Here is a 72089-nt window from a genome sequence, read left to right as displayed (position 1 = left end):
TGTGTGGGCCGCTCCCACCCCCCCCTCACCCCCATATGCAATGCTGCAGCCCTGTGGTCTGTGTGGGCCAATCCCATCCCCCCCACCCCCATATGCAATGCTGCAGCCCTGTGGTCTGTGTGGGCCGCTCCCATCCCCCATCCACCCCCATATACAATGCTGCAGTCCTGTGGTCTGTGTGGGCCGCTCCCATCTCCCCCACCCCCATATGCAATGCTGCAGCCCTGTGGTCTGTGTGGGCCGCTCCCATCCCCCCTCCACCCCCATATGCAATGCTGCAGCCCTGTGGTCTGTGTGGTCCGCTCCCATCCCCCCTCCACCCCCATATACAATGCTGCAGCCCTGTGGTCTGTGTGGGCCGCTCCCATCCCCCCTCCACCCCCATATGCAATGCTGCAGCCCTGTGGTCTGTGTGGGCCGCTCCCATCCCCCCACCCCCATATGCAATGCTGCAGCCCTGTGGTCTGTGTGGGCCGCTCCCATCCCCCCCACCCCCATGTGCAATGCTGCAGCCCTGTGGTCTGTGTGGGCCGCTCCCATCCCCCCTCCACCCCCATATACAATGCTGCAGCCCTGTGGTCTGTGTGGGCCGCTCCCATCCCCCCTCCACCCCCATATACAATGCTGCAGCCCTGTGGTCTGTGTGGGCCGCTCCCATCCCCCCTCCACCCCCATATACAATGCTGCAGCCCTGTGGTCTGTGTGAGCCGCTCCCATCCCCCCTCCACCCCCATATACAATGCTGCAGCGCTGTGGTCTGTGTGGGCCGCTCCCATCCCCCCTCCACCCCCATATGCAATGCTGCAGCCCTGTGGTCTGTGTGGGCCGCTCCCATCCCCCCCACTCCCATATGCAATGCTGCAGCCCTGTGGTCTGTGTGGGCCGCTCCCATCCCCCCCACCCCCATATGCAATGCTGCAGCCCTGTGGTCTGTGTGGGCCGCTCCCATCCCCCCTCCACCCCCATATGCAATGCTGCAGCCCTGTGGTCTGTGTGGGCCGCTCCCATCCCCCCACCCCCATATGCAATGCTGCAGCCCTGTGGTCTGTGTGGGCCGCCCCCCCCCCCCACCCCCATATGCAATGCTGCAGCCCTGTGGTCTGTGTGGGCCGCTCCCATCCCCCCCACTCCCATATGCAATGCTGCAGCCCTGTGGTCTGTGTGGGCTGCTCCCATCCCCCCCACCCCCATATGCAATGCTGCAGGTCTGTGTGGGCTGCTCCCCCCCCCACCCCCATATACAATGCTGCAGCCCTGTGGTCTGTGTGGGCCGCTCCCCCCCCCCCATATACAATGCTGCAGCCCTGTGGTCTGTGTGGGCCGCTTCCATCCCCCCACCCCCATATGCAATGCTGCAGCCCTGTGGTCTGTGTGGGCTGCTCCCATCCCCCCACCCCCATATGCAATGCTGCAGGTCTGTGTGGGCTGCCCCCCCCCACCCCCATATACAATGCTGCAGCCCTGTGGTCTGTGTGGGCTGCTCCCCCCCCCCATATACAATGCTGCAGCCCTGTGGTCTGTGTGGGCCGCTTCCATCCCCCCATCCCCATATACAATGCTGCAGCCCTGTGGTCTGTGTGGGCCGCTCCCACCCCCCCCCACCCCCATATACAATGCTGCAGCCCTGTGGTCTGTGTGGGCCGCTCCCATCCCCCCCACCCCCATATGCAATGCTGCAGCCCTGTGGTCTGTGTGGGCCGCTCCCATCCCCCCTCCACCCCCATATGCAATGATGCAGCCCTGTGGTCTGTGTGGTCCGCTCCCATCCCCCCTCCACCCCCATATACAATGCTGCAGCCCTGTGGTCTGTGTGGGCCGCTCCCATCCCCCCTCCACCCCCATATGCAATGCTGCAGCCCTGTGGTCTCTGTGGGCCGCTCCCACCCCCCCCCCACCCCTATATGCAATGCTGCAGCCCTGTGGTCTGTGTGGGCCGCTCCCATCCCCCCTCCACCCCCATATACAATGCTGCAGCCCTGTGGTCTGTGTGGGCCGCTCCCACCCCCCCCTCACCCCCATATGCAATGCTGCAGCCCTGTGGTCTGTGTGGGCCAATCCCATCCCCCCCACCCCCATATGCAATGCTGCAGCCCTGTGGTCTGTGTGGGCCGCTCCCATCCCCCCTCCACCCCCATATACAATGCTGCAGTCCTGTGGTCTGTGTGGGCCGCTCCCATCTCCCCCACCCCCATATGCAATGCTGCAGCCCTGTGGTCTGTGTGGGCCGCTCCCATCCCCCCTCCACCCCCATATGCAATGCTGCAGCCCTGTGGTCTGTGTGGTCCGCTCCCATCCCCCCTCCACCCCCATATACAATGCTGCAGCCCTGTGGTCTGTGTGGGCCGCTCCCATCCCCCCTCCACCCCCATATGCAATGCTGCAGCCCTGTGGTCTGTGTGGGCCGCTCCCATCCCCCCCACTCCCATATGCAATGCTGCAGCCCTGTGGTCTGTGTGGGCCGCTCCCATCCCCCCCACCCCCATATGCAATGCTGCAGCCCTGTGGTCTGTGTGGGCCGCTCCCATCCCCCCTCCACCCCCATATGCAATGCTGCAGCCCTGTGGTCTGTGTGGGCCGCTCCCATCCCCCCTCCACCCCCATATGCAATGCTGCAGCCCTGTGGTCTGTGTGGGCCGCTCCCACCCCCCCACCCCCATATGCAATGCTGCAGCCCTGTGGTCTGTGTGGGCCGCTCCCACCCCCCCCACCCCCATATGCAATGCTGCAGCCCTGTGGTCTGTGTGGGCCGCTCCCATCCCCCCACCCCCATATGCAATGCTGCAGCCCTGTGGTCTGTGTGGGCCACTCTCATCCCCCCTCCACCCCCATATACAATGCTGCAGCCCTGTGGTCTGTGTGGGCCGCTCCCATCCCCCCACCCTCATATACAATGCTGCAGCCCTGTGGTCTGTGTAGGCCGCTCCCATCCCCCCACCCCCATATGCAATGCTGCAGCCCTGTGGTCTGTGTGGGCCGCTCCCATCATCCCCACCCCCATATGCAATGCTGCAGCCCTGTGGTCTGTGTGGGCCGCTCCCATCCCCCCCACCCCCATATGCAATGCTGCAGCCCTGTGGCCTGTGTGGGCCGCTCCCATCCCCCCTCCACCCCCATATACAATGCTGCAGCCCTGTGGTCTGTGTGGGCCGCTCCCATCCCCCCACCCCCATATGCAATGCTGCAGCCCTGTGGTCTGTGTGGGCCGCTCCCATCCCCCCCACCCCCATATGCAATGCTGCAGCCCTGTGGTCTGTGTGGGCCGCTCCCATCCCCCCACCCCCATATGCAATGCTGCAGCCCTGTGGTCTGTGTGGGCCGCTCCCATCCCCCCTCCACCCCCATATACAATGCTGCAGCCCTGTGGTCTGTGTGGGCCAATCCCCCCTCCACCCCCATATGCAATGCTGCAGCCCTGTGGTCTGTGTGGGCCGCTCCCATCCCCCCTCCACCCCCATATGCAATGCTGCAGCCCTGTGGTCTGTGTGGGCCGCTCCCATCCCCCCACCCCCATATGCAATGCTGCAGCCCTGTGGTCTGTGTGGGCCGCTCCCATCCCCCCCACCCCCATATGCAATGCTGCAGCCCTGTGGTCTGTGTGGGCCGCTCCCATCCCCCCTCCACCCCCATATGCAATGCTGCAGCCCTGTGGTCTGTGTGGGCCGCTCCCATCCCCCCTCCACCCCCATATACAATGCTGCAGCCCTGTGGTCTGTGTGGGCCGCTCCCATCCCCCCTCCACCCCCATATGCAATGCTGCAGCCCTGTGGTCTGTGTGGGCCGCTCCCATCCCCCCACCCCCATATGCAATGCTGCAGCCCTGTGGTCTGTGTGGGCCGCTCCCATCCCCCCTCCACCCCCATATGCAATGCTGCAGCCCTGTGGTCTGTGTGGGCCGCTCCCATCCCCCCACCCCCGTATGCAATGCTGCAGCCCTGTGGTCTGTGTGGGCCGCTCCCATCCCCCCTCCACCCCCATATACAATGCTGCAGCCCTGTGGTCTGTGTGGGCCGCTCCCATCCCCCCACCCCCATATGCAATGCTGCAGCCCTGTGGTCTGTGTGGGCCGCTCCCATCCCCCCCACCCCCATATGCAATGCTGCAGCCCTGTGGTCTGTGTGGGCCGCTCCCATCCCCCCACCCCCATATGCAATGCTGCAGCCCTGTGGTCTGTGTGGGCCGCTCCCATCCCCCCTCCACCCCCATATACAATGCTGCAGCCCTGTGGTCTGTGTGGGCCAATCCCCCCTCCACCCCCATATGCAATGCTGCAGCCCTGTGGTCTGTGTGGGCCGCTCCCATCCCCCCTCCACCCCCATATGCAATGCTGCAGCCCTGTGGTCTGTGTGGGCCGCTCCCATCCCCCCACCCCCATATGCAATGCTGCAGCCCTGTGGTCTGTGTGGGCCGCTCCCATCCCCCCCACCCCCATATGCAATGCTGCAGCCCTGTGGTCTGTGTGGGCCGCTCCCATCCCCCCTCCACCCCCATATGCAATGCTGCAGCCCTGTGGTCTGTGTGGGCCGCTCCCATCCCCCCTCCACCCCCATATACAATGCTGCAGCCCTGTGGTCTGTGTGGGCCGCTCCCATCCCCCCTCCACCCCCATATGCAATGCTGCAGCCCTGTGGTCTGTGTGGGCCGCTCCCATCCCCCCACCCCCATATGCAATGCTGCAGCCCTGTGGTCTGTGTGGGCCGCTCTCATCCCCCCTCCACCCCCATATGCAATGCTGCAGCCCTGTGGTCTGTGTGGGCCGCTCCCATCCCCCCACCCCCATATGCAATGCTGCAGCCCTGTGGTCTGTGTGGGCCGCTCCCATCCCCCCCACCCCCATATGCAATGCTGCAGCCCTGTGGTCTGTGTGGGCCGCTCCCATCCCCCCACCCCCATATGCAATGCTGCAGCCCTGTGGTCTGTGTGGGCCACTCCCATCCCCCCTCCACCCCCATATACAATGCTGCAGCCCTGTGGTCTGTGTGGGCCGCTCCCATCCCCCCACCCCCATATGCAATGCTGCAGCCCTGTGGTCTGTGTGGGCCGCTCCCATCCCCCCCACCCCCATATGCAATGCTGCAGCCCTGTGGTCTGTGTGGGCCCGCTCCCATCCCCCCACCCCCATATGCAATGCTGCAGCCCTGTGGTCTGTGTGGGCCGCTCCCATCCCCCCCACCCCCATATGCAATGCTGCAGCCCTGTGGACTGTGTGGGCAGCTCCCATCCCCCCTCCACCCCCATATGCAATGCTGCAGCCCTGTGGTCTGTGTAGGCCGCTCCCATCCCCCCTCCACCCCCATATACAATGCTGCAGCCCTGTGGTCTGTGTGGGCCGCTCCCATCCCCCCTCCACCCCCATATGCAATGCTGCAGCCCTGTGGTCTGTGTGGGCCGCTCCCATCCCCCCTCCACCCCCATATGCAATGCTGCAGCCCTGTGGTCTGTGTGGGCCGCTCCCATCCCCCCACCCCCATATGCAATGCTGCAGCCCTGTGGTCTGTGTGGGCCGCTCCCATCCCCCCCACCCCCATATGCAATGCTGCAGCCCTGTGGTCTGTGTGGGCCGCTCCCATCCCCCCACCCCCATATGCAATGCTGCAGCCCTGTGGTCTGTGTGGGCCACTCCCATCCCCCCTCCACCCCCATATACAATGCTGCAGCCCTGTGGTCTGTGTGGGCCGCTCCCATCCCCCCACCCCCATATGCAATGCTGCAGCCCTGTGGTCTGTGTGGTCCGCTCCCATCCCCCCACCCCCATATGCAATGCTGCAGCCCTAAGGTCTGTGTGGGCCGCTCCCATCCCCCCCACCCCCATATGCAATGCTGCAGCCCTGTGGTCTGTGTGGGCCGCTCCCATCCCCCCACCCCCATATGCATTGCTGTAGCCCTGTGGTCTGTGTGGGCCGCTCCCATCCCCCCACCCCCATATGCAATGCTGCAGCCCTGTGGTCTGTGTGGGCCGCTCCCATCCCCCCCACTCCCATATGCAATGCTGCAGCCCTGTGGTCTGTGTGGGCCGCTCCCATCCCCCCCACCCCCATATGCAATGCTGCAGCCCTGTGGTCTGTGTGGGCCGCTCCCATCCCCGCTCCACCCCCATATGCAATGCTGCAGCCCTGTGGTCTGTGTGGGCCGCTCCCATCCCCCCCACCCCCATATGCAATGCTGCAGCCCTGTGGTCTGTGTGGGCCGCTCCCATCCCCCCTCCACCCCCATATGCAATGCTGCAGCCCTGTGGTCTGTGTGGGCCGCTCCCATCCCCCCTCCACCCCCATATACAATGCTGCAGCCCTGTGGTCTGTGTGGGCCGCTCCCATCCCCCCTCCACCCCCATATGCAATGCTGCAGCCCTGTGGTCTGTGTGGGCCGCTCCCATCCCCCCACCCCCATATGCAATGCTGCAGCCCTGTGGTCTGTGTGGGCCGCTCCCATCCCCCCTCCACCCCCATATGCAATGCTGCAGCCCTGTGGTCTGTGTGGGCCGCTCCCATCCCCCCCACCCCCATATGCAATGCTGCAGCCCTGTGGTCTGTGTGGGCCGCTCCCATCCCCCCTCCACCCCCATATGCAATGCTGCAGCCCTGTGGTCTGTGTGGGCCGCTCCCATCCCCCCTCCACCCCCATATGCAATGCTGCAGCCCTGTGGTCTGTGTGGGCCGCTCCCATCCCCCCACCCCCATATGCAATGCTGCAGCCCTGTGGTCTGTGTGGGCCGCTCCCATCCCCGCTCCACCCCCATATGCAATGCTGCAGCCCTGTGGTCTGTGTGGGCCGCTCCCATCCCCCCCACCCCCATATGCAATGCTGCAGCCCTGTGGTCTGTGTGGGCCGCTCCCATCCCCCCTCCACCCCCATATGCAATGCTGCAGCCCTGTGGTCTGTGTGGGCCGCTCCCATCCCCCCTCCACCCCCATATACAATGCTGCAGCCCTGTGGTCTGTGTGGGCCGCTCCCATCCCCCCTCCACCCCCATATGCAATGCTGCAGCCCTGTGGTCTGTGTGGGCCGCTCCCATCCCCCCACCCCCATATGCAATGCTGCAGCCCTGTGGTCTGTGTGGGCCGCTCCCATCCCCCCTCCACCCCCATATGCAATGCTGCAGCCCTGTGGTCTGTGTGGGCCGCTCCCATCCCCCCACCCCCATATGCAATGCTGCAGCCCTGTGGTCTGTGTGGGCCGCTCCCATCCCCCCTCCACCCCCATATACAATGCTGCAGCCCTGTGGTCTGTGTGGGCCGCTCCCATCCCCCCACCCCCATATGCAATGCTGCAGCCCTGTGGTCTGTGTGGGCCGCTCCCATCCCCCCACCCCCATATGCAATGCTGCAGCCCTGTGGTCTGTGTGGGCCGCTCCCATCCCCCCTCCACCCCCATATACAATGCTGCAGCCCTGTGGTCTGTGTGGGCCAATCCCCCCTCCACCCCCATATGCAATGCTGCAGCCCTGTGGTCTGTGTGGGCCGCTCCCATCCCCCCTCCACCCCCATATGCAATGCTGCAGCCCTGTGGTCTGTGTGGGCCGCTCCCATCCCCCCACCCCCATATGCAATGCTGCAGCCCTGTGGTCTGTGTGGGCCGCTCCCATCCCCCCCACCACCATATGCAATGCTGCAGCCCTGTGGTCTGTGTGGGCCGCTCCCATCCCCCCTCCACCCCCATATGCAATGCTGCAGCCCTGTGGTCTGTGTGGGCCGCTCCCATCCCCCCTCCACCCCCATATACAATGCTGCAGCCCTGTGGTCTGTGTGGGCCGCTCCCATCCCCCCTCCACCCCCATATGCAATGCTGCAGCCCTGTGGTCTGTGTGGGCCGCTCCCATCCCCCCACCCCCATATGCAATGCTGCAGCCCTGTGGTCTGTGTGGGCCGCTCCCATCCCCCCTCCACCCCCATATGCAATGCTGCAGCCCTGTGGTCTGTGTGGGCCGCTCCCATCCCCCCACCCCCATATGCAATGCTGCAGCCCTGTGGTCTGTGTGGGCCGCTCCCATCCCCCCCACCCCCATATGCAATGCTGCAGCCCTGTGGTCTGTGTGGGCCGCTCCCATCCCCCCACCCCCATATGCAATGCTGCAGCCCTGTGGTCTGTGTGGGCCGCTCCCATCCCCCCTCCACCCCCATATGCAATGCTGCAGCCCTGTGGTCTGTGTGGGCCGCTCCCATCCCCCCTCCACCCCCATATACAATGCTGCAGCCCTGTGGTCTGTGTGGGCCGCTCCCATCCCCCCTCCACCCCCATATGCAATGCTGCAGCCCTGTGGTCTGTGTGGGCCGCTCCCATCCCCCCACCCCCATATGCAATGCTGCAGCCCTGTGGTCTGTGTGGGCCGCTCCCATCCCCCCTCCACCCCCATATGCAATGCTGCAGCCCTGTGGTCTGTGTGGGCCGCTCCCATCCCCCCACCCCCATATGCAATGCTGCAGCCCTGTGGTCTGTGTGGGCCGCTCCCATCCCCCCTCCACCCCCATATACAATGCTGCAGCCCTGTGGTCTGTGTGGGCCGCTCCCATCCCCCCACCCCCATATGCAATGCTGCAGCCCTGTGGTCTGTGTGGGCCGCTCCCATCCCCCCACCCCCATATGCAATGCTGCAGCCCTGTGGTCTGTGTGGGCCGCTCCCATCCCCCCTCCACCCCCATATACAATGCTGCAGCCCTGTGGTCTGTGTGGGCCAATCCCCCCTCCACCCCCATATGCAATGCTGCAGCCCTGTGGTCTGTGTGGGCCGCTCCCATCCCCCCTCCACCCCCATATGCAATGCTGCAGCCCTGTGGTCTGTGTGGGCCGCTCCCATCCCCCCACCCCCATATGCAATGCTGCAGCCCTGTGGTCTGTGTGGGCCGCTCCCATCCCCCCCACCACCATATGCAATGCTGCAGCCCTGTGGTCTGTGTGGGCCGCTCCCATCCCCCCTCCACCCCCATATGCAATGCTGCAGCCCTGTGGTCTGTGTGGGCCGCTCCCATCCCCCCTCCACCCCCATATACAATGCTGCAGCCCTGTGGTCTGTGTGGGCCGCTCCCATCCCCCCTCCACCCCCATATGCAATGCTGCAGCCCTGTGGTCTGTGTGGGCCGCTCCCATCCCCCCACCCCCATATGCAATGCTGCAGCCCTGTGGTCTGTGTGGGCCGCTCCCATCCCCCCTCCACCCCCATATGCAATGCTGCAGCCCTGTGGTCTGTGTGGGCCGCTCCCATCCCCCCACCCCCATATGCAATGCTGCAGCCCTGTGGTCTGTGTGGGCCGCTCCCATCCCCCCCACCCCCATATGCAATGCTGCAGCCCTGTGGTCTGTGTGGGCCGCTCCCATCCCCCCACCCCCATATGCAATGCTGCAGCCCTGTGGTCTGTGTGGGCCACTCCCATCCCCCCTCCACCCCCATATACAATGCTGCAGCCCTGTGGTCTGTGTGGGCCGCTCCCATCCCCCCACCCCCATATGCAATGCTGCAGCCCTGTGGTCTGTGTGGGCCGCTCCCATCCCCCCCACCCCCATATGCAATGCTGCAGCCCTGTGGTCTGTGTGGGCCGCTCCCATCCCCCCCACCCCCATATGCAATGCTGCAGCCCTGTGGTCTGTGTGGGCCGTTCCCATCCCCCCACCCCCATATGCAATGCTGCAGCCCTGTGGTCTGTGTGGGCCGCTCCCATCCCCCCCACCCCCATATGCAATGCTGCAGCCCTGTGGTCTGTGTGGGCAGCTCCCATCCCCCCTCCACCCCCATATGCAATGCTGCAGCCCTGTGGTCTGTGTAGGCCGCTCCCATCCCCCCTCCACCCCCATATACAATGCTGCAGCCCTGTGGTCTGTGTGGGCCGCTCCCATCCCCCCTCCACCCCCATATGCAATGCTGCAGCCCTGTGGTCTGTGTGGGCCGCTCCCATCCCCCCTCCACCCCCATATGCAATGCTGCAGCCCTGTGGTCTGTGTGGGCCGCTCCCATCCCCCCACCCCCATATGCAATGCTGCAGCCCTGTGGTCTGTGTGGGCCGCTCCCATCCCCCCCACCCCCATATGCAATGCTGCAGCCCTGTGGTCTGTGTGGGCCGCTCCCATCCCCCCACCCCCATATGCAATGCTGCAGCCCTGTGGTCTGTGTGGGCCACTCCCATCCCCCCTCCACCCCCATATACAATGCTGCAGCCCTGTGGTCTGTGTGGGCCGCTCCCATCCCCCCACCCCCATATGCAATGCTGCAGCCCTGTGGTCTGTGTGGGCCACTCCCATCCCCCCTCCACCCCCATATACAATGCTGCAGCCCTGTGGTCTGTGTGGGCCGCTCCCATCCCCCCACCCCCATATGCAATGCTGCAGCCCTAAGGTCTGTGTGGGCCGCTCCCATCCCCCCCACCCCCATATGCAATGCTGCAGCCCTGTGGTCTGTGTGGGCCGCTCCCATCCCCCCACCCCCATATGCATTGCTGCAGCCCTGTGGTCTGTGTGGGCCGCTCCCATCCCCCCACCCCCATATGCAATGCTGCAGCCCTGTGGTCTGTGTGGGCCGCTCCCATCCCCCCCACTCCCATATGCAATGCTGCAGCCCTGTGGTCTGTGTGGGCCGCTCCCATCCCCCCCACCCCCATATGCAATGCTGCAGCCCTGTGGTCTGTGTGGGCCGCTCCCATCCCCGCTCCACCCCCATATGCAATGCTGCAGCCCTGTGGTCTGTGTGGGCCGCTCCCATCCCCCCTCCACCCCCATATGCAATGCTGCAGCCCTGTGGTCTGTGTGGGCCGCTCCCATCCCCCCACCCCCATATGCAATGCTGCAGCCCTGTGGTCTGTGTGGGCCGCTCCCCCCCCCCCACCCCCATATGCAATGCTGCAGCCCTGTGGTCTGTGTGGGCCGCTGCCATCCCCCCACCCCCATATGCAATGCTGCAGCCCTGTGGTCTGTGTGGGCCGCTCCCACCCCCCCACCCCCATATGCAATGCTGCAGCCCTGTGGTCTGTGTGGGCCGCTCCCACCCCCATATGCAATGCTGCAGCCCTGTGGTCTGTGTGGGCCGCTCCCACCCCCCCACCCCCATATGCAATGCTGCAGCCCTGTGGTCTGTGTGGGCCGCTCCCATCCCCCCACCCCCATATGCAATGCTGCAGCCCTGTGGTCTGTGTGGGCCGCTCCCATCCCCCCCACCCCCATATACAATGCTGCAGCCCTGTGGTCTGTGTGGGCCGCTCCCATCCCCCCACCCCCATATGCAATGCTGCAGCCCTGTGGTCTGTGTGGGCCGCTCCCATCCCCCCACCCCCATATGCAATGCTGCAGCCCTGTGGTGTGTGTGGGCCGCTCCCATCCCCCCACCCCCATATGCAATGCTGCAGCCCTGTGGTCTGTGTGGGCCGCTCCCATCCCCCCCACCCCCATATGCAATGCTGCAGCCCTGTGGCCTGTGGGGGCCGCTCCCATCCCCCCTCCACCCCCATATACAATGCTGCAGCCCTGTGGTCTGTGTGGGCCGCTCCCATCCCCCCACCCCCATATGCAATGCTGCAGCCCTGTGGTCTGTGTGGGCCGCTCCCATCCCCCCCACCCCCATATGCAATGCTGCAGCCCTGTGGTCTGTGTGGGCCGCTCCCACCCCCCCACCCCCGTATGCAATGCTGCAGCCCTGTGGTCTGTGTGGGCCGCTCCCATCCCCCCACCCCTTATGCAATGCTGCAGCCCTGTGGTCTGTGTGGGCCGCTCCCATCCCCCCCACCCACATATGCAATGCTGCAGCCCTGTGGTCTGTGTGGGCCGCTCCCATCCCCCCCACCCCCATATGCAATGCTGCAGCCCTGTGGTCTGTGTGGGCCGCTCCCATCCCCCCTCCACCCCCATATACAATGCTGCAGCCCTGTGGTCTGTGTGGGCCGCTCCCATCCCCCCTCCACCCCCATATACAATGCTGCAGCCCTGTGGTCTGTGTGGGCCGTTCCCATCCCCCCTCCACCCCCATATACAATGCTGCAGCCCTGTGGTCTGTGTGGGCCGCTCCCATCCCCCCTCCACCCCCATATGCAATGCTGCAGTCCTGTGGTCTGTGTGGGCCGCTCCCATCCCCCCTCCACCCCCATATGCAATGCTGCAGCCCTGTGGTCTGTGTGGGCCGCTCCCATCCCCCCACCCCCATATGCAATGCTGCAGCCCTGTAGTCTGTGTGGGCCGCTCCCATCCCCCCCACCCTCATATGCAATGCTGCAGCCCTGTGGTCTGTGTGGGCCGCTCCCATCCCCCCACCCCCATATGCAATGCTGCAGCCCTGTGGTCTGTGTGGGCCACTCCCATCCCCCCTCCACCCCCATATACAATGCTGCAGCCCTGTGGTCTGTGTGGGCCGCTCCCATCCCCCCACCCCCATATGCAATGCTGCAGCCCTGTGGTCTGTGTGGGCCACTCCCATCCCCCCCACCCCCATATGCAGTGCTGCAGCCCTGTGGTCTGTGTGGGCCGCTCCCATCCCCCCACCCCCATATGCAATGCTGCAGCCCTGTGGTCTGTGTGGGCCGCTCCCATCCCCCCACCCCCATATGCAATGCTGCAGCCCTGTGGTCTGTGTGGGCCGCTCCCATCCCCCCCACCCCCATATGCAATGCTGCAGCCCTGTGGTCTGTGTGGGCCGCTCCCATCCCCCTTCCACCCCCATATACAATGCTGCAGCCCTGTGGTCTGTGTGGGCCGCTCCCATCCCCCCTCCACCCCCATATACAATGCTGCAGCCCTGTGGTCTGTGTGGGCCGCTCCCATCCCCCCCACCCCCATATGCAATGCTGCAGCCCTGTGGTCTGTGTGGGCCGCTCCCATCCCCCCTCCACCCCCATATACAATGCTGCAGCCCTGTGGTCTGTGTGGGCCGCTCCCATCCCCCCTCCACCCCCATATACAATGCTGCAGCCCTGTGGTCTGTGTGGGCCGCTCCCATCCCCCCTCCACCCCCATATGCAATGCTGCAGCCCTGTGGTCTGTGTGGGCCGCTCCCATCCCCCCACCCCCATATGCAATGCTGCAGCCCTGTGGTCTGTGTGGGCCGCTCCCACCCCCATATGCAATGCTGCAGCCCTGTGGTCTGTGTGGGCCGCTCCCATCCCCCCACCCCCATATGCAATGCTGCAGCCCTGTGGTCTGTGTGGGCCGCTCCCATCCCCCCTCCACCCCCATATACAATGCTGCAGCCCTGTGGTCTGTGTGGGCCAATCCCCCCTCCACCCCCATATGCAATGCTGCAGCCCTGTGGTCTGTGTGGGCCGCTCCCATCCCCCCTCCACCCCCATATGCAATGCTGCAGCCCTGTGGTCTGTGTGGGCCGCTCCCATCCCCCCACCCCCATATGCAATGCTGCAGCCCTGTGGTCTGTGTGGGCCGCTCCCATCCCCCCCACCCCCATATGCAATGCTGCAGCCCTGTGGTCTGTGTGGGCCGCTCCCATCCCCCCTCCACCCCCATATGCAATGCTGCAGCCCTGTGGTCTGTGTGGGCCGCTCCCATCCCCCCTCCACCCCCATATACAATGCTGCAGCCCTGTGGTCTGTGTGGGCCGCTCCCATCCCCCCTCCACCCCCATATGCAATGCTGCAGCCCTGTGGTCTGTGTGGGCCGCTCCCATCCCCCCACCCCCATATGCAGTGCTGCAGCCCTGTGGTCTGTGTGGGCCGCTCCCATCCCCCCTCCACCCCCATATGCAATGCTGCAGCCCTGTGGTCTGTGTGGGCCGCTCCCATCCCCCCACCCCCATATGCAATGCTGCAGCCCTGTGGTCTGTGTGGGCCGCTCCCACCCCCCCCCACCCCCATATGCAATGCTGCAGCCCTGTGGTCTGTGTGGGCCGCTCCCATCCCCCCACCCCCATATGCAATGCTGCAGCCCTGTGGTCTGCGTGGGCCGCTCCCATCCCCCCCACCCCCATATGCAATGCTGCAGCCCTGTGGTCTGTGTGGGCAGCTCCCATCCCCCCTCCACCCCCATATGCAATGCTGCAGCCCTGTGGTCTGTGTGGGCCGCTCCCATCCCCCCTCCACCCCCATATACAATGCTGCAGCCCTGTGGTCTGTGTGGGCCGCTCCCATCCCCCCTCCACCCCCATATGCAATGCTGCAGCCCTGTGGTCTGTGTGGGCCGCTCCCATCCCCCATCCACCCCCATATGCAATGCTGCAGCCCTGTGGTCTGTGTGGGCCGCTCCCATCCCCCCACCCCCATATGCAATGCTGCAGCCCTGTGGTCTGTGTGGGCCGCTCCCACCCCCCCCACCCCCATATGCAATGCTGCAGCCCTGTGGTCTGTGTGGGCCGCTCCCATCCCCCCACCCCCATATGCAATGCTGCAGCCCTGTGGTCTGTGTGGGCCACTCCCATCCCCCCTCCACCCCCATATACAATGCTGCAGCCCTGTGGTCTGTTTGGCCGCTCCCATCCCCCCACCCCCATATGCAATGCTGCAGCCCTGTGGTCTGTGTGGGCCGCTCCCATCCCCCCACCCCCATATGCAATGTTGCAGCCCTAAGGTCTGTGTGGGCCGCTCCCATCCCCCCCACCCCCATATGCAATGCTGCAGCCCTGCGGTCTGTGTGGGCCGCTCCCATCCCCCCACCCCCATATGCATTGCTGCAGCCCTGTGGTCTGTGTGGGCCGCTCCCATCCCCCCACCCCCATATGCAATGCTGCAGCCCTGTGGTCTGTGTGGGCCGCTCCCATCCCCCCCACTCCCATATGCAATGCTGCAGCCCTGTGGTCTGTGTGGGCCGCTCCCATCCCCCCCACCCCCATATGCAATGCTGCAGCCCTGTGGTCTGTGTGGGCCGCTCCCATCCCCGCTCCAACCCCATATGCAATGCTGCAGCCCTGTGGTCTGTGTGGGCCGCTCCCATCCCCCCTCCACCCCCATATGCAATGCTGCAGCCCTGTGGTCTGTGTGGGCCGATCCCATCCCCCTACCCCCATATTCAATGCTGCAGCCCTGTGGTCTGTGTGGGCCGCTGCCATCCCCCCACCCCCATATGCAATGCTGCAGCCCTGTGGTCTGTGTGGGCCGCTCCCACCCCCCCACCCCCATATGCAATGCTGCAGCCCTGTGGTCTGTGTGGGCCGCTCCCATCCCCCCACCCCCATATGCAATGCTGCAGCCCTGTGGTCTGTGTGGGCCGCTCCCATCCCCCCCACCCCCATATACAATGCTGCAGCCCTGTGGTCTGTGTGGGCCGCTCCCATCCCCCCACCCCCATATGCAATGCTGCAGCCCTGTGGTCTGTGTGGGCCGCTCCCATCCCCCCACCCCCATATGCAATGCTGCAGCCCTGTGGTCTGTGTGGGCCGCTCCCATCCCCCCACCCCCATATGCAATGCTGCAGCCCTGTGGTCTGTGTGGGCCGCTCCCATCCCCCCCACCCCCATATGCAATGCTGCAGCCCTGTGGCCTGTGGGGGCCGCTCCCATCCCCCCTCCACCCCCATATACAATGCTGCAGACCTGTGGTCTGTGTGGGCCGCTCCCATCCCCCCACCCCCATATGCAATGCTGCAGCCCTGTGGTCTGTGTGGGCCGCTCCCATCCCCCCTCCACCCCCATATACAATGCTGCAGCCCTGTGGTCTGTGTGGGCCGCTCCCATCCCCCCTCCACCCCCATATACAATGCTGCAGCCCTGTGGTCTGTGTGGGCCGCTCCCATCCCCCCTCCACCCCCATATGCAATGCTGCAGCCCTGTGGTCTGTGTGGGCCGCTCCCATCCCCCCACCCCCATATGCAATGCTGCAGCCCTGTGGTCTGTGTGGGCCGCTCCCACCCCCATATGCAATGCTGCAGCCCTGTGGTCTGTGTGGGCCGCTCCCATCCCCCCACCCCCATATGCAATGCTGCAGCCCTGTGGTCTGTGTGGGCCGCTCCCATCCCCCCTCCACCCCCATATACAATGCTGCAGCCCTGTGGTCTGTGTGGGCCAATCCCCCCTCCACCCCCATATGCAATGCTGCAGCCCTGTGGTCTGTGTGGGCCGCTCCCATCCCCCCTCCACCCCCATATGCAATGCTGCAGCCCTGTGGTCTGTGTGGGCCGCTCCCATCCCCCCACCCCCATATGCAATGCTGCAGCCCTGTGGTCTGTGTGGGCCGCTCCCATCCCCCCCACCCCCATATGCAATGCTGCAGCCCTGTGGTCTGTGTGGGCCGCTCCCATCCCCCCTCCACCCCCATATGCAATGCTGCAGCCCTGTGGTCTGTGTGGGCCGCTCCCATCCCCCCTCCACCCCCATATACAATGCTGCAGCCCTGTGGTCTGTGTGGGCCGCTCCCATCCCCCCTCCACCCCCATATGCAATGCTGCAGCCCTGTGGTCTGTGTGGGCCGCTCCCATCCCCCCACCCCCATATGCAGTGCTGCAGCCCTGTGGTCTGTGTGGGCCGCTCCCATCCCCCCTCCACCCCCATATGCAATGCTGCAGCCCTGTGGTCTGTGTGGGCCGCTCCCATCCCCCCACCCCCATATGCAATGCTGCAGCCCTGTGGTCTGTGTGGGCCGCTCCCACCCCCCCCCACCCCCATATGCAATGCTGCAGCCCTGTGGTCTGTGTGGGCCGCTCCCATCCCCCCACCCCCATATGCAATGCTGCAGCCCTGTGGTCTGCGTGGGCCGCTCCCATCCCCCCCACCCCCATATGCAATGCTGCAGCCCTGTGGTCTGTGTGGGCAGCTCCCATCCCCCCTCCACCCCCATATGCAATGCTGCAGCCCTGTGGTCTGTGTGGGCCGCTCCCATCCCCCCTCCACCCCCATATACAATGCTGCAGCCCTGTGGTCTGTGTGGGCCGCTCCCATCCCCCCTCCACCCCCATATGCAATGCTGCAGCCCTGTGGTCTGTGTGGGCCGCTCCCATCCCCCATCCACCCCCATATGCAATGCTGCAGCCCTGTGGTCTGTGTGGGCCGCTCCCATCCCCCCACCCCCATATGCAATGCTGCAGCCCTGTGGTCTGTGTGGGCCGCTCCCACCCCCCCCACCCCCATATGCAATGCTGCAGCCCTGTGGTCTGTGTGGGCCGCTCCCATCCCCCCACCCCCATATGCAATGCTGCAGCCCTGTGGTCTGTGTGGGCCACTCCCATCCCCCCTCCACCCCCATATACAATGCTGCAGCCCTGTGGTCTGTTTGGCCGCTCCCATCCCCCCACCCCCATATGCAATGCTGCAGCCCTGTGGTCTGTGTGGGCCGCTCCCATCCCCCCACCCCCATATGCAATGTTGCAGCCCTAAGGTCTGTGTGGGCCGCTCCCATCCCCCCCACCCCCATATGCAATGCTGCAGCCCTGCGGTCTGTGTGGGCCGCTCCCATCCCCCCACCCCCATATGCATTGCTGCAGCCCTGTGGTCTGTGTGGGCCGCTCCCATCCCCCCACCCCCATATGCAATGCTGCAGCCCTGTGGTCTGTGTGGGCCGCTCCCATCCCCCCCACTCCCATATGCAATGCTGCAGCCCTGTGGTCTGTGTGGGCCGCTCCCATCCCCCCCACCCCCATATGCAATGCTGCAGCCCTGTGGTCTGTGTGGGCCGCTCCCATCCCCGCTCCAACCCCATATGCAATGCTGCAGCCCTGTGGTCTGTGTGGGCCGCTCCCATCCCCCCTCCACCCCCATATGCAATGCTGCAGCCCTGTGGTCTGTGTGGGCCGATCCCATCCCCCTACCCCCATATTCAATGCTGCAGCCCTGTGGTCTGTGTGGGCCGCTGCCATCCCCCCACCCCCATATGCAATGCTGCAGCCCTGTGGTCTGTGTGGGCCGCTCCCACCCCCCCACCCCCATATGCAATGCTGCAGCCCTGTGGTCTGTGTGGGCCGCTCCCATCCCCCCACCCCCATATGCAATGCTGCAGCCCTGTGGTCTGTGTGGGCCGCTCCCATCCCCCCCACCCCCATATACAATGCTGCAGCCCTGTGGTCTGTGTGGGCCGCTCCCATCCCCCCACCCCCATATGCAATGCTGCAGCCCTGTGGTCTGTGTGGGCCGCTCCCATCCCCCCACCCCCATATGCAATGCTGCAGCCCTGTGGTCTGTGTGGGCCGCTCCCATCCCCCCACCCCCATATGCAATGCTGCAGCCCTGTGGTCTGTGTGGGCCGCTCCCATCCCCCCCACCCCCATATGCAATGCTGCAGCCCTGTGGCCTGTGGGGGCCGCTCCCATCCCCCCTCCACCCCCATATACAATGCTGCAGACCTGTGGTCTGTGTGGGCCGCTCCCATCCCCCCACCCCCATATGCAATGCTGCAGCCCTGTGGTCTGTGTGGGCCGCTCCCATCCCCCCCACCCCCATATGCTATGCTGCAGCCCTGTGGTCTGTGTGGGCCGCTCCCATCCCCCCACCCCCATATGCAATGCTGCAGCCCTGTGGTCTGTGTGGGCCGCTCCCATCCCCCCCACCTCCATATGCAATGCTGCAGCCCTGTGGTCTGTGTGGGCCGCTCCCATCCCCCCTCCACCCCCATATGCAATGCTGCAGCCCTGTGGTCTGTGTGGGCCGCTCCCATCCCCCCTCCACCCCCATATACAATGCTGCAGCCCTGTGGTCTGTGTGGGCCGCTCCCATCCCCCCTCCACCCCCATATGCAATGCTGCAGCCCTGTGGTCTGTGTGGGCCGCTCCCATCCCCCCACCCCCATATGCAATGCTGCAGCCCTGTGGTCTGTGTGGGCCGGTCCCACCCCCCCACCCCCATATGCAATGCTGCAGCCCTGTGGTCTGTGTGGGCCGCTCCCATCCCCCCACCCCCATATGCAATGCTGCAGCCCTGTGGTCTGTGTGGGCCACTCCCATCCCCCCTCCACCCCCATATACAATGCTGCAGCCCTGTGGTCTGTGTGGGCCGCTCCCATCCCCCCACCCCCATATGCAATGCTGCAGCCCTGTGGTCTGTGTGGGCCGCTCCCATCCCCCCACCCCCATATGCAATGCTGCAGCCCTGTGGTCTGTGTGGGCCGCTCCCACCCCCCCCCACCCCCATATGCAATGCTGCAGCCCTGTGGTCTGTGTGGGCCGCTCCCATCCCCCCACCCCCATATGCAATGCTGCAGCCCTGTGGTCTGTGTGGGCCGCTCCCATCCCCCCCACCCCCATATGCAATGCTGCAGCCCTGTGGTCTGTGTGGGCCGCTCCCACCCCCCCCACCCCCATATGCAATGCTGCAGCCCTGTGGTCTGTGTGGGCCGCTCCCATCCCCCCTCCACCCCCATATACAATGCTGCAGCCCTGTGGTCTGTGTGGGCCGCTCCCATCCCCCCTCCACCCCCATATACAATGCTGCAGCCCTGTGGTCTGTGTGGGCCGCTCCCATCCCCCCTCCACCCCCATATACAATGCTGCAGCCCTGTGGTCTGTGTGGGCCGCTCCCATCCCCCCACCCCCATATGCAATGCTGCAGCCCTGTGGTCTGTGTGGGCCGCTCCCATCCCCCCCACCCCCATATGCAGTGCTGCAGCCCTGTGGTCTGTGTGGGCCGCTCCCATCCCCCCACCCCCATATGCAATGCTGCAGCCCTGTGGTCTGTGTGGGCCGCACCCATCCCCCCACCCCCATATGCAATGCTGCAGCCCTGTGGTCTGTGTGGGCCGCTCCCATCCCCCCCACCCCCATATGCAATGCTGCAGCCCTGTGGTCTGTGTGTGCCGCTCCCATCCCCCTTCCACCCCCATATACAATGCTGCAGCCCTGTGGTCTGTGTGGGCCGCTCCCATCCCCCCTCCACCCCCATATACAATGCTGCAGCCCTGTGGTCTGTGTGGGCCGCTCCCATCCCCCCCACCCCCATATGCAATGCTGCAGCCCTGTGGTCTGTGTGGGCCGCTCCCATCCCCCCTCCACCCCCATATACAATGCTGCAGCCCTGTGGTCTGTGTGGCCCGCTCCCATCCCCCCTCCACCCCCATATACAATGCTGCAGCCCTGTGGTCTGTGTGGGCCGCTCCCATCCCCCCTCCACCCCCATATGCAATGCTGCAGCCCTGTGGTCTGTGTGGGCCGCTCCCATCCCCCCACCCCCATATGCAATGCTGCAGCCCTGTGGTCTGTGTGGGCCGCTCCCACCCCCATATGCAATGCTGCAGCCCTGTGGTCTGTGTGGGCCGCTCCCACCCCCATATGCAATGCTGCAGCCCTGTGGTCTGTGTGGGCCGCTCCCACCCCCCCCACCCCCTTATGCAATGCTGCAGCCCTGTGGTCTGTGTGGACCGCTCCCACCCCCCCACCCCCATATGCAATGCTGCATCCCTGTGGTCTGTGTGGGCCGCTCCCATCCCCCCACCCCCATATGCAATGCTGCAGCCCTGTGGTCTGTGTGGGCCACTCCCATCCCCCCTCCACCCCCATATACAATGCTGCAGCCCTGTAGTCTGTGTGGGCCGCTCCCATCCCCCCACCCCCATATGCAATGCTGCAGCCCTGTGGTCTGTGTGGGCCGCTCCCATCCCCCCACCCCCATATGCAATGCTGCAGCCCTGTGGCCTGTGTGGGCCGCTCCCATCCCCCCCACCCCCATATGCAATGCTGCAGTCCTGTGGTCTGTGTGGGCCGCTCCCATCCCCCCTCCACCCCCATATGCAATGCTGCAGCCCTGTGGCCTGTGTGGGCCGCTCCCATCCCCCCCACCCCCATATGCAATGCTGCAGCCCTGTGGTCTGTGTGGGCCGCTCCCATCCCCCCCACCCCCATATGCAATGCTGCAGCCCTGTGGTCTGTGTGGGCCGCTCCCATCCCCCCCACCCCCATATGCAATGCTGCAGCCCTGTGGTCTGTGTGGGCCGCTCCCATCCCCCCTCCACCCCCATATGCAATGCTGCAGCCCTGTGGTCTGTGTGGGCCGCTCCCATCCCCCCTCCACCCCCATATACAATGCTGCAGCCCTGTGGTCTGTGTGGGCCGCTCCCATCCCCCCTCCACCCCCATATGCAATGCTGCAGCCCTGTGGTCTGTGTGGGCCGCTCCCATCCCCCCTCCACCCCCATATGCAATGCTGCAGCCCTGTGGTCTGTGTGGGCCGCTCCCACCCCCCCCCACCCCCATATGCAATGCTGCAGCCCTGTGGTCTGTGTGGGCCGCTCCCATCCCCCCTCCACCCCCATATACAATGCTGCAGCCCTGTGGTCTGTGTGGGCCGCTCCCATCCCCCCTCCACCCCCATATACAATGCTGCAGCCCTGTGGTCTGTGTGGGCCGCTCCCATCCCCCCTCCACCCCCATATACAATGCTGCAGCCCTGTGGTCTGTGTGGGCCGCTCCCATCCCCCCACCCCCATATGCAATGCTGCAGCCCTGTGGTCTGTGTGGGCCGCTCCCATCCCCCCCACCCCCATATGCAGTGCTGCAGCCCTGTGGTCTGTGTGGGCCGCTCCCATCCCCCCACCCCCATATGCAATGCTGCAGCCCTGTGGTCTGTGTGGGCCGCACCCATCCCCCCACCCCCATATGCAATGCTGCAGCCCTGTGGTCTGTGTGGGCCGCTCCCATCCCCCCCACCCCCATATGCAATGCTGCAGCCCTGTGGTCTGTGTGTGCCGCTCCCATCCCCCTTCCACCCCCATATACAATGCTGCAGCCCTGTGGTCTGTGTGGGCCGCTCCCATCCCCCCTCCACCCCCATATACAATGCTGCAGCCCTGTGGTCTGTGTGGGCCGCTCCCATCCCCCCTCCACCCCCATATACAATGCTGCAGCCCTGTGGTCTGTGTGGCCCGCTCCCATCCCCCCTCCACCCCCATATACAATGCTGCAGCCCTGTGGTCTGTGTGGGCCGCTCCCATCCCCCCTCCACCCCCATATGCAATGCTGCAGCCCTGTGGTCTGTGTGGGCCGCTCCCATCCCCCCACCCCCATATGCAATGCTGCAGCCCTGTGGTCTGTGTGGGCCGCTCCCATCCCCCCCACCCCCATATACAATGCTGCAGCCCTGTGGTCTGTGTGGGCTGCTCCCCCCTCCACCCCCATATACAATGCTGCAGCCCTGTGGTCTGTGTGGGCCGCTCCCATCCCCCCTCCACCCCCATATGCAATGCTGCAGCCCTGTGGTCTGTGTGGGCCGCTCCCATCCCCCCCACTCCCATATGCAATGCTGCAGACCTGTGGTCTGTGTGGGCCGCTCCCATCCCCCCCACTCCCATATGCAATGCTGCAGCCCTGTGGTCTGTGTGGGCCGCTCCCATCCCCCCCACCCCCATATGCAATGCTGCAGCCCTGTGGTCTGTGTGGGCCGCTCCTATCCCCCCCACTCCCATATGCAATGCTGCAGCCCTGTGGTCTGTGTGGGCCGCTCCCATCCCCCCCACCCCCATATGCAATGCTGCAGCCCTGTGGTCTGTGTGGGCCGCTCCCATCCCCCCTCCACCCCCATATACAATGCTGCAGCCCTGTGGTCTGTGTGGGCCGCTCCAACTCCCCCCACCCCCATATGCAATGCTGCAGCCCTGTGGTCTGTGTGGGCCACTCCCATCCCCCCTCCACCCCCATATACAATGCTGCAGCCCTGTGGTCTGTGTGGGCCGCTCCCATCCCCCCCACCCCCATATGCAATGCTGCAGCCCTGTGGTCTGTGTGGGCCGCTCCCATCCCCCCACCCCCATATACAATGCTGCAGCCCTGTGGTCTGTGTGGGCCGCTCCCATCCCCCCTCCACCCCCATATACAATGCTGCAGCCCTGTGGTCTGTGTGGGCCGCTCCCATCCCCCCACCCCCATATGCAATGCTGCAGCCCTGTGGTCTGTGTGGGCCGCTCCCATCCCCCCACCCCCATATGCAATGCTGCAGCCCTGTGGTCTGTGTGGGCCGCTCCCACCCCCCCCACCCCCATATGCAATGCTGCAGCCCTGTGGTCTGTGTGGGCCGCTCCCATCCCCCCACCCCCATATGCAATGCTGCAGCCCTGTGGTCTGTGTGGGCCGCTCCCACCCCCCCCACCCCCATATGCAATGCTGCAGCCCTGTGGTCTGTGTGGGCCGCTCCCATCCCCCCACCCCCATATGCAATGCTGCAGCCCTGTGGTCTGTGTGGGCCGCTCCCATCCCCCCCACCCCCATATGCAGTGCTGCAGCCCTGTGGTCTGTGTGGGCCGCTCCCATCCCCCCACCCCCATATGCAATGCTGCAGCCCTGTGGTCTGTGTGGGCCGCTCCCACCCCCCCACCCCCATATGCAATGCTGCAGCCCTGTGGTCTGTGTGGGCCGCTCCCATCCCCCTTCCACCCCCATATGCAATGCTGCAGCCCTGTGGTCTGTGTGGGCCGCTCCCATCCCCCCTCCACCCCCATATACAATGCTGCAGCCCTGTGGTCTGTGTGGGCCGCTCCCATCCCCCCCACCCCCATATGCAATGCTGCAGCCCTGTGGTCTGTGTGGGCCGCTCCCATCCCCCCTCCACCCCCATATACAATGCTGCAGCCCTGTGGTCTGTGTGGGCCGCTCCCATCCCCCCTCCACCCCCATATACAATGCTGCAGCCCTGTGGTCTGTGTGGGCCGCTCCCATCCCCCCTCCACCCCCATATGCAATGCTGCAGCCCTGTGGTCTGTGTGGGCCGCTCCCATCCCCCCACCCCCATATGCAATGCTGCAGCCCTGTGGTCTGTGTGGGCCGCTCCCACCCCCATATGCAATGCTGCAGCCCTGTGGTCTGTGTGGGCCGCTCCCCCCCCCCCCACCCCCATATGCAATGCTGCAGCCCTGTGGTCTGTGTGGACCGCTCCCACCCCCCCACCCCCATATGCAATGCTGCATCCCTGTGGTCTGTGTGGGCCGCTCCCATCCCCCCACCCCCATATGCAATGCTGCAGCCCTGTGGTCTGTGTGGGCCACTCCCATCCCCCCTCCACCCACATATACAATGCTGCAGCCCTGTAGTCTGTGTGGGCCGCTCCCATCCCCCCACCCCCATATGCAATGCTGCAGCCCTGTGGTCTGTGTGGGCCGCTCCCATCCCCCCACCCCCATATGCAATGCTGCAGCCCTGTGGCCTGTGTGGGCCGCTCCCATCCCCCCCACCCCCATATGCAATGCTGCAGTCCTGTGGTCTGTGTGGGCCGCTCCCATCCCCCCTCCACCCCCATATGCAATGCTGCAGCCCTGTGGCCTGTGTGGGCCGCTCCCATCCCCCCCACCCCCATATGCAATGCTGCAGCCCTGTGGTCTGTGTGGGCCGCTCCCATCCCCCCCACCCCCATATGCAATGCTGCAGCCCTGTGGTCTGTGTGGGCCGCTCCCATCCCCCCCACCCCCATATGCAATGCTGCAGCCCTGTGGTCTGTGTGGGCCGCTCCCATCCCCCCTCCACCCCCATATAAAATGCTGCAGCCCTGTGGTCTGTGTGGGCCGCTCCCATCCCCCCTCCACCCCCATATACAATGCTGCAGCCCTGTGGTCTGTGTGGGCCGCTCCCATCCCCCCTCCACCCCCATATACAATGCTGCAGCCCTGTGGTCTGTGTGGGCCGCTCCCATCCCCCCTCCACCCCCATATGCAATGCTGCAGCCCTGTGGTCTGTGTGGGCCGCTCCCATCCCCCCTCCACCCCCATATGCAATGCTGCAGCCCTGTGGTCTGTGTGGGCCGCTCCCATCCCCCCAACCCCATATGCAATGCTGCAAGCCCTGTAGTCTGTGTGGGCCGCTCCCACCCCCCCCACCCTCATATGCAATGCTGCAGCCCTGTGGTCTGTGTGGGCCGCTCCCATCCCCCCACCCCCATATGCAATGCTGCAGCCCTGTGGTCTGTGTGGGCCACTCCCATCCCCCCTCCACCCCCATATACAATGCTGCAGCCCTGTGGTCTGTGTGGGCCGCTCCCATTCCCACCCCCCCATATGCAATGCTGCAGCCCTGTGGTCTGTGTGGGCCGCTCCCATCCCCCCACCCCCATATGCAGTGCTGCAGCCCTGTGGTCTGTGTGGGCCGCTCCCATCCCCCCACCCCCATATGCAATGCTGCAGCCCTGTGGTCTGTGTGGGCCGCTCCCATCCCCCCACCCCCATATGCAATGCTGCAGCCCTGTGGTCTGTGTGGGCCGCTCCCATCCCCCCCACCCCCATATGCAATGCTGCAGCCCTGTGGTCTGTGTGGGCCGCTCCCATCCCCATTCCACCCCCATATACAATGCTGCAGCCCTGTGGTCTGTGTGGGCCGCTCCCATCCCCCCCACCCCCATATGCAATGCTGCAGCCCTGTGGTCTGTGTGGGCCGCTCCCATCCCCCCTCCACCCCCATATACAATGCTGCAGCCCTGTGGTCTGTGTGGGCCGCTCCCATCCCCCCCACCCCCATATGCAATGCTGCAGCCCTGTGGTCTGTGTGGGCCGCTCCCATCCCCCCTCCACCCCCATATACAATGCTGCAGCCCTGTGGTCTGTGTGGGCCGCTCCCATCCCCCCTCCACCCTCATATGCAATGCTGCAGCCCTGTGGTCTGTGTGGGCCGCTCCCATCCCCCCTCCACCCCCATATACAATGCTGCAGCCCTGTGGTCTGTGTGGGCCGCTCCCATCCCCCCTCCTCCCCCATATACAATGCTGCAGCCCTGTGGTCTGTGTGGGCCGCTCCCATCCCCCCTCCACCCCCATATCCAATGCTGCAGCCCTGTGGTCTGTGTGGGCCGCTCCCATCCCCCCTCCACCCCCATATGCAATGCTGCAGCCCTGTGGTCTGTGTGGGCCGCTCCCATCCCCCCTCCACCCCCATATGCAATGCTGCAGCCCTGTGGTCTGTGTGGGCCGCTCCCATCCCCCCTCCACCCCCATATACAATGCTGCAGCCCTGTGGTCTGTGTGGGCCGCTCCCATCCCCCCTCCACCCCCATATGCAATGCTGCAGCCCTGTGGTCTGTGTGGGCCGCTCCCATCCCCCCACCCCCATATGCAATGCTGCAGCCCTGTGGTCTGTGTGGGCCGCTCCCACCCCCATATGCAATGCTGCAGCCCTGTGGTCTGTGTGGGCCGCTCCCACCCCCATATGCAATGCTGCAGCACTGTGGTCTGTGTGGGCCGCTCCCACCCCCCCCACCCCCATATGCAATGCTGCAGCCCTGTGGTCTGTGTGGACCGCTCCCACCCCCCCACCCCCATATGCAATGCTTCATCCCTGTGGTCTGTGTGGGCCGCTCCCATCCCCCCACCCCCATATGCAATGCTGCAGCCCTGTGGTCTGTGTGGGCCACTCCCATCCCCCCTCCACCCCCATATACAATGCTGCAGCCCTGTAGTCTGTGTGGGCCGCTCCCATCCCCCCACCCCCATATGCAATGCTGCAGCCCTGTGGTCTGTGTGGGCCGCTCCCATCCCCCCACCCCCATATGCAATGCTGCAGCCCTGTGGCCTGTGTGGGCCGCTCCCATCCCCCCCACCCCCATATGCAATGCTGCAGTCCTGTGGTCTGTGTGGGCCGCTCCCATCCCCCCTCCACCCCCATATGCAATGCTGCAGCCCTGTGGCCTGTGTGGGCCGCTCCCATCCCCCCCACCCCCATATGCAATGCTGCAGCCCTGTGGTCTGTGTGGGCCGCTCCCATCCCCCCTCCACCCCCATATGCAATGCTGCAGCCCTGTGACCTGTGTGGGCCGCTCCCATCCCCCCCACCCCCATATGCAATGCTGCAGCCCTATGGTCTGTGTGGGCCGCTCCCATCCCCCCACCCCCATATGCAATGCTGCAGCCCTGTGGTCTGTGTGGGCCGCTCCCATCCCCCCCACCCCCATATGCAATGCTGCAGCCCTGTGGTCTGTGTGGGCCGCTCCCATCCCCCCACCCCCATATGCAATGCTGCAGCCCTGTGGTCTGTGTGGGCCGCTCCCATCCCCCCCACCCCCATATAAAATGCTGCAGCCCTGTGGTCTGTGTGGGCCGCTCCCATCCCCCCACCCCCATATGCAATGCTGCAGCCCTGTGGTCTGTGTGGGCCGCTCCCATCCCCCCCACCCCCATATAAAATGCTGCAGCCCTGTGGTCTGTGTGGGCCGCTCCCATCCCCCCTCCACCCCCATATGCAATGCTGCAGCCCTGTGGTCTGTGTGGGCCGCTCCCATCCCCCCCACCCCCATATGCAATGCTGCAGCCCTGTGGTCTGTGTGGGCTGCTCCCATCCCCCCCACCCCCATATGCAATGCTGCAGCCCTGTGGTCTGTGTGGGCCGCTCCCATCCCCCCTCCACCCCCATATGCAATGCTGCAGCCCTGTGGTCTGTGTGGGCCGCTCCCATCCCCCCCACCCCCATATACAATGCTGCAGCCCTGTGGTCTGTGTGGGCCGCTCCCACCCCCCCACCCCCATATACAATGCTGCAGCCCTGTGGTCTGTGTGGGCCGCTCCCATCCCCCCTCCACCCCCATATGCAATGCTGGAGCCCTGTGGTCTGTGTGGGCCGCTCCCACCCCCCCCCCACCCCCATATGCAATGCTGCAGCCCTGTGGTCTGTGTGGGCTGCTCCCCCCCCCCACCCCCATATACAATGCTGCAGCCCTGTGGTCTGTGTGGGCTGCTCCCCCCTCCACCCCCATATACAATGCTGCAGCCCTGTGGTCTGTGTGGGCCGCTCCCATCCCCCCTCCACCCCCATATGCAATGCTGCAGCCCTGTGGTCTGTGTGGGCCGCTCCCATCCCCCCCACTCCCATATGCAATGCTGCAGCCCTGTGGTCTGTGTGGGCCGCTCCCATCCCCCCCACTCCCATATGCAATGCTGCAGCCCTGTGGTCTGTGTGGGCCGCTCCCATCCCCCCCACCCCCATATGCAATGCTGCAGCCCTGTGGTCTGTGTGGGCCGCTCCTATCCCCCCCACTCCCATATGCAATGCTGCAGCCCTGTGGTCTGTGTGGGCCGCTCCCATCCCCCCCACCCCCATATGCAATGCTGCAGCCCTGTGGTCTGTGTGGGCCGCTCCCATCCCCCCTCCACCCCCATATACAATGCTGCAGCCCTGTGGTCTGTGTGGGCCGCTCCAATCCCCCCCCACCCCCATATGCAATGCTGCAGCCCTGTGGTCTGTGTGGGCCACTCCCATCCCCCCTCCACCCCCATATACAATGCTGCAGCCCTGTGGTCTGTGTGGGCCGCTCCCATCCCCCCCACCCCCATATGCAATGCTGCAGCCCTGTGGTCTGTGTGGGCCGCTCCCATCCCCCCACCCCCATATACAATGCTGCAGCCCTGTGGTCTGTGTGGGCCGCTCCCATCCCCCCTCCACCCCCATATACAATGCTGCAGCCCTGTGGTCTGTGTGGGCCGCTCCCCCCCTCCCATATGCAATGCTGCAGCCCTGTGGTCTGTGTGGGCCGCTCCCATCCCCCCCACCCCCATATGCAATGCTGCAGCCCTGTGGTCTGTGTGGGCCGCTCCCATCCCCCCACCCCCATATACAATGCTGCAGCCCTGTGGTCTGTGTGGGCCGCTCCCATCCCCCCACCCCCATATACAATGCTGCAGCCCTGTGGTCTGTGTGGGCCGCTCCCATCCCCCCTCCACCCCCATATACAATGCTGCAACCCTGTGGTCTGTGTGGGCCGCTCCCATCCCCCCTCCACCCCCATATACAATGCTGCAGCCCTGTGGTCTGTGTGGGCCGCTCCCATCCCCCCTCCACCCCCATATACAATGCTGCAGCCCTGTGGTCTGTGTGGGCCGCTCCCATCCCCCCTCCACCCCCATATACAATGCTGCAGCCCTGTGGTCTGTGTGGGCCGCTCCCATCCCCCCTCCACCCACATATGCAGTGCTGCAGCCCTGTGGTCTGTGTGGGCCGCTCCCATCCCCCCCACCCCCATATACAATGCTGCAGCCCTGTGGTCTGTGTGGGCCGCTCCCATCCCCCTCCACCCCCATATACAATGCTGCAGCCCTGTGGTCTGTGTGGGCCGCTCCCATCCCCCCTCCACCCCCATATACAATGCTGCAGCCCTGTGGTCTGTGTGGGCCGCTGCCATCCCCCCTCCACCCCCATATACAATGCTGCAGCCCTGTGGTCTGTGTGGGCCGCTCCCATCCCACCCACCCCCATATACAATGCTGCAGCCCTGTGGTCTGTGTGGGCCGCTCCCATCCCCCCACCCCCATATACAATGCTGCAGCCCTGTGGTCTGTGTGGGCCGCTCCCATCCCCCCACCCTCATATACAATGCTGCAGCCCTGTGGTCTGTGTGGGCCGCTCCCATCCCCCCACCCCCATATGCAATGCTGCAGCCCTGTGGTCTGTGTGGGCCGCTCCCATCCCCCCCACCCCCATATACAATGCTGCAGCCCTGTGGTCTGTGTGGGCCGCTCCCATCCCCCCCCCCACCCCCATATACAATGCTGCAGCCCTGTGGTCTGTGTGGGCCGCTCCCATCCCCCCTCCACCCCCATATACAATGCTGCAGCCCTGTGGTCTGTGTGGGCCGCTGCCATCCCCCCTCCACCCCCATATACAATGCTGCAGCCCTGTGGTCTGTGTGGGCCGCTCCCATCCCCCCACCCCCATATACAATGCTGCAGCCCTGTGGTCTGTGTGGGCCGCTCCCATCCCCCCCACCCCCATATACAATGCTGCAGCCCTGTGGTCTGTGTGGGCCGCTCCCATCCCCCCCCCCCCCACCCCCATATACAATGCTGCAGCCCTGTGGTCTGTGTGGCCCGCTCCCATCCCACCCTCCCCCATATACAATGCTGCAGCCCTGTGGTCTGTGTGGGCCGCTCCCATCCCCCCTCCACCCCCATATACAATGCTGCAGCCCTGTGGTCTGTGTGGGCCGCTCCCATCCCCCCTCCACCCCCATATACAATGCTGCAGCCCTGTGGTCTGTGTGGGCCGCTCCCATCCCCCCTCCACCCCCATATACAATGCTGCAGCCCTGTGGTCTGTGTGGGCCGCTCCCATCCCCCCCCCCCTAACCTTTTATATGTGCTACATGGAATGGGGGGGGGGGGGGCTACATGAAACTTGGGGAAACGGCCGCGACGGGGGGGAACATATTGTATGCGAGGGGGGCACGACGTGGGGGGGACGTGGCGGGGGGTGAGAGTGGGTGTGACCGGGGGGCGACCACTGACAGTGCCTAGGGCAGCAGAAACTCCAAATACGGCCCTGGCAATAATGGGTACATGTCCTGTCCATGAAAACACAGAGAACATGTATCTGAAAAATGTACGTTTGAATGAGGCCTTATCCTTCATATTTTACTTTGACATCACTATAATCTCATGTTTAGGTGGCATGTGAATATCTAATATTTTTCCTTACTGTTTGCTGTTATTCCTCCACGGACAGTATGAATAAACCCAATAAAATATATTGTCATCTTGTTTATTATCCTGTAACAGTAATATAATATTTACTATGTTAGAATGACAACTATATTAATTATACAATGGATAATTATGTATGTTATTATCAGTAGCAACCTATAAATAGGATTGTGAGGTGTGGATACTTGTTTCTCCAGAAGGTGGCAGTGCAGTCTGAAGATTAGAAGGCGCAGTGATTGTTCAATAGGTGTGGATACTTGTTTCTCCAGCAGGTGGCAGTGAAGTGTGTAGATTAGAAGGCACAGTTATTGATCAGTAGAGGTAACATTGGCACAGAGGTGTAGGTGTGCTGTGCCACTGTGTGCACCCCGGACTATTGCCAGCCAGTTACATAGATACATCTTTTTTTTTTTTTAAGGTAGAAAACTTTTAATTATCTTTTCTATTTAGTTCCTTACTGCTGCTCATCTGGGAAGTCGGGATCACTGGAAATGGCTAAAGTCGGTGTGTGACTACAGAGATGTCAGCCTCTTCACAGGGTGATATGTGAGCTTCAGGCCACAGCAAAAATGGGATTGACTTTTTTTGATGGGTCACACAAAATAGAGAGACCGACGTATCCGGAAAATTTAAAATATATAAACTTAATTAAGACAAAGATAAAAAAAACATACAATACTAGATAGCTGCAGGTGATTAGCAGTGAATACCATAGTAAGCACCACTAGCTGGCACTAACATACTAAAACTAACAAATAGAAGCACATGAAAGAAGGGAATCCTCCTCAAACAAAATCACCCCCGGAAGAAGGCACATGCGCTGAAACGCGCGTAGGGGTAGTGGCACCACTGGCTACTAGTAAGTAGTTTCATGACTCTATGCACACCTTTGATTTATTCCTTTAGGGGTGGCTGTATGGGTAGTATCTGTTTACATTATGACTTTTGATATGTACGGTGCACTTTAGAATTGATTACATTTATTGCTATATTTATTAATAGGAGGTCATTATATATAAATAACTATCTCATTATAGCTTTTTGTTTGCGGATTCCCTTCTTTCATTTGCTTCTATTTGTTAGTTTTAGTATGTTAGTGCCACCTAGTGGTGCCTACTATGGTATTCGCTGCTAATCACCTGCAGCTATCTAGTATTGTACTTGTATGTTTTTTATCTTTGTCTTAATAAAAGTTATATATTTTAAATGTTCCTGATACTTCGGTCTCTCTATTTTGTGTGACTTAAAAATAAGATGTTGAACCCCTATATAGATAGTCCTACTTATGCCTATTATGGGATCTGGGTACCTAATGGGCATCTTTATGTTATGGCAGTAATGTCCAGTGGTCAGCTGTATTTTTTTGATGGGTGCAGCTTATAAAAAAAATAATAATAATTTTGGTCCCATATCAGACAATAAACGTACCCTTCACAGTCCCGGCTCACACTTCATCCATTGCACCCATAGATATCCATCACTTCACAGTCAAAACAGCTAGCATGTTCTGATAGACATGTGGGGGGTCATATCCATTAATTTGGGGTTTCTTATAGTCAGGACAGCACAGCTAACCAATAACTATTAATGATGTGGAACTACAAGTGACAGAATGCCCTGTTTACTTCAGGTGAGGCATTCTTGGATTTCTTCTTCTACAACTAATGATGAACCAAATGGCCACAGTCCTATACATATATACAATAAAGTTGCAACACCAAGAAAGAAAATATGTGGCATTATGGAAATCACGGGATGGATAGACAGATTACTGATCTGCAAGTGATGAAATAATGGAACAGAATTTTGGAAACATCTCGATTTATTCAGTATGGAGTATGAGCGCTACGTGTAGAAATCCCCGCACTTACAGCCTCGGCTGCTATCAATGAGGTTATTAATGGTCGTCTGAGAAATGTTCTTGGGCAAACCATCAAGATCCGCTGCTGGCAGCTCCTTTTGCAAATGCTGACCAATGACGTCCCAGATGTGCTCGATGAGAGACCCTGCAGGCTGTAGTAACACATTTAGGTCATGCAAGCTACTTGGTGTCGTGTTGAAAAATGGCTAATGGGACAATTTGGAGAAATGGCAACTTGCTGTCCGCGAGCTTATCGCTTTCACTTGCGTCATGCTGCAAAGTAGCAGTGGCATAGCTCAATTATTGGCCACGTAGCCCCAGGCTAGTTTTTGCACAGTTTATATGGAATCCTTCATCCAATGGGGGACCATAAGAGCTTAAGGGGGTTTTCGGTAATTTATTTTTTATGTGTGCGTTTTGTGCTAGTTGAAAGTGAAAAACCCTGAAGCTTCTTACCCCTCCGGCCTTTGTTGAAGCGGTATTGTTATTTATGGCGTAGGTGTAGCTACACCCCTTATACTGGGGCATTGGACATTTTGCTCTGCAGTTTATCCTGATTCATCGCGGCCTGCCGGTCTGCTATTTTTGGATTTGTCAGTGTGCATGTGTCTGTGAAATTCAGCTGCTTATGTGACAGCCCGATCATATCTTCCACTTCTACAGTACACAAAATGTGAGGACATTGCTGATTCACTCTCCGCTAATGCAGTGAGCAGTGACCGGGCTCTTTCTTCATCTATGATAAAAATATCACCATTAAAGGGGCACTATTCTCAGAACTTTTTTGTACATTTGCCCACTGACAAAGACATGAACGGACTATAATTTTAAGGCTAGGTTAATTTTAACATTGAGAGATAGAATATCCAAAAACAATCAAGAAAATCACATTGTATAAATGAGATAAATTTATTTGCATTTTGCAGCGAGAAATAAGTATTTGATCCCTCTGGCAAACAACACTTAATACTTGGTGGCAAAACCCTTGTTGGCAAGCACAGCAGTCAGACGTTGTTTGTAGTTGATGATGAGGTTTGTGCACAAGTCAGGAGGAGTTTTAGTCCACTCCTCTTTGCAGATCATCTCTAAATCCTTAAGATTTTGAGGTTGTCGCTTGGCAACTCGGAGCTTCAACTCCCTCCATAAGTTTTCTATGGGATTAAGGTCTGGAGACTGGCTAGGCCACTCCATGACCTTAATGTGCCTCTTTTTGAGCCACTCCTTAGTTGCCTTGGCTGTATGTTTTGGGTCATTGTCTTGCTGGAAGACCCAGCCATGACCCATCTTCAATGCTCTTACTGAAGGAAGGAGGTTGTTGGCCAAAATCTCGCAATACATGACCCCATCCATCTTCCCTTCAGTATGGTGCAGTCGTCCTGTCCCTTTGCAGAAAAGCACACCCAAAGTATAATGTTTCCCGCACCATGCTTCATGGTTGGAACGATGTTCTTAGGGTTGTACTCATCCTTCTTCCTCCAAACACGGCAAGTTGAGTTAATGCCAAAGAGCTCAATTTTTGTCTCATCTGACCACAGCACCTTCTCCCAATAACTCACAGAATCATACAGGTGTTCATTGGCAAGCTTCAGACGGACCTGCACATGTGCCTTCTTGAGCAGGGGGACCTTGCGGGCACTGCAGGATTTTAAACCTTTAAGGCGTAATGTGTTACCAATGGTTTTCTTGGTAACTATGGTCCCAGTTGCCTTGAGACCATTAACAAGTTCCCCCCATGTAGTTTTAGGCTGATCTCTCACCTTCCTCATGATCAAGGATACCCCACCAGGTGAGATTTTGCATGGGGCCCCAGATCGATGTCGATTGACAGTCATTTTGTATTTCTTCGATTTTCTTACTATTGCACCAACAGTTGTCTCCTTCTCACCCAGCGTCTTACTTATGGTTTTGTAGCCCATTCCAGCTTTGTGCAGGTCTATGATCTTGTCCCTGACATCCTTAGAAAGCTCTTTGGTCTTGCCCATGTGGTAGAGGTTAGAGTCTGACTGATTAATTGAGTCTGTAGACAGGAGTCTTTTATACAGGTGACTATGTAAGACAGCTGTCTTTAATGCAGGTAATGAGTTGATTAGGAGCGTCTAACTGGTCTGTAGGAGCCAGAGCTCATAATGGTTTGTAGGGGATCAAATACTTATTTCTCACTGCAAAATGCAAAAAAAATGTATCTAATTTATACAACGTGATTTTCTTGATTTTTTGGGGGGATATTCTATCTCTCAATGTTAAAATTAACCTACCCTTAAAATTATAGACTGTTCATGTTTTTGTCAGTGGGCAAACGTACAAAAACAGCAAGGGATCAAATAATTATTTCCCCCGTTGTATATTTTTATTATAATTTAACTGTCTTGAAGGAGATCTATTTAGAGCTCATTCAAACGTCCGTGGACATCGTTGCAAGATCGGACTGTTAATGCACGGACTGGCCACGGGTCTGTCGGGCAGCCTCATAAAAATCCATTAAGCTGTAACACTCGGGTTGGGAGACCCGCGGCCAGTCCTTGCATTAGCAGTCCGATCTCAGACCGATGTGCACGGACGTCTGAACGAGCCCCGAGATTGTATGCCATCCCCAATCTATAGCCCCATTCTCAGAATAGGTCAGGGTCCCAGAAATCGGACCCCCAGCTAGTTGTGAAGGCTGCAGTCAATCACTGGCCTCAGCTTTAGAGCCATTGCAAATCGATACGCTGGATGTGGTCCAACGACCATGACAGTGGTCTGTGTCGCCCAGGGGCAGACAAGTCATTGGTGCAACCTGTGCACCTGCGCAGGGGCCCAAAAGTGAAGGGGGTCCACATCCATCTCCTAAACGTGGAATTGTGCATAATGATGATATATTGGGCTGCAAAGGGCCCATAAATTCTTCTTGCACAGGGGCCCTTTTCTCTCTGTGTCCGCCAATGGTGTCGCTGATGGATGGTAGTCGTGAGAACCGCTTCCTACCTGACGGCATCCGCGGCTCTTCTTTTAATTAACTGGCTAATTAGCAGTGAAGATATGCAGGCTGGCACATATGACTCTCTCTTTTTTGAAATATACAACATGTCAGTTTCTCTCACAGGTACGCTGAGTTTCACGGGCAGATTTTCCACATAGAATTGCATTAGAAGCGGAAAATCCACAGGTAAAAAATGCATGTAATCCGCCCATGACTGTATCAATAAAGTTTTGTGAAAGCCAAATACCAGGAAGTATCAAAAACAAAGCAGCTTTATTTAAAGCACAACATAACAAAAAGAGACAAAAACCTCAGGGTCAAAAATGCTATAAAAATGTATATAAAAATAACACATATCCATAAGGTTATGGTAAATTTCCAATGATTCCAACATTTTATGCTCTCTCCAAAATCCATAAAGGTTTGCGACCATTAAAAGGATGTCCTATTGTCTCAGGGGTGGATTCTCTAACACAAAATTTGAGCATTTACATTCACCTTATCATGTGTCCATTTGTGGTTACACTCCCAACCTATATTCATGATACTTCTTAAATTGGAGGCTATATCAGTGGGAAAAAATGTCCTCCTTGCTTGAGTTGACGTGGAAGATTTGTATAGTAGTATTCCTCACAATATGGGTATACGAGCTGTAGAACATTTTTTTAAAAATAAGGACATTTTATAGATGACATAATCAATTTGTGGTCATCTTGACCCATAACTACTTCCTTTTTGATGGCAGGTTCTTCCACCAGCTCAGGGGTACAGCAATGGGCATCTCCTGTGCCCCAAAGTATGACATCTTGTTCCTGGGCTGGTGGGAGTATGTTATCGTATTAAGGGAGGAAGGTCAATGGTGGACCCCTATGATTTTATTCTGGGTTAGATTTATTGATGACATGATGTCCTGATTTTATGGTCAGGTACAAGGGATGAGTTTGGTCCCTTCATTGATTGTCTCAACGTGAATGACATTGGCCTACAATTTACTTATGAGATTAATGAATGCAGATGAGTCTTCCAGTACATTACAACTAAGTTGCCAATCTCTGCGGTTAGGTAGCAGTCAGCAATAGGCTGTATTAGGGTCATTATACCCCTCATCTCATATACAGGGCTGCCATCAGAGCATTACTGCCCTTATAGGCATATGGGGCCTGGTGAGGCTGGGTGCCCGGTCCTCACTGGCCCCTGGGGCAGGATTCGGATGATCGCTGCACAAACCGGCATCACCACCCGGCGCAAGTGTCGGGACCCTGGACAAACAGGGGGACCCACTCGCCTTCAGGGACACTGGAACGCTTTAGGGCCTGAGCTATATGGGGCCATTATATACTGTATGGAGCATTATATGGGGCCATTATTCTATATGGCGCATTATATGGGGCCATTATGCTTTATGGAGCAATATATGGGGCCATTATATACTGTATGGAGCAATATATGGGGCCATTATATACTGTATGGAACATTATATGGGGCCATTATACTGTATGTGTATAATGTCACTGGTGATCACTGTGTTACCTGTACACTATACAGTATATACAGAGCTCCTGTGTATAATGTCACTGGTAATCACTGTATTACCTGTACAATATACAGAGCTCCTGTGTATAATGTCACCGGTGATCACTGTATTACATGTACACTATACACTATATATAGAGCTCCTCTGTATAATGTCATTGGTGATCCATGTATTACCTGTACACTATATACAGAGCTCCTGTGTATAATGTCACTGGTGATCACTGTATTACCTGTACACTATATACCATATACAGAGGGTTATATTAGTATTGTGTTTTTTTATTAATGATCAGTATTGTAGTATTTGGTCACTATGTGGTGGTAATATGTGGTCTGGTCATGGTGTGGCGGTATTTGTTCCTTGTATGTGGTATTATTTAGTTACTGTGTGGTGTTAATATGTGGTCTGGTCATGGTGTGGTTGTACTTGTTCCTTGTATGTGATATTATTTGGTTACTATGTGGTGGTAATATGTTGTCTATTCATTGTGTGGCGGTGTTTGTTCCCTGTATGTGGTATTGTTTAGTTACTATGTGGTGGTAATATGTGGTCTGGTCACGGTGTGTTTGTATTTGTTCCTTGTATGTGGTATTATTTGGTCACTATGTGGTGGTAATATGTAATCTGGTCATGGTGTGGTGGTATTGGTTCCTTCTATGTGGTATTATTCGGTCACTATGTGGTTGTAATATGTGGTGCGGTCATGGTGTGACGTTATTTGTCCTTGTATGTTGAATTATTGGTCATCTTAAAATATGTATATGACATGTTCGTTTAAAGAAAAATATACCTAAAAAGAGTATTGGATATTGTAAGAAATTTTTAATAGGTTAGAGTAGAGTAGGGCCCTGATAAAGAGTCTACCTTGTTGTGGTGGCAGGCTTAAAAAAAATCTTTTAGCCTAAACAAAAGCTGCTGGCTCTGTGTGTGATCTGGTGTTCGATGGGAACTGTTAATGTGTGATTGGTGAGGACATGATGCAGAGGTGGAGTTTTTCCAAGAGTGGGCAGTGGGACTGTAGAAGGTCTAAGGGATGGAGGCGGAGCTGGGGTGGAGCCTGGCCACAGTCTCAAAGGGGCCCGAAAATTTTGCCAGCATGGGATCCTGAAATTCCAGGTGACAGCCCTGCTCATATATATATATATATATATATATATATATATATATATTATAATTTTTTTTGTTTTCTGCCTATAGTCCTAGGGTATATGAATGGATATGCTGCATCTTTTAACTGCTTTACGACTTTTGAATCCTGAAGCAGTTAAAAGAGGTAATAAAAGACTGAACATGTGCACAGCAATATGGTTTTTACATGGCTGTGCATTATGTTAATTTTTTCTGACGGTTTCGCTGTGCTTTTTCAGGCGGATTCCAGGCTGAATCCACCTGAAAAAGACATTGTGTGCACATACCCTTAGTTTCCTAACAGGTCTCCTTTAGGATTTGGAGCTCCATATCAGAAACACAAAGCTCTGACCCCTATAAAGATGTGTTCAGAAATGAATTAGCAGAGAATTTCAGATCTAAAAATGACTCGATGACAAGTCTGCAGGAACACAAGACATGCGAGCTTAAGGCTATGTGCACACGATGCAGAAATGAAGCAGAAAATTTCTGCATCATTTCTGCATCTCCCTGGCAGAAAAAACGCATGCAGATTGTACATGCGTTTTTCCTGCAGAATACATGCGGATCCACATGCAGATTCACATGCGTTTCCGCATGCAGATTGACAAGCGCTTTCCAAGCGATTTTAGCATCACTTGGAAAGTGCTTGACAACTAGGTCACACTATATAAATCCATGCAAACAGCATGGATTTATATAGTGTGACCCGAGAGAGTTTATATACTTACCTCCGATGGCCCGCGTTGTCCTGCTCACTCCGTTCTCCCGGCTGCCGGCAACTTTGAATTGAAAGACCTGCCGACGTCAGTGTCACGTGACCCGTCACATGACTCTGACGTCACCGCAGGTCCTACAACTCACTGCAAGTGCCGGGAAGCAAGCAGGAGCGGTGCGCGGGCCGACAGATGGTAAGTATACATTTATTTTTTATGTTATTCTTTTTTTACAGCTTTTTTAATGGTACCTGGATGTGGATGAGACTCTCCTCTCCTCCACACCCGGGTACCATCCGCACATTAGAACGCACCAATTACGCAAGCACAGATGCAGTCTTGCGGAATTGGCGCGTTCTAATGCAAGTCAATGGCGGCGAAAACGCCGCGTTTCCGCAAAATTAAATGACATGCTGCGGATTTTTGAGCGCAGCGTTTACGCTGCGGAAAAATCCGCATCATGGGCACAGCACATGCGGATTTCAATTGGGGAACATTGCTTCCCTTCTACCATGCGTTTTTAATGCGTTTCCGTGGCGTTTCCGCAACTGCAAAAACGCCGCGGAAACGCATGAAATACGCATCGTGTGAACTCAGCCTTAGACAATGAATGGTGTTTATCATTGCATTTATCATTGAGATGTGACATTTTATAAACATGGAGTAATGGAGTTGAAGTAATTACAGTACAGACCAAAAGTTTGGACACACCTTCTCATTTAAAGATTTTTCTGTATTTTCATGACTATGAAAATTGTACATTCACACTGAAGGCATCAAAACTATGAATTAACACATGTGGAATTATATACTTAACAAAAAAGTGTGAAACAACTGAAAATATGTCTTATATTCTAGGTTCTTCAAAGTAGCCACCTTTTGCTTTGATGACTGCTTTGCACACTCTTGGCATTCTCTTGATGAGCTTCAGGAGGTAGTCACCAGAAATGGTCTTCACACAATCTTGAAGGAGTTCCCAGAGATGCTTAGCACTTTTTGGTCCTTTTGCCTTCACTCTGCAGTCCAGCTCACCCCAAACCATCTCGATTGGGTTCAGGTCTGGTGATTGTGGAGGCCAGGTCATCTGGCGTAGCACCCCATCACTCTCCTTCTTGGTCAAATAGCCCTTACACAGCCTGGAGGTGTGTTTGGGGTCATTGTCCTGTTGAAAAATAAATGATGGTCCAACTAAACGCAAACTGGATGGAATAGCATGCCACTGCAAGATGCTGTGGTAGCCATGCTGGTTCAGTATGCCTTCAATTTTGAATAAATCCCCAACAGTGTCGCCAGCAAAGCCCCCCACACCATCACACCTCCTCCTCCATGCTTCACGGTGGGAACCAGGCATGTAGAGTCCATCCGTTCACCTTTTCTGCGTCGCACAAAGACACGGTGGTTGGAACCAAAGATCTCAAATTTGGACTCATCAGACCAAAGCACAGATTTCCACTGGTCTAATGTCCATTCCTTGTGTTCCTTAGCCCAAACAAGTCTCTTCTGCTTGTTGCCTGTCCTTAGCAGTGGTTTCCTAGCAGCTATTTTACCATGAAGGCCTGCTGCACAAAGTCTCCTCTTAACAGTTGTTGTAGAAATGTGTCTGCTGCTAGAACACTGTGTGGCATTGACCTGGTCTCTAATCTGAGCTGCTGTTAACCTGCGATTTCTGAGGCTGGTGACTCGGATAAACTTATCCCCAGAAGCAGAGGTGACTCTTAGTCTTCCTTTCCTGGGGCGGTCCTCATGTGAGCCAGTTTCTTTGTAGCGCTTGATGGTTTTTGCAACTGCACTTGGGGACACTTTCAAAGTTTGCCCAATTTTTCCGACTGACTGACCTTCATTTTTTAAAGTAATGCTGGCCACACAGTTTTCTTTACTTAGCTGCTTTTTTCTTGCCATAATACAAATTCTAACAGTCTATTCAGTAGGACTATCAGCTGTGTAGCTGTTATGATCTGCTACAAGCACTAAGGAAAGAAAGGAGATCTGTCCCTACAATAGAACTAAGCTAGATCCCTACGATGTAACGGGGAACCTGATCCTGCGATCAGACCCGCTAAAGTCCTCGGCTAGTCTGTACGAAGACCTATAGATGCAAGGGAGGGATCCCTACAAGAACTAGGGACTGGGATAAAGTTGGGCACCTACTAGCAGAAATTGTAGCAGTAAAAGACAAACACACAACATAGAACATAAAGGTCCGAAGACCAAGCTAAACTGACTGAGAAAGGTAACTAAGCACCAGGCTAACTTAAGAGTAGAAATTACAATAAAGTCCAGCAAGGCCAGGAGGGTGGAGCAGGATTAAATAGGCAAACAAGGTCATGTGACCAGCAAGATAGAAAAAAACTAACAGGAGAGTTCTAACAGTACCCCCTCTTCTATGAGGATCCTCCGGATCCCCTAGGCCCAGGCTTATCAGGAAACCTCTTGTGAAACGCTCTGACAAGTCTGGAAGCAGAAACATCATCCGCCCTCACCCATGAGTTATCCTCGGGTCCGAAACCTTTCCAAGCGATGAGATACTGCAAACTCCCTCTATACCGTCTAGAATTTAGGATGCGGGAAATTTCGTATTCCCCGTTCTCCACCACCGGAGAAACAGTGGCAGAGACGTCTACATCCGACACATAAGCTCTTTTCAACAGAGAAACATGAAACACCGGATTAATCTTCCAGGAGGTAGGAACCTCCAACCTAACAGCAGATTGGTTAACTACATGAAGCACCTTAAAGGGCCCTACAAACTTGGGACCCAATTTTTTAGAAGTAATCCTCAACCGCAGATTCTTAGAGGACAACCAAACCATGTCACCAATAGCAAACAAAACCTCTTGCCGTTTCCTATCAAAGTACCTCTTAGATTTTTCGTTAGCCTCCTGAAGATTACCACGCACATCCGTCCAAACTCTTTCCAAGTCACCGGAAAAACTCTCCTCCTCAGGCACAGCCGATACCAATTTGGAGAATGACCCAAAAGACGGATGTCTCCCAGAACAACAAAAAAAAGGCGAACAACCAGCAGAAGAGGATGTATGGTTGTTAAGAGCAAACTCAGCAAGTGGCAGAAACTCAGACCACCCCTCCTGATTGTCTGCCACAAAACAACGCAAGAACTGCTCAACATCCTGATTCTTCCTTTCTGTCTGGCCATTAGACTCAGGATGATATCCGGATGAAAACGGCAAATGAACTCCCAACCTGTCACAAAAAGCACGCCAAAAACGAGCCACGAACTGAGGTCCCCTATCCGAAACAATGTCAGTAGGAACACCATGGAGTCTGACAATTTCCTTGACAAAGGCCTTAGCGAGTGTCTTAGCGCAGGGCAGTTTGATGAAAGGAACCAAGTGACACATCTTGCTAAAACGGTCCACGACTATCCAGATGACTGTGAAACCCTCAGAGGGGGGAAGGTCAGTAATAAAGTCCATAGCCAGATGTGTCCAAGGTGCACTAGGAACCTCCAGAGGGCAAAGCAACCCCGCTGCAGGAGTATGTGAAGACTTAGATCTAGCACACACCGTACATTGACGCACCCACTTAATGACTTCCTTCTGCCATCCAGGCCACCAAAAACTGCGACCCACAAGTCTCTTGGTCTCAGAAATTCCTGGATGACCTGCCAACCGAGACTCATGACACTCAACAAACAAATCTCTCCTAAAGGTCCTAGGCACAAACAACCTCCCATGGGGAGTGTTAGATGGGGCATTCTCCTGAGCTTTAAGAATCTCATCCTCCAAAACGGAGTCCAAAGCAGCAATCACAACACCTTCTTGTAAAATGCTCTCCTCTTCCTCCTCAACACCGACCATGGGAGAAAAGCTGCGAGACAAAGCATCCGCTTTAACATTCTTGGTACCCGGGATGTAAGTAACGGAAAAACTAAACCGCGAGAAAAAAAGTGCCCACCTAGCCTGACGGGCATTCAAGCGCTTGGCAGCATCAAGATAGATCAGAGTTTTATGATCAGTGAAAACCTGAATGGGAAATTCAGCACCTTCCAAGAAATGACGCCAGTGTTCAAATGCGAGTTTAATAGCCAGCAATTCCCGATTACCAATATCGTAATTAAGTTCAGTCTCAGAAAAAAATTTTGAAAAAAAAGCACAGGGATGTACTCCATCCTTGTTTTTCTGAGACAACACTGCACCGACCCCACCGAAGAAGCAACAACCTCAACCAAAAACGGCTTAGTCACATCAGGCTGCATAAGGATGGGGGCAGAGCTGAACCTCTCCTTTAGAAACACAAAAGCTTCAATGGCCTCAGTAGTCCACTGAACCGCATTAGCACCTTTCCTGGTGAGATCGGTCAGTGGTTTGACAATAATAGAAAATTTTTTAATGAATTTTCTGTAATAATTGTCGAAACCCAAAAACCTCTGTATCGATTTCAAACCAATAGGCCTAGGCCATTCCTGTACAGCCTGAACCTTCACAGGGTCCATCTCAAAGCCCTCGCTGGAGATAATGTAGCCCAAAAAACTAATTCTCTGTACAGTAAACTCATATTTCTCCAGCTTAGCAAAAAGCGAATTGTCAATTAATAACTGTAATACCTCACGTACGCTCCGCCAATGAGACTCCAGATCAGGCGAATAAATCAAAATGTCATCCAAATACACCACCACATTCTTACCAATCAACGGTCTAAGGATGTCATTAATAAGATTCTGAAAAAATGCTGGAGCATTGGTAAGACCAAAAGGCATCACCAGATTCTCAAAATGACCCACAGGAGTGTTAAAAGCAGTCTTCCATTCATCACCCTCCTTCATGCGCAACAAATTGTATGCCCCCCGGAGATCAATTTTAGAGAACCACTTGGCCCCCACTAACTGGTTAAACAAATCAGGAATCAATGGCAATGGGTAAGGATTGCGTACAGTAATTTTATTAATCTCACGAAAATCCAGACAAGGACGTAAACCGCCGTCCTTTTTTTTAACAAAAAAAAATCCAACAGCCACAGGAGACTTGGAAGGCGTAATGTGACCGGCGGCCAAGCTTGTCTGTATGTATTCCTCCAAAGCCTTTCTCTCAGGAATAGTAAGGTTAAATAAACGACTTTTAGGAAGAGTCGCTCCAGGGACAAATTCAATGGTACAATCATAGTCTCTATGGGGAGGCAATATTTGTGACTCCTCCTCAGAAAAAACTCTCCAAAAATCCTGAATAGGTACAGGTAATTCCCCTTTTTCCACCGCAGCAATACGTCCGTTACAGCACTTGTCATAACACTTAGGACACCAGGACTTAATTTAATTGGTAGACCAATCCAGTACAGGATTGTGCAATTTTAACCAGGGTAACTCCAAAATTACTGGAGAAGGCAAATTATTTAATACCACCAAATCCAAATTTTCTTGGTGAATACCATTAATAGTGAGGGGAAATTCACAGACCTTGTGAGTAACACTCTTCAAGGGGGAGCCATCGACAGAAACCACAGCAATAGGGGATGACAAAGGTTTGGGTTTTAATTTAAGTTTTTCCAAGAATCCCCCATCAATCACATTCAGAGTAGAACCACAATCCACAAATACCCGAAATTCAATTAATTCTTCCTGAGCAGCAGTAGTAGCAGAAAGAAATACCCCCTTAGAATTTAAACAGGCAATACAGGCGTAACTGACCTTTTTTTTTTCCTTTGTTCATACGAAGCACACAGTTCTTAATAAAATGGTCAGATTTCCCGCAATAAAAGCAGAAACCTTCAGAAGATCTGCGGTCTTTTTCCTGAGAGCGGGGTGCCATCGCCCCAATCTCCATCAGCTCTCCAATGTCAATACAGACCCTCTCAAGACTCGGAGCTGACATGGCAGAGGATTTACTTTCATTAACCCTTGCACGCAGTCTCCTGTCCACCCGTATAGCTAATTGCATAGCCTCCTGCAAGTTTCCAGGTGTGGGATAAGCAATCAGCAAATCCTTAACCCTTTCACCTAGCCCCGCAAGAAACAAACTTTTCAAAGCTGAATCGTTCCACCCCACCTGGGCAGACCACCGACGGAAGTGAGAACAATATTTTTCCACATTACCTGATCCCTGCCTCAAATGTCTTAATTCAGTCTCAGCTGATGAGACACGATCAGGATCATCATACAACAAACCCAAAGCAGAAAAAAAACTATCCACTGATCTAAAGCATGGATCACTAGGTTGGAGAGAAAAGGCCCATCCCTGAGGTTCTTTGCGCAAAAGTGACATTATGAACCCTATGCGCTGTGATTCATCACCAGAGGATCTGGGTCTCAAACGAAAATACAATAAACAAGCATTTTTAAAGGAAAAATATTCCTGTTGATCACCAAAGAATAAATCAGGCAAACGTACCTTAGGCTCCACAAAATGTGCTCTAGAACAGCTACTCACGTGTTGTTGGAGCTCGGCCACCTCCAGAGAGAGTCCCTGCAGGCGTTGAGCCAAATCCTGAACCGACACCATGATGGAAACTGGAAGTCTTTCCTTAGAGATATTTTTGGGCTGGATTTACTGTTATGATCTACTACAAGCACTAAGGAAAGAAAGGAGATCGGTCCCTACAATAGAACTAAGCTAGATCCCTACGATGTAACGGGGAACCTGATCCTGCGATCAGACCCGCTAAAGTCCTCGGCTAGTCTGTACGAAGACCTATAGATGCAAGGGAGGGATCCCTACAAGAACTAGGGACTGGGATAAAGTTGGGCACCTCCTAGCAGAAATTGTAGCAGTAAAAGACAAACACACAACATAGAACATAAAGGTCCGAAGACCAAGCTAAACTGACTGAGAAAGGTAACTAAGCACCAGGCTAACTTAAGAGTAGAAATTACAATGAAGTCCAGCAAGGCCAGGAGGGCGGAGCAGGATTAAATAGGCAAACAAGGTCATGTGACCAGCAAGATAGAAAAAAACTAACAGGAGAGTTCTAACAATATCCACCTGACTTCTGCACAACACAGCTGATGGTCCCAAACCCATTTATAAGGCAAGAAATCCCACTTATTAAACCTTACAGGGCACACCTGTGAAGTGAAAACCATTTCCGGTGACTACCTCTTGAAGCTCATCAAGAGAATGCCAAGAGTGTGCAAAGCAGTCATCAAAGCAAAAGGTGGCTACTTTGAATAACCTAGAATATAAGACATATTTTCAGTTGTTTCACACTTTTTTGTTAAGTATATAATTCCACATGTGTTAATTCATAGTTTTGATGCCTTCAGTGTGAATGTACAATTTTCATAGTCATGAAAATACAGAAAAATCTTTAAATGAGAAGGTGTGTCCAAACTTTTGGTCTGTACTGTAATTACTTCAACTCCATTACTCCATGTTTATAAAATGTCACATCTCAATGATAAATGCAATGATAAACACCATTCATTGTTTTAAGCTCGCATGTCTTGTGTTCCTGCAGACTTGTCATCGAGTCATTTTTAGATCTGAAATTCTCTGCTAATTCATTTCTGAACACATCTTTATAGGGGTCAGAGCTTTGTGTTTCTGATATGGAGCTCCAAACTTTTGGTCTGTACTGTGCATAAAAAATTTGGTGCGCATTTTTGAAAAATATTGTTCACAGTGTCCAGTACTAGTTACGCCCCTTCTTGTGATGCATGACCCCTTTTACACGTCTGACATTCTCATACATGTCCCATCTGTTTGTTTTTTTTCACTGATAGAATATGCACCTATAAGGCTACGTTCCCACAATGAAGTTTTGGTGAGTTTTTTTTTCGCTGCTTATTTTTGAAAAAATGCAAGTAACCTATTTTACTTAATGGGTGCAGAAATGATGCAGAAAATCTGCAGCATCAAAAACTCACCAAAACCTCTTCGTGGGAACGTAGTTATAGTCTATGGGGCTGTCTCACATCACATTAAAAACTGAGGCATGTGTGGATGATCAAAAAATGCACTCAATTGTCATCTATGTGTCATCCGAGCGCTGTCCATTTTACACTGTCCAATGGTGTCACATGACTGTTGTTTGATATCCCGGGGCTAGGGGCTCCTTCTCTATCCCTAAAGCTAGGGGTGCCCTAGCTATCCCTGCTGCTCCCTGGATTACTCCTAATGGTGAAGATGCTGGGGCCACATACCTTGCTGAGCTTCCGAATCAGCCCTTATCTGTCCTCTCCTCTACCCAGGGAAGTGGGGAGTAGTTGTATATAAGAATACACAAACCAGGCTAACAAGGGAAGACATACAGGGACAAATGAAAATAATAATTATACAAATATGCACTCACAAACAGAGGGAAGTAAAAGGAAGGAAAAAAACAAATAGGAAAGGATGAGGATGTGCACACAGACAAATCACCTAGCATCAGTCTTTTGAACAACACTCCAAACGCCTCCTCAACAAACAACTCCAACTCCACATCAGGCAGTATAAAACTAACACTGACAATCCAGATTGCCTGAGGTGAATATAAATAGCAGAGGGGAGTGGCCAACACTGAATAGCTAAGACCATCAAAGCAGGAAAGCTCCAGAGACTCTCAACTGAACAGATTTAACCCCTGCACTGCTAGCAGAAACATGCACAGTTTAATATGATGGTGAAGTGCTTCTAATCAGTGCAGAAGTATTTGGAATCATACACCACGGCCTTCTGGTTTCTCTCAAGTCGCTGTAAATCCTTGACAAATGGGTAAAACAATTGTAAAATTGGAAAAACAGACCAAAAATGTTTGCAAAAAAAAGAGGTCTGAATGAGGCCTTATGGGTAGAGGAAGCTTAGAAACATTTTTTTACCCCCCCCCCCCCCAAAAAAAAAAAAATTAATGACACACTGATGGTAAGAATAAACACAGACAAAATATAGGAAAAAAGGGGGCCAAAGAGAAGTGTGGGAAATGACGAGCAGAAGTCCTGGTAATTTTACCATGACAAGGTATTGTGTATCTCTTGGATGAGGATCATTGCACAAATCTCAAAATGAGTTAATTCTATTTGGATATAATACGTTTCCCAAATGCTCTTTCTCCACCATTTTGGGGAATATTTTAATTTTAAAAATCCTTTTGTTCAGACCCACCCTGTCCCTCCTCCTTTCTTGAAGCAGCATTTCCATTTCAGACATTTCTGCCATATCCATGTTGCTCATTTTCTTTGAAAATCTCATAGAAGTGAATGGAGAAAGCAACACACACGCGTGGTCAATTCTTCATCCGTAACCACCATCTCACCAGGTGGGAGGAGTGCCATCAGGACTCCCTTTCTGGAGATATATATGTGGGTCCTCCATCTATCAGATATTTGCGGCATATCCTTAATATTTTGGGCTCCAAAATGTTTCAAGTATCTTCAATTCTTCTATTGCTCTTTAAACCTCTGAAATTACTGGGATCTCCTGAGGGTCAATTCTGTCGTTATGTCTTAATGTGTAGAGATCGGATTTGTGACATGCTAAGAATATTTTTATGACAGAATATATAGACAGGAATCCCTAACGCCCGGTGATTAAATAGTGAAAGTAACATGAGGGAATGTGATAATGACAGACCAGACATTCTCACCTGACTAGAAGGCTGAGTCGAAATCTGCCTTTTTGTTTTGGCCAAAAATACAGGTGCATCTCACTAAATTAGAATATCATCAAAAAGTTTATTTATTTCACTTCTTCAATGCAAAAATTGAAACTCATTTATTATATAGAGTCATTACACACAGAGTGATCTATTTCAAGTGTTTATTTCTGTTAATGTTGATGATTATGGCTTGCAGCCAATGAAATCACAAATCATTATCTCAGTAAATTAGAATACTTTATAACACCAGCTTGAAAAATGTTTTTCAAATCCGAAATGTTGTCCTACTGAAATGTATAGTTACATAGTTACATAGTTTATAAGGCCGAAAAAAGGCAAGCGTCCATCCAGTTCAGCCTATTTCTTGTGCACTGCAGCTATTCCGCAGCGTTGATCCAGGGGAAGGCAAAAAAAAAACATGCGGTATAGGCCAATTTACATCATTGAGGAAAAATTCACTTCCCGACACCAATCTGGCAGTCAGATTAAATCCCTGGATTAATTAACTAAGCATAAGATGTAATTTTATTGTTCTCAAGAAAGGCGTCCAGGCCTCTCTTGAACTCTTTAAGTGAATTGGACATCACCACTTCCTCTCCCAGAGAGTTCCAGAGTCTCACGGCTCTGACCGCAAAGAATCCCCTTCTATGCTGGTGCAGGAACCTCCTTTCCTCCAGACGCATAGTGTGCCCCCTCGTCTTTGTCACCATCCTTGGTATAAACAGGTCATGGGAGAGATCTCTGTACTGCCCCCTGATGTATTTATACATGTTTATGAGGTCTCCCCTAAGCCTTCTCTTTTCCAATGTAAATAGGCCTAATTTTGACAACCTCTCAGGGTATTCTAGTCCCTCCATTCCCTTTATTACCTTAGTCGCCCTCCTTTGTACCCTCTCTAGCTCCAATATGTCTTTCCTGAGCACAGGAGCCCAGAACTGTGCACAATATTCTAAGTGCGGCCTTACCAGCGCTTTATACAGAGGAAGAACAATGTTCTCATCATATGCCCCTATTCCTCTTCTGATGCATGCCATGACTCTATTTGCCTTCGCAGCTGCTGCCTGACACTGGGCACTCCAATTTAATTTGCTATTAACCAAGACGCCCAGGTCCTTCTCCATGTCAGATTTCCCCAACGGTTTCCCATTTAATATGTATGGGTGACTGCTGTTTTTCTTTCCCATGTGCATGACCTTACATTTATCGGCATTGTACCCCATTTGCCATTTTTTGGCCCAACTCCTAAATTTATCTAAATCCTCCTGTAGCTGTGCCCTATCCTCATCTGTATTAACTACTTTACAAAGTTTAGTATCATCTGCAAATATTGCTATTTTACTATGCAACCCTTCCACTAGATCATTAATAAATATATTAAATAATATAGGGCCCAAGACAGACCCTTGAGGCACCCCGCTAGTAACCCTGACACACCCTGAGCTTACTCCATTGATAACCACCCTCTGCTTTCTATCACTCAGCCAGCTATTTACCCACTTGCACACATTATCCCCCAGACCAAGCATTCTCATTTTATACACCAACCTTTTGTGTGGCACGGTATCAAACGCTTTGGAGAAGTCAAGGTCTACAACATCCACTGACTCTCCCCGGTCCAGCTGTGAGCTCACCTCCTCGTAGAAGGCGATCAGGTTTGTTTGGCAGGAGCGATCCCTCATGAATCCATGTTGATATGGAGTTAGACAGTTATTATCATTAAGATATTCTACAATAGCATCTCTAAGAAATCATTCAAACAATTTACCCACAACAGACGTTAAGCTTACTGGTCTATAGTTCCCAGGGTCACTTTTAGACCCCTTTTTGAATATTGGTACCACATTTGCTTGGCGCCAGTCTAGTGGGACAGTCCCTGTCCATAAAGAGTGCTTGAATATAAGATACAGCGGTCTGTCTATCACATTACTTAATTCTTTTAGTACCCGGGGGTGTATGCCATCTGGGCCTGGTGACTTGTCTATTTTGATATTAGTTAGGCGTTTCTGAACTTCCTCCTGGGTTAGGTGGGTGATATTTAGCGGAGGGTTTACTTTATCACTCTGCATTTCCTCCGATAAATTGTTTTCTTTTGTGAAAACAGTGGAGAAGAAGCTATTGAGTAGGTTTGCTTTACCCTCATCGCCCTCTATGATTTTACCCAGGTTATTTTTCAATGGGCCAACTCCATCAGATTTAATCCTTTTACTGTTTATATAGTTAAAGAACAGTTTGGGATTCGTTTTACTTTCCTTGGCAATTAGTCTCTCTGTCTCCTCTTTTGCTCTTCTTATTTGTTTCTTACAGATTTTGTTTTTTTCCCTATAAGATATTAGCGCTTCCTCGCTGCCTTCTTGTTTAAGTTTACCGGAAGCCCTTTTTTTGTTTTTCATTGCCCTCTTGACGTCCTTATTTAGCCACATTGGCTTCCTCCTATTCCTAGCCCTTTTATTCCCATAAGGTATGTACCTTCTACAGTGACTATGTTAGAACCTTGCTCTTAGGTTTTTTCCTTTGCTGGTCACATGACCTTGTTGGCCTATTTAATCCTGCTCCGCCCTTCTGGCTTTGCTGGACTTCATTGTATAACTACTTTCTAGCTAGCCTGTGCTCTGTATCTAACTCTGTTAGTTTGCTTGGTCTACGGACCTCTATGTTCTATATATTTTGTTTGTTCGTCTGTCTGCTACTATTTCTGTTAGGAGGTGTCCCATTTTCCTCCCAGTCCTTAGTACTTGTAGGGATTCCTTCCCCACATCTATAGGTCTCCGTACAGACTAGCTTAGGACTTTAGCAGGTCTGATCGCAGGATCAGGTTCCCTGTTACATCGTAGGGATTAAGCTGAGTTCTATCGTAGGGACAGATCTCCTCTCTTTCTTTAGCTCTGGTAGCAGAACATAACAGTAAGTCCAGCCTGCAAATTCTCTAAGGAAAGATTTTTCTGTTCCATCATGGTGTCGGTTCAGGATTTGGCTCATCGCCTGCAGGGACTCTCTCTGGAGGTGGCCGAGCTCCGTCAGCACGTGAGTAACTGTCCTGGAGCACATTTCTTGGAGCCTAAGGTATGTTTGCCGGATTTATTTTTTGGTGAACACCGAGAATTTTTTTAATTTAAAAATGCTTGCTTATTGTATTTTCGTTTGAGACCCAAGTCCTCTGGGGATGAATCCCAGCGCATAGGGTTCATAATGTCACTTTTGCGCAAAGAGCCTCAGGAGTGGGCCTTTTCTTTGCAACCTAGTGATACATGCTTCAGATCAGTGGATAGTTTTTTTTCTGCTTTGGGACTATTATATGATGATCCTGACCGTGTCGCATCAGCTGAGACTGAGTTGAGACGTTTGAAACAGGGATCAGGTAATGTGGAAAAATATTGTACTCATTTCCGTTGGTCTACTCAAACAGGGTGGAACGATTCTGCTCTGAAAAGTCTATTTCTTGCTGGGCTCAATGAAAAGGTTAAAGACCTGCTAATTGCTTATCCTACACCTGAAGATTTGCAACAGGCTATGCAATTAGCTATTCGGGTGGATAGGAGACTGCGTGCAAGGGTTAATGAGAGCAAATCCTCTGCTATGTCAGTTTCTGGTTATGAGAATGTGTGTACTAACAGTGGTGAACCGATGGAGATTGGATCGGTGGCACCTCGCTCTCAAGAAAAATACCGTCGATTTTCTGAAGGCTTGTGTTTCTATTGCGGAAAATCTGGTCATTTGATTGAAGGCTGTGAGCTTCGTATGAAGAAAGAAAAAAAAATGGTCAGTCATGCCCGTATTGCCTGTTTAAATTCCAAGGGTGTATTTTTAGCTGCTTCCACGATTGCTCAGGAAAAATTAATGGAATTTCGGGTGTTTGTTGATTGTGGGTCTACTCTGAATGTAATTGATGGGGGATTCTTGGAAAGACTCAATTTAAAACCCGAACCTTTATCATCCCCCATTGCTGTGGTTTCTGTGGATGGTTCCCCTTTGAAGAATATTACTCTCAAGGTCTGTGAATTTCCTCTCACTACTAATGGTGTTCACCATGAGAAATTGGATTTGGTAGTTTTGAATAACTTGCCTTCTCCAGTAATATTGGGATTGCCCTGGTTAAAATTTCACAATCCTGTACTGGATTGGTCTACCAGTGAAATTAAATCCTGGAGCCATAAATGTTATGACAAGTGTTGTAACGGGCGTATTGCAGCTTTGGATAGGGGAGAATTGCCTGTTCCTATTCAGGATTTTTGGAGAGTTTTTTCTGAGAAGGAATCGCAGGTTTTGCCTCCCCATAGAGACTATGATTGTTCTATTGAATTTGTCCCTGGAGCGACTCTTCCTAAAAGTCGTTTGTTTAACCTTACTATTCCTGAGAGAAAGGCTTTGGAGGAATACATACAGACAAGTTTGGCCGCCGGTCACATTAGGCCCTCTAAGTCTCCTGTGGTGGTTGGATTTTTTTTGTAAAAAAAAAGGACGGCGGTTTACGTCCTTGTCTGGATTTTCGTGAGATTAACAAAATTACTGTACGCAATCCTTACCCACTGCCATTGATTCCTGATCTGTTTAACCAGTTAATGGGGGCCAAGTGGTTCTCTAAAATTGACCTTAAGGGGGCATACAATCTGTTGCGCATGAAGGAGGGTGATGAATGGAAGACTGCTTTTAACACTCCTGTGGGTCATTTTGAGAACCTGGTTATGCATTTTGGTCTTACTAATGCTCCTGCATTTTTTCAGAATCTTATTAATGACATCCTTAGACCTTTGATCGGCAAAAATGTGGTTGTGTATTTGGATGACATTTTGATTTATTCGCCGGATCTGGAGTCTCATTGGCGGAGCATACGTGAGGTATTACAGTTATTAATGGACAATTCGCTTTTTGCTAAGCTGGAGAAATGTGAGTTCGCTGTACAGAGAATTAGTTTTTTGGGTTACATTATCTCCAGCGAAGGTTTTGAGATGGACCCGGTTAAAGTTCAAGCTTTACAGGAATGGCCTAGGCCTATTGGTTTGAAATCGATACAGAGGTTTTTGGGTTTCGCCAATTATTACAGAAAATTCATAAAAAAAATTTCTAGTATTGTCAAACCTCTGACCGATCTCACCAGGAAAGGTGCTGATGCGGTTCAGTGGTCTTCTGAGGCCATTGAAGCTTTTGTGTATCTCAAGGAGAGGTTCACCTCTGCTCCCATCCTTATGCAGCCTGATGTGACTAAGCCGTTTTTGGTTGAGGTTGATGCTTCCTCTGTGGGGGTTGGCGCAGTATTGTCTCAGGATAACGGGGATGGATTACATCCCTGTGCCTTTTTTTCAAAAAAATTTTCGGAGACTGAACTGAATTACGATATTGGTAATCGGGAATTATTGGCTATTAAACTCGCATTTGAACACTGGCGCCACTTCTCGGAAGGTGCGGAATTTCCCGTTCAGGTTCTTACGGATCATAAAAATCTGATATATCTTGATGCTGCCAAGCGCCTGAATGCCCGTCAGGCTAGGTGGGCACTGTTTTTCTCGCGGTTTAATTTCTCCGTTACTTACATCCCTGGTACTAAGAATGTTAAGGCGGATGCCTTGTCTCGCAGTTTTTCTCCCATAGTCGGTGCTGAGAAAGAGGAGAACATTTTACAAGAAGGTGTTGTGATAGCTGCTTTGGACTCCGTTTTGGAAGATGAGATTCTTAAAGCACAGGAGAATGCCCCATCTAACACTCCTCATGGGAGGTTGTTTGTGCCTGGGACCTTTAGGAGAGATTTGTTTGTTGAGTGTCACGAATCTCGGTTGGCAGGTCATCCCGGAATCTCTGAGACCAAGAGACTGGTGGGTCGCAGTTTTTGGTGGCCTGGATGGCAGAAGGAAGTCATTAAGTGGGTGCGTCAATGTACTATATGTGCTAGATCTAAGTCCTCGCATACTCCTGCTGCAGGGTTGCTTTGTCCTTTGGAGGTTCCCAGTGCTCCTTGGACACATTTGGCTATGGACTTTATAACTGACCTTCCCCCCTCTGAGGGTTTTACTGTCATCTGGGTGGTCGTGGACCGTTTTAGCAAGATGTGTCACTTGGTTCCCTGCGCTAAAACTCTCACTAAGGCCTTTGTCAAGGAAATTGTCAGACTTCATCGCGTTCCTACTGACATTGTTTCTGATAGGGGTCCCCAGTTCGTGGCTCGTTTTTGGCGTGCCTTTTGTGACAGGTTGGGAGTTCATTTGTCGTTCTCGTCCGGATATCATCCTGAATCTAATGGCCAGACAGAAAGGAAAAACCAGGATGTTGAGCAGTTCTTGCGTTGTTTTGTGGCAGACAATCAAGAGGGGTGGTCTGAGTTTCTGCCACTTGCTGAATTTGCTCTGAACAATCATACATCTTCTTCTGCTGGTTGTTCGCCTTTTTTTTGTTGTTCTGGGAGACATCCGTCATTTGGCTCGTTCTCCAAGTTGGGATCTGCCGTGCCTGAGGAGGAGAATTTTTCCGGTGATTTGGAGAGAGTTTGGACGGATGTGCGTGGTAATCTTCAGGAGGCCAACAGAAAATCTAAAGACTACTTTGATAGGAAACGACAGGAGGTTTTGTTCGCTGTTGGTGACATGGTCTGGTTGTCCTCTAGGAATCTGCGGTTGAGGATTCCTTCTAAGAAATTGGGTCCCAAGTTTGTAGGGCCCTTTAAGGTGCTTCAGGTTGTCAACCAATCTGCTGTTAGGTTGGAGGTTCCTACCTCCTGGAGAATTAATCCGGTATTTCATGTCTCTCTGTTAAAAAAAGCTGTTGTGTCGGATGGTGACGCCTCTGCCTCTGTTCCTCCGGTGGTGGAGGACGGGGAATATGAAATTTCTCGCATCCTTAACTCTAGACAGTATAGAGGTAGTTTGCAGTATCTTGTGGCCTGGAAAGGTTTCGGACCCGAGGATAACTCTTGGGTGAGGTCAGATGATGTTTCCGCGTCCAGACTTATCAGAGCGTTTCACAGGAGATTTCCTGATAAGCCTGGTCCTAGGGGATCCGGAGGATCCTCTTAGAAGGGGGGGTACTGTTAGAACCTTGCTCTTAGGTTTTTTCCTTTGCTGGTCACATGACCTTGTTGGCCTATTTAATCCTGCTCCGCCCTTCTGGCTTTGCTGGACTTCATTGTATAACTACTTTCTAGCTAGCCTGTGCTCTGTATCTAACTCTGTTAGTTTGCTTGGTCTACGGACCTCTATGTTCTATATATTTTGTTTGTTCGTCTGTCTGCTACTATTTCTGTTAGGAGGTGTCCCATTTTCCTCCCAGTCCTTAGTACTTGTAGGGATTCCTTCCCCACATCTATAGGTCTCCGTACAGACTAGCTTAGGACTTTAGCAGGTCTGATCGCAGGATCAGGTTCCCTGTTAAATCGTAGGGATTAAGCTGAGTTCTATCGTAGGGACAGATCTCCTCTCTTTCCTTAGCTCTGGTAGCAGAACATAACAGACTATGTAGGACTGTTTTGAAAATTTCCCATTTTCTATCCATGCTCCTATTACTAAAGATACTATCCCAGTCTATAAGGTGAAGGGCATCTCTTAGCTGATCAAACTTTGCCCTCCTGAAGTTCAGTGTTTTTGTGACTCCCTTGCTGGGCACCCTACTGAAGCACATGTGGAATTGTATAATGTTGTGGTCACTATTTCCCAGGTGCCCCCCGACCTGCACCTCAGTTATTCTGTCTGGCCTGTTAGTTAATATTAAGTCTAAAAGGGCCGTCCCTCTAGTTGGTTCCTGCACAAGTTGTGACAAATAATTGTCTTTGATAATTGACAGAAACCTGTTTCCTTTCTGAGATCTACAGCTTTCGGTTTCCCAGTCTATATCGGGGTAGTTGAAGTCCCCCATAATAATCACCTCGTTATTTTTTGCTACTTCGTCTATTTGTCTCATTAATAGACTTTCCGTGGCTTCTGCTATATTTGGTGGTTTATAACAGACTCCTATGATAATTTTATTATTGTTTTTTGCCCCATGTATCTCCACCCATAAGGACTCGACCTCCTCATTTCCCTCCCATACATCCTCCCGTATTGTAGGCTTTAGACACGTCTTTACATATAGACAGACTCCACCCCCTTTCCGACTTCTTCGATCCATTCTAAACAGACTGTAACCCTGTAAGTTAACTGCCCAGTCATAGCTTTCATCTAACCATGTCTCGGTTATTCCCACTATGTCATAGTTACCTGTAGATATTTCTGCTTCCAGTTCATCCATCTTGTTTGTCAGGCTTCTGGCATTTGCTAGCACGCAGTTTACACGATTTTGTTTTGTTCCAATCTTCTCCCTGTGGATTGTATTAGAAATTTTCTTACCTCCCTTCCAAGTATCTTGTCTTGGACCTTCTTTGTCGCACTTCATATCTTTCATTAGTATGTTCTCTGGTTGCATGTTCGTGTCCGGTGTTTTTCTTCCCATCCCCTCTTCTTCTTCCCCTCTTCCCCTCTATGTTCAGTTAATGCCCTCAATACTTGGTCGGGCTCCTTTTGCATCAATTACTGCATCAATGCGGCGTGGCATGGAGGTGATTAGCCTGTGGCACTGCTGAGGTGTTATGGAAGCCCAGGTTGCTTTGATAGCAGCCTTCAGCTCGTCTGCATTGTTGGGTCTGGTGTCTCTCATCTTCCTCTTGACAATACCCCATAGATTCTCTATAATAGATTCTCTATGGGGTTAAGGTCAGGCGAGTTTGCTGGACAATCAAGCACAGTGATACTGTTGTTTGTAAACCAGGTATTGGTACTTTTGGCAGTGTGGACAGGTGCCAAGTCCTGCTGGAGAATGACATTTCCATCTCCACCAGCTTGTCAGCAGAGGGAAGCATGAAGTGCTGTAAAATGTCCTGGTAGACGGCTGCGCTGACTTTGGTCTTGATAAAACACAGTGGACCTACACCAGCAGATGACATGGCCCCCCAAACCATCACTGATTGTGGAAACTTTACACTAGACCTCAAGCAGCTTGGATTGTGGCCTCTCCACTCTTCCTCCAGACTCTGGGACCTTGATTTCCAAATGAAAATTGGAACTCTGGGACCTTGTGGAGTGTGTCATTGACTGCCTTCTGGACATCTGTCAAGTCAGCAGTCTTCCCCATGATTGTGGAGCCTACTGAAACAGACTAAGGGACCGTTTTAAATGGTTAGGAAGCCTTTGCAGGTGTTTTTGTTAATTATTCTAATTTACTGAGATAATGACTTTTGTGTTTTCATTGGCTGTAAGCCATAATCATCAACATTAACAGAAATAAACACTTGAAATAGATCACTCTGTTTGTAATGACTCTATATAATATAGGAGATTCACTTTTTGTATTGAAGAACTGAAATAAATAAACTTTTTGATGATATTCTAATTTTGTGAGATACACCTGTAGGTGCGGAGCCTAAAGGAAAGTATATAAATGAAAGCTGTACATGTCTCTCCAGCTGCAATCTGTGAGGGAACCCAGCCAGAAGTATTTAAGGGGTTGTCCAGTGTCGCTTACTTCCACATCGGAGGTGAATGGTTTAAATGACGTTATGACCACAGATACCTGCCGAGATGCATGCACGATTGGCAGAAATTGTGCACATGTCCTATTCTAATGGACAGACGAGTGCACAGTAGCGTAGCTACCAAGGGGGTGCAGAGGGGACCCCTCGGACCCTAAGCTCAGATGGGATCACCCGGAGCTACCGCTACCCTTAACTATATCGGCGTGTGCATAAGTGCTGATATAGTAAAGCTGTGCGGTATAGCAGGGAGACATGATCTCGCTGCACTACCGCTCGCTGTTCTGTAGAACGCAGGTCGCTTTCAGCCTGTGGTGATGCACTGGCGGAGGCGCTGATGCACATATGTAGCACCCTGAGGATTCGGCTGCTACAGGGGTATTACACCTCAAGCCAGAGGTGTGGTATTCCACTCCCGGGTAAGGATGGAGTGTGGAACTGAGCTCAGTTAGCTGCATACACTACATACATCCCATTTCCGGGGGACAGATCGACGGTACTCCCACTAGTTTATGTGCAGGTACGATAGTGTCTGTCCCTGGCTGGAGTGGGAGGGGGGTGGAACATCCCAGTAGTGTAGGGGCAGATAGGGGGAGCAGTCTGGGTAAGGCTAGGAGCTCATTGGGTGCTGGTCACCTGAGCTCACACATAGAGGGAGTATATAAGGTGGGCACCATCTGAGATCAGGGTCAGGCTGTCAGAGTTGAGTCAGAGGAGCAGAGCAGAGAAGCTCAGAAGGGCTGACAGGGAGTTGTGGTTCCGGCTGGGCCCAGCTCCAAGGCCAAGAGAGAGAGAGGAGTCAGAAGGACCCAGAGAGAAGGAGAAGGAACCCCAAGACCCCAGAATACAAGCAACAGGGTGAAGGGTTGGCACCTAGGGTACCGGATCCCAAGCTGGCAGAGAGAAAAGCACACCTTAGCCAGAGACCGGAGGTTGTGGGCAGGATCTGCCACGACCCTCACCAAATCCACCAGGAAGGCAGACCAAGTATAGGGTCAGGGAACCCAGAAGAGGTGTACCCACCAAGAGACCCGAGGGAGCCGGACATAGGTGGATCCCTGGTGAGAACGGCCAGAAGAGAGGGAAAGTCAGACAGGAGCTCAGGACCACGCTCCAGAATTACTTGGGGGTTGGCCGAGTCCAGGACCTGGTGGACGCAGCACGGCTGGGGTGGTCGCTTCAGGCCAGAGTGACCATAAGAACACCCGTAAGTAAAAACCCCTGAACTGCACAGCCCGACTCTGAGTCTTCTTGCTTGGTCATCCTGCACCTTCACTACCACCATCCTCTACACCTGACCCCCTGAGGCTATACCCCTCCCGTTGGGGGTTATACTACCAGAGCTGCACACACACCACCAGCCTCAGCGGACCCCTCTGCAGCGGCGGCCTTGTGACCGCAAATCAACGGGTGGCGTAGTCGACATTAAGGACCTTTAACAACATCTGTAAAGACTGCCACACACTGAGTTTGACACCCTGGGCACGGACCGGGTCACCGCCACTCGGAGACTACAACCCCCATCTGATCCGGCTCCGGGTAATCCCCAAACAGCACTGGCCCAGGGGGCGCGTCACATACACAACGTCAGAGTCCCGGCGCAGTGACTCTAACATCCTGTGCATGTGCCGTCACTATGATATCACCGCGTTGGTGTGCAGGGCCCTCCTCAGGATCCTGGGTTAGGTGAATATACAATGTTTTTTATTTTAAATATAACTTATGGTGTGACTGTGGGGGCATCAAAAACAATGGAAGACCCTCATACAGTGTAGAGGCCCCTCAGACATTGTATGGACAACTGTGGGGAGCACTCATAAAATTTGGGGGCCTTTATACATTTTAAGGGCCAATGTGGAGGCCATTATACAGTGTGGGAGCTAATGCTGGGACCATTATATAGATTGAGAGCTACTGTGGTAGCCATCATAAAGCGTGGGGACTACTGCAGAGGTCATTATACAGTGTGGGGGCCATTATACAGTGTGGGATCTACTGTAGTGACCATTATAAAGTGTGAGGGCTTCTGTGGAGGTCATTATACTGTGTTTTTGGGGAGCAATGAGGACATCATACTACATATAGGGGAGCAGTAGAGACATCATACTGTGTATAGCAGAGCTGTGGGCCCATCATACTGTGTGTAGGGGAGCTGTGGGGGTATCATACAGTGTATATCGCAGCTATGGGCCCATCATATTGTGCATAGTGGAGCTGTGGGTCTACCATACTGTGTGTAGGGGAGCTGTCTGGACATCATGCTTTGTGTAAGGGAGCTGTGAGGACATCATACTTTATGTAGGGGAACTGTGGGGGTATCATATTGTGTATATTGCAGCTGTGGGCCCATCATACTGTGCATAGTGGAGCTATGGGTCTACCATACTGTGTGTAGGGTAGCTGTAGGGACATCATACTTTGTGTAGGGGAGCTGTAGGGACATCATACTTTGTGTAGGGGAACTGTGGGGACATCAAACTTTGTGTAGGGGAGCTGGTGGGACGTCATACTGTGTATAGCACAGCTGTGCGCCATTCATACTGTGTATAGGAAAGCTGTGGGGGCAATATACTGTGTATAGGGAAGCTGTAGGCCCATCATACTCTTTATAGGGCAGCTGTGGGCACACCATACTGTGTATAGAGGAGCTCTATATGGGGGACTCACGGGATATTATTACATTTTAAGTGGGCACTTAAGAAGCATTATTGGTATAGGGGCACTCAGAGTATTGTGACCATCAAAGGTGCACAAGGGGCATTAGTACTTTCCAGGGGCAAAATGTGGGCATTGTTCTCTAGGACACTTGCACAGAGCATTAATATTTTCTAGGGGGCAATTTTTCCATCTAGAGGGCACAAAGGAGGCATTATTATTATATATGGGGCACAGTGGTGGCATTATTATGTGGGGCACTAAGAGGAGCGCTATTTTTGGGCCACACCGCAGGTGCAATAATAGGCAAACATACGGCAACGGCTCAGTATTGGGGTGTCAGTAGGATGAGGGGTTTGTGCAGGTTGGGAATAGATGGGGACGGGGCTGGAAATGTGAGAAGTCAGATGCTTCTTTGTTGTAATCTCAGCAGCCGAGTCCTGGCTGGAAGAAGTTGTCATGTTGGTCTGGGCCAGATGGAAAAGACGGGAAAAGTGAACGACTCCATCAGAAAGAACGTCACCTGTAAGTTACTATATACTGTATAACTGTACTGTAATCTCTTATATGTTCTGCAGGACTGGTATCTACCACTATATGGTCACTATATGGCGGTAATATCATTGTTGGTCTTTGTGTAGATTTATTTTCAGTAACAGCACAGTCATCTGCTGAGTTCTCCTATACCCACAATTAGGGGGCGCCACCATAGTTGTAATCAGGGTTTGGCCCCCCTGAGCTGAACCCCTAGCTATGCTTCTGCGTGTGCACAATTGGCAGGCATCGTGCACGCGTCCTATTCTAATGAGCAGACATACACAATTGTCATGTATCGTACACTGCCCCGGGGTATTGCTGTTATTGGAAATAGTCCACTTTTACAGACTTTGCTCGCTTCAGCAGGATCACACTGTATGAATGATGTTGCTCCGGCCAGATAGGGCTGATTGCAGCGGGCACAATGGTTGTATTTTACTATGTTGTTTGTACGATGGGCACATCCACTGCACTTACTGTACGCTGAAAGCACTGCAGGACATGTCTGGCAGGGTAATATGCGGGTTAGAACTGGTAGTACAGGTGAAACTGTAAAATATGCCAAAACATCCTGTTTTTAGTAATGCAAGAAAAGCATGCAGGCACTGCTGACGTGGCTGATAGTGTATCCAATGCCATGACACTATGAATCAGCTACTTGGAACGCTACAGTGGGTCAGTGAAACTGGATTTTGGCTGTTAGAGCTGAAAAGAGGACATCGGTAAACCGCGCGCCGGCATTTTGAAGCTTTTTTTTTTAAGCTTTTTTCACTGTTTTCAGAACATTAACAATAAGAACATGGAAGAGTCCAGGAGCCATTTGGTGAGCTGCATATCCTGCTACATGTTCACAGACTTGCCAGTGGAAAAGCCAAACTTCACATGCAAGAAATGCAAGCTTGTGTCCCTGTTGGAGGAAAAGTTGCGAAATCTAGAAGAGAGGTTAACTACCTTGAAAATCATTAAGGAAGGTGAAGAGTTCTTAGACAGAGCAGAATTATCTCTTCATGATTCAGAAAGAGAAGAAATTCGAACTGCACCTGACGAAACAGAGGAATGGAAGCATGTGACCCACAGAAGCAGGAGGATCGAGAGGCAGTCAGCACCCATACTGCTCAGGAACCAGTACCAGGCTCTCACGCAGGAGAACCATGAAGAAATACAGCAAAATAAGACTTTGCCAGCAATGAATAACCTTGTAAGCCCTCAGAATCCTCCTGGATGGAGAAAGAAGAATGTTGTGAAGAAAAAACGGAGAGTGGTGGTCATGGGGGATTCCCTGTTAAGAGGAACAGAGGCGGCTATCTGCAGACCAGACATAACCTCAAGAGAAATGTGCTGTCTTCCAGGAGCAAAAATTAAAGATGTGTCTGACAGGATATCAAGACTCTTCAGACCTACAGATCACTACCCATTCCTGCTAATACATGTGGGGACAAATGACACCGCAAGAAAGGACCTGGAAACCATCTGCAGTGACTTTGAAGACTTAGGCAAGAAAGTGAAAGAATTGGGAGCGCAGGTGGTCTTCTCATCCATCCTCCCAGTGGATGGCCATGGAACAATGAGGTGGAATAAGATTCTACAGGTGAACAACTGGCTACGTCGATGGTGCCGTCAACAAGGATTTGGATTTCTGGATCACGGAATGAATTACCTATACGATGGACTACTTGCTAGAGATGGGGTGCACCTTACGAAGACTGGAAAACATGTATTTGGAAGTCGCCTTGCTACACTCATCAGGAGAGCTTTAAACTAGAACAATGTGGGAAGGGAAGCAAAAGGCCAGAAAAAGCCATAGAGCTGACAAATACTATTGAGATCTCTGCTACTGGAAGTGGAAAGGAAGAACAAAGACAAAACAATTTAAATAATAAAAATATGGAAGGAAGAGAAACCAATCACAAACTAAAATGTTTTTATACAAATGCACAAAGCATGGGCAACAAACAAGGAGAATTGGAACTACTAATGCAGGAAAAGGAATATGATGTCATTGGAATCACTGAAACTTGGTGGGACGATACACATGATTGGAATAAAAGGCTAAAAGGATACAACTTATTTGCAAGAAACAGACTTGATAAACGAGGAGGAGGTGTTGCATTGTATGTTAGAAAAGCGTATATCTGCACAGAGATTGAAGCTTCAGAGACTGGGAGTTCTGTGGAAACTGTTTGGGTAAGAATACAAGGAGAGAACAACGGAAAGGACACCATTGTAGGCATTTACTACAGGCCACCTGGGCAAGCTGAAGATATGGATGAACTCTTTATGTATCAAATGACCAAGTTCTCCAAAAAATATGACGTAGTGGTCATGGGAGATTTCAACTATCCAGACATTTGTTGGGAATCTCTCTCAAGTAAAACTAACAGGTCAAGCAAATTCTTATCCTCTCTTGCTGACAACTTTATCTTCCAAAAGGTAGGGGAGAAAACAAGGAGATCTGCTACTTTGGATCTAATCCTTATAAACAGGGAGGAAATGGTTGAGGAGGTAAAGGTGGCTGGGACCCTAGGAGGCAGCGATCATGCTATTATAGAATTTTGGATAACTAGAGGAGGAAGACATGTGAAGACTCAAACTTCAAGGTTAGATTTTAGAAAGGCAGATTTTAAGAGACTCAGAAAGAGAATAGGAGGGATCCAATGGCTGGATGTCCTTAAGGACAAAAATGTCCAGGAAGGATGGGAAATTTTTAAAAATGAGATTCTCAAAGCACAATCGTTAACAATCCCGAAAAGTAGGAAGAATGGGAAGCATTTAAGGAAACCAGGATGGATGAACACAGAACTTAAACACATGCTAAAAAGAAAGAAAGAAATGTTTATTAAATGGAAAGAGGGAGGCATATCTAAAGAAGATTATAATGCAGTCTGCAGATCTTGCAGGGCACGTATCAGGTTAGCTAAAGCTGACAATGAATTAAGGCTTGCAAGAGATGTCAAAAGCAATAAAAAAGGATTTTGGGGGTATGTCAAAAGTAAAAGAAAAGTCAAAGATGCTATAGGATTTTTACAGGATGAAAATGGAGAAATGGTAAGAGAGGATGTTGAGAAGGCCGAACTTTTTAATTCCTATTTTGCATCTGTTTTCTCTCAGAAAGAAAATGTAACATCAACTGATCTTCACTGTCCTTTTAAAGGAATAGAGGAATCCAAGTTATCTGTAAACAGAGAGATTGTGAGGGAACATTTAGCTAACATAAATGAGTTCAAGTCTCCAGGTCCAGATTAATTACACCCCAGAGTACTGAAGGAGATCGTAGAAGAAATTTTAGAACCACTCTCCATAATCTTTGAAAATTCTTGGAGAACAGGAGAAGTCCCAGAAGACTGGAGAAGAGCAAATGTTGTTCCTATCTTCAAAAAGGGGAAGAAGGTGGACCCAGGGAACTATAGGCCGGTGAGTCTGACTTCTATACCAGGAAAGATCTTTGAACAAATTATTAAACAACATGTATGTAAGTACATGGATAAGAATGAAGTGATTAACCAGAGTCAGCATGGGTTTGTAACTAACAAGTCATGTCAGACTAACTTAATTTCCTTCTATGACAGAATCACTGACTGGGTGGATCAGGGAAATGCTGTAGATATAGTATATCTTGACTTCAGCAAAGCATTTGACAAAGTATCTCACACCATCTTTATTGAAAAAATGACCAAGTATGCAATGGACCAGGCAACTGTTAGGTGGATTCATAACTGGCTTAGTGATCGGACTCAAAGGGTGGTTGTAAATGGCTTCACATCCAGCTGGATGAATGTCTCAAGTGGGGTACCACAGGGCTCCGTCCTGGGACCTGTATTGTTCAACATCTTTATCAATGATTTAGATGAAGGAATTGAGGGTAAACTGATTAAATTTGCTGATGACACAAAGCTAGGAGGGATAGCTAATACTAGAGAAGAGAGAGAGAGGATTCAAAAAGACCTAAATAAACTGGAGCAGTGGGCAGCAACCAACAGAATGGTTTTTAACAGGGAAAAATGCAAAGTACTACATCTGGGCAATAAAAATGAAAAAAGCATATACAGAATGGGAGGAATAGACCTAAGCAACAGTACATGTGAAAAAGACTTAGGTATACTAATAGATCATAGACTGAACATGAGTCAACAGTGTGATGCAGCAGCAAAAAAGGCAAATACAATTCTGGGATGTATTAACAGAAGCATACAGTCTAGATCACGTGAAGTCATTATCGGTCTTTACTCCTCTTTGGTCAGACCTCATCTGGAATACTGTGTACAGTTTTGGGCACCACATTTTAAAAAAGACATAGACAAACTGGAGCAAGTTCAGAGAAGAGCGACCAGAATGGTGACTGGTCTGCAAACCATGTCCTATGAGGAACGGTTGCAGGATTTGGGAATGTTTAGCTTGCAAAAAAGAAGACTGAGAGGAGACTTAATAGCTGTCTACAAATATGTCAAGGGCTGTCACATTGTAGAAGGATCATCTTTATTCTCATTTGCACAAGGAAAGACTAGAAGCAATGGGATGAAACTAAATGGGAGGAGACACAGATTAGATATTAGAAAAAACTTTTTGACAGTTAGGGTGATTAATGAGTGGAACAGGCTGCCACGAGAGGTGGTGAGTTCCCCTTCAATGGACGTCTTCAAACAGAGGCTGGACAGACATCTGTCTGAGATGATCTAGTGAATCCTGCTTTGAGCAGGGGGTTGGACCAGATGACCCAGGAGGTCCCTTCCAACTCTACCATTCTATGATTCTACAAATGTAACATAACACCGAAATATTGCAGATAGTATCAACAGAACGAGTGTTATAGCTTCTTGTTTCATTGAGTGGTTATTTTTACCCCATTTACGCCAATAACGTACGTATAACCCTCGGATCCAAAATACGATCATGTGAACGTAGCCTAGCCATTATAGTCTATGGGGCTGTTCACATGTCCGTGTTTTTTTTTTGGTGGACTGAGTATCCAAAAAAAAAAGAAACGTCAGGTTTTTTTTTTTATCCAAGTCATGGATCAAACTCACTCATCGAAGTGTATGGGTCCGTGAACACCTTGGACGGCACACTGACGGCACCCCAGTCTACCATTGTGTCATCTGTGTGTCCGTTTTTTTTTACATCCATATGACATCCGAAAATCATCCGTTATTTTACATCAGCTGTTAAAAAGAAAAAGCAAAAGACCAAATAAAGTTAATGCTAAATTAAAATTTGCAATATGTCCGTAAACAAATGGATGTAACGTAAAACATCTGTGACACCAAAGTGCATGTGACCCGCCCCCTGGGCCGTGGGGCACCCGGAACCGGGCTTCTATGCGATGCTGGGGGTAGTAGTGGCAACCCGATCCCGTGGCTCAGGGTGGTCAGACCAAATTATGGCAGTCTATTTATCAGTGTTTTGTGAATGTCCGACTACGCCACCCGTGGATTGCGGTCAGAGATGACCGCCGCTGCAAGGCAGACCGCTGAGGCTGGTGTTGGTGTGCAGCACAGGGGTAGGATAACTCCCCACGGGGAGAGTGTAGCCTCAGGGCAGTGTAGGTGGATGCTGGGGGTGATAGTGCAGGCCGCAATAGTAAGAGTTCTGCGTCCGCTTCAAACAGTCCAGGGTCTTTATTGCAGATGTTATTACTGACCCAACAGTAGTACCGGTTAGGAATGGGCCTGGGTATCTGAGAGCATTCGGGCGAGCCCCACTGGTCAGGGTGAGTGTGTAGGCCTACCGTTCTCTCTATGCTCTTTCTGACTATCCCCCTTTTCGTGGTGTAATAGCCCACGTCCCTGAGCTGGCCGTGTACTTCGCCCGTATGGCTTGCGACTCGGGCCTTAGGTACCTTTTGCTTTCTCCTGCTGTACTGGTCCCTCTGTGTGGCGGAGCCTCCAGGCTTCTTAGGCCAAGGGACCTGAAATCCCTCGCGGGTTGGTTCTCTGCTGCTGGGCTTGCAACCCTGACCCCAATGTCCGGTGGTGATTCCCTCAGCCAGGACCGGCTCCCGTCGCCTCTGTCCCTGGCTCGCAGTCTCTCCTCTGCCTCACGGACTCCTCAGCTGCTGCTGACCTGTCCCTCTTCTCTGAGAACCCTTCTGGACACTTCAGAAGTGGGTTCTGGTCTCTCTAACCCTGCCCCAGTTCCAGCTTTTATAGGGGCAGCCTGCTCCCCCTACTGGCCTGGGACATGCTAATGGTCGCTGACCAGGGAACCTCCCTCCTGCTCTCAGACACAGCCTTTAACATTTGTGGCATCCAGGCCTGGGGTGACACACATGCACTGATCGGCGCTGCTCTACAGTACAGCACTATACAGTGCCTTGAAAAGTATTCATACCCCATGAACTTTTCCACATTTTTTGCACGTTACACCAACAAACTTAAATATATTTTATTGGGATTTTATGGGATATACCAACATAAAGTAGTAAGTATTTGTGAAGTGTAAAGTAAATGATACATGGTTTTCTAAATATTTTAAAAGTATAAATCTGAAAATTGTGACGAACATTTGTATTCAGCGCAATGATATCCCTAAATAAAATCCTGAGTGATCAATTGACTCCAGAAGTCACATAATTAGTAAATGAAGTCTACCTTTGTGTAATTATTCTCAGTATAACTATAGCCATTCTGTGAAGGCCTCAGCGGTTTGTTTGAGAACATTAGGGATCAAACAGCATCATGAAAACCAAGGAACACACCAGACAGGTCAGGGATAACGTTGTGGAGAAAAGTAAAACAGGGTTAGGTTATAAAAAGACATTTCAAGCTCTGAAATTCTCACAGAGCACTGATCAATCCATCAAAAAAAAAAATGGAAGTAGTAAGGCCAACTGCAAACATACCGAGGCATGACCGTCCACCTAAACTGACATCCAAAGCAAGGAGAGCACTAATTAGAGAAGCAGTCAAGAGGCCCATGGTCACTCTGGAGGAGCTGCAGAAATCTACAGCTCAGGTGGGAGAATCTGTCCACAGGACTACTATTAGGGTGCAGTCATATGGCCGTATAACATTGACGACGATATCATCGCAAAGCTCAGAATGGCCGGTGGCTTTCCTGACCCGATCATAGCAGCTGCATAGAAATACATGCCATCACGCTCAGGTCAGGAGAGCCGACAGCCAGTCCAAGCATTGCGATGCGATCGTCCTTCGTGTTATACTGCCGTCTGACTGCGCTATTAGTCGTATACTCCACAAATCTGACCTTTATGGAAGAGTGGTGAGAAGAAAGCCATTTTTGAAACAAAGCCATAAGAAGACCCGTTTGCAAAAAAACATGTAGGGGAGGGACACAGCTAACATGTGGAAGAAAGTCCTCTGGTCAGATGAGACCAAAGTAGAATTTTTTGGGCTGAATGCAAAACGCTATATGTGGCGGTAAATTAATACTGCACATCACTAGAGATGAGCGAATATGGTTGGGAAACGATCGTCAATATCAAATTCGGCACGAATATGGCACATTCGGATTCGTGTTCTGGTTACCGAGCTGTTTGCGCAAAAATCGGCAAAAGTCGGTCCCGAACATAAACATCCCTGGTTTCCCGTACTGTCATCTGCGTAAGATTGCTACCGCCGGTCACAGTGCTGCGGGATCATGCTGTCAGGTGTCAGCATGATACCGCAGCTGTGACAGTCACCTGCGATAAAAATGTTACTGTGGATGACAGGCGCCAGCTGATGGGACTACTAGCCCCATCATCCGGCGCCTGCTGTCACTGTACACAAGCTGCGCAGCCGCCGCTGATAGGAGAAATAATCTCTCATCAGCGTCTCATGCGCACTGAAAGTGAGAGTAAAAAAAAATTTAAATAAATAATTATTTAAATACAAATAATAAACACATTATACACATCTACCACTACACCTTGACCCTGATGTTCTCGTCCCATGTAAAAAAATAAAAAAACACCATGTACAGCTAATCCCCGATGCCTATGTCCCCTGCAATAAAGATAAAATAATAAACCAACCTCATCCTCACCTGTCCGCCGTAGTCCATATACCGAGTGTCCCATGTCGATGTCCCTGATAGCACAGCCACATCCAGAGATGTGACCGTCCTATCAGCGATACACTGACTGGAGCGCTATGGCTCCTGCAGTGCACCGTGAGAAGCTTCTGGCACTGAGGTCATTGGAGTTCAAAGAGCTGAAGATCAGCTGAGCACTCCGGTGATCTCACTTACAGCACCGCACCGGTGCTGTGTGAGAAATTCCCACGCAGCACTAATGCCATAAGTGAAATCACTGGAGCTCTCAGCTGATCTTCAGCTGTTTGAATTCAAGTGACCTCACTCCTGCAGCACAGCGATGTACACTAACAGGAGTGATTATACTCCTGTCAGTGTACAGTGCTGTCTTCTACAGCAGTGACATCAGTGATTGCTGATGTGGCTGCTGTAAAAGTGACCCGGATCGCTGTGGGACACTGGGGTTACGTCATGACGGCGGACAGGTGAGGGATATGGTTGTTTTTCATTTATTTTTTTTACAGGAGATGAGGGATATGGGGACTGGGCGTTAGGTGAGTATACAATGTTTTTTATGTTTAAATAAATTATTAAAACCATGTGGAATTTTATTTAAATAAAAGACTTAATTCTGGCCGTGTCTTTATTGAAAAAACATCAAAAACCTTACTGCGGGGTTAGTAATGGGGGAGTTTTATAGACGCCTCTCGATTACTAACCTGGGCTTCATGTCAGCCGTCAATACAAGGCTGACATGAACCCCAACCTTATTACCCCACTCGCCACTGCTACGCGGCAGTGGGAAGAGCAAGGCTAAGCTCCAGATTTGGCGCATCTTATGGATGGGTCCGCTAAGGGCAGATGTTATTAGCCTCGAAGGAGGCCAGGATCCATGGCCCCTTCCCTGGCTATTAATATCAGCTCACAGCTGTCTGTTTAGCCTTTGCTTGTTAGATTTTATAGGGGGACCCAACGTAAAAAAATTTTTGGGGTTCCCCTTTAATTTAGCCAGTAAAGGCTAAGTAAAGCTGTGAGCTGTTATTAATAGCCAGGGAACATCTTTGGCTAATGGCCCCTTCCCCAGCTACTAATATCAGCCACCAGTGGTCAGCTTTCCCTCTGCTGGCTATGAAAAAGATGCTGGAGCCCACACCATTTTTTTTATCTAATTCTTCATTTTATTTCATTTATAAGAAATTCCATGCCCATGTTGCTTGTTTTTGACGCTGCGTAAACTCACCCGCAGCATGTCAATTTCTAGCGTCTCCGCTGGAGTTTTTGACGGATTGAATTGTCATTACATGCGGTGAATCCGCATGTACTGACAAAACAAGTGCAGCATCAGAACGCAGCATTTCGGACGCAGCGAAAATACTCACCTCTGCATCCCAAGCACTGCATTCTATTGAACGCAGGTGAATCCGCATGTGTTCATTGAACCATGCGGATTCACCTCATTTAGTTCACTGTACGGATCAGATTTCTCTTGCGGAGATGAGCGACTCCGCAAGAGAAATTAACATGGTGCGGTCTTGAAAGACGTGCCGCATGTCCGTGTCCGCGGGTGATCCGCAGGCACAAATGAACGCATAGTGGACATGGAATTTCTACAAATCCCATCCACTATCCTGTAACATCTGAACCCTGTGGGTTTGACGCTGCATAAGCACGCAGCGTCAAACCCGCAGCGGCTCCTGATAGTGTGCACATACCCTTAGAGCGATGTCCCATGTTTCTTTTTTCAAATATCTTTAGCTCCAAAAAGGATTAATTGGTGTACAAAAATGCATGCAAAAGACGCACCAAAAACTCTGCAGCAAAGTGAATGAGAAACGTGAAGTATTTTTGTGAATGAGCACACGTTGAGTATTTTTTGACTTGCAGATTTTGTGCAGAAAATAATCATCAGCATGTCAATTCTCTGTTTTTGCCGCGTTTTTTGCCTGCGGTTTTTCAGTGCATTTAATGGGTGAAAAACGCACAGAGAATTGACATGCTGATGATTATTTTCTGCACCAAATCTGAAAGTCAAAAATACTCAACGTGTGCGTGGCACTTCACGTTTCTCATTCAGTTTGCTGCAGAGTTTTGGTGCGTTTTTGCATGCATTTGTTGCATGCTTTTTTTATGCGTTTTTGTACAGCAATGAATGCTTCTTAGAGATAATTAACCCCTTTAAAGCCCATGACATACTAATACGCGTCTGTGCCCTGGGACTTAAGAGCCTGACCCGTATTAGTACTCATGACGATCACGCGCGCACACAGGCTGTGCGGGCGCGATCGCCGCCGGGTGTCAGCTGATTGTCACAGCTGACACCCGGAACTATTTGCAGGGAGCAGTCCCGCACCGCTCCCGGCACATTAACCCCCGCAATGCTGCGATCGAAGTCGATCGCAGCATTGCGGTGGCTAAGGGGAGGTGATCGGTATACTCACCACCTCTTCCGGCCTCCAGCGCTGTCTGCTGCGGCTTCCCGGGTGTTGCCATGATGACCCAATGTCGTCATGACAACATCCGGGTCACCAGACAACAGGAAGATTTTTTGGTCATGCGCAGTACATGACCAAACTATCTTCTCACTGTGCAGCGCTGACAGCCTGCATGGCACAGGGATGGTGCTCCATCCCTGTGCTATGCAGGCGATCAGAATAAAAAAAGTGAAAGTCCCATAGTGGGACAAAGTAAACAAATAAAAAAAACTGTCAGAAAGTGAAAAAAAAAAAATTGTAAAAATATAAAAAAAAAAAAGAAAAAAATAATCCACCAAAAATAAAAATATAATGTACCCATCAATAAATATTATTATGAAAAACAAACAAACAAACAATAAAAGTACACATATTTGGTATCGCCGTGTCCGGAACGATCTGACCTATAAAATTGTCCCACTAGTTAACCCCTGCAGTGAACACGGTAAAAAAAAAATATAAAAAAACGAAGCAAAAAACAATGCTTTATCATCATACCGCCGAACAAAAAATTGAATAACACGCGATCAAAAAGACGAATATAAATAAAAATGGTACCGCTGAAAACGTCATCTTGTCCCGCAAAAAACAAGCCGCCATACAGCTCCATCATCTGAAAAATCAAAAAGTTATAGCTCTCAGAATAAAGTGATGCAAAAAAATATTTTTTCTCTAAAATACCTTTTATTGTGTAAAAGCACCAAAACATAGAAAAACTATATAAATGTGGTACCGCTGTAAAGTACTGACCCGAAGAATAAAGCTACCTTATCAATTTTACCACACGTGGAGTAGAATAAAAAAAATAAAAAAAAAAACAATTCCTGAATTGTTGGTTTTTGTTTATTCTGCCTCCCAAAAGCTGGAATAGAAAGCGACAAAAAATGTCACGTGCCTGAAAATGGCACCAATAAAAACGTCAACTCATCCCGCAAAAAACAAGCCATCACATGACTCTGTCGGCCAAAATCTGGAAAAATTATAGCTCTCAAAATATGGCGATGCAAAAACTCTTTTTTACAAAATATGTGTCTTTTAGTGTGTGACAGCTGTCA

This window comes from Phyllobates terribilis, unplaced genomic scaffold, assembly GCF_046119375.1.
Source record: "Phyllobates terribilis strain yellow unplaced genomic scaffold, ASM4611937v1 Scaffold_7__3_contigs__length_470593459, whole genome shotgun sequence".
Classification (NCBI taxonomy): Eukaryota; Metazoa; Chordata; class Amphibia; order Anura; family Dendrobatidae; genus Phyllobates; species Phyllobates terribilis.
The sequence above is the reverse complement of the archived record's forward strand: the minus strand, read 5'-3'. Positions refer to the sequence as shown.